Source organism: Aquila chrysaetos, chromosome 4 (genome assembly GCF_900496995.4).
Source record: "Aquila chrysaetos chrysaetos chromosome 4, bAquChr1.4, whole genome shotgun sequence".
NCBI lineage: Eukaryota > Metazoa > Chordata > Aves > Accipitriformes > Accipitridae > Aquila > Aquila chrysaetos.
The window spans coordinates 1,871,685-1,943,165 of record NC_044007.1 but is presented as its reverse complement, the minus strand read 5'-3'; the positions used below and the strand labels follow the sequence as shown (position 1 = coordinate 1,943,165).

Here is a 71,481-nt window from a genome sequence, read left to right as displayed (position 1 = left end):
AACAGTTATTGTCCCTTAGGGTAACTGCAGAGGTTTTATTGTAAGTACAAAATAGTGATTAAACGTAACTGCATTAAAATATTTAGCTAACGTCATTAGAGAAACAGGTAACAAATTTATTGCTGTGGCAACACAGGGAAACTCTGCACCATGGGGAGCTAGAAGAGAAAAAATCCAACCAGGCTTTTGTTTCCTTCCCCAAATAGATAAGAATGCAGCAAATATCTTCCCAGCATTAAGAGGCGCTGGCTATCGCTCCTTGTTAGTGACGTCAGTGTTGAGCTTAGCACCGTGGTGCAAGGAGAATTTGCCAAACACCACAGGGGTGGCACAGAGGACTTTGTCAGTGCCCGGAAAGCAGCAGAATTTCTTTGTTGACTTGAATGGGCTTTATAAAAATAATGACTGGATAGATGGCTAAAGAGAGCACATGTGAATAGATGTTTCCATCTGCAGATTAATTATCTTTGGGCAGAGTCCATCATTGTCGTCCAACACCACCTTTTCAGTGGGAAAAAGTGCATCCTTTAGGCAAAAATGTTTTTGCAAACTTAATGGCTGCTTTTCAGTCATTAAGAGCTGTCCTGCTCTCCACATCCACAACGTCTTCTCCCCATTCTCTTGGGTTATGTTTGTGCTTGACCCAGAGCTCAAATTAAGCTCTCAAATCTCAACAGCTCTTGAGGGACAAAACAAGCAGGCAAAACTATTTTAATACGTGGCTCTGTCTATGGCTACCAGGGCTGGTTTAAGTGCTGCAAAAGCCAGAACAGTTGGAAGGAAAAAATCAATGCAGGTAAAGCAGGAAAAACCATCTAATGTTGAGACTGGTTACATGTTATATGTAGGGACCCAGAACAAATTTTGCATTTCTAAAACAGAAGTGGGGCACGTAAATAGAGAATGGTGATTAATTGATACATAATAGTGTGAGATTCCCTTTCACAGGGGTAAGAAAGCAGGCATCAGTCCATCAGTCAAGTCTTGTCCCTGGGAAAGCCACAGGTCCTACAGCCGCTGTCTCCCCAGATACCATTTCTCCCAGGCACAATCCCATGGGCCATCAGTCTTTGGCCTCTACCAAAAGTGGCTGCTGACTAGGATCCCAGGAAAGATGGAGGGAATGTTGCATCGTCAAGCTGATTCGTGAGCTAAAAACCCAATAATGGCCATGGGGACTTCAGGCATGCTCATAGTGAGCCACATGAGTCTCTAGATAGACTTGCAAGCACCAGATCATATTCCCCAACTACCAAAACTTAAATTTCTAAACTAGGTGACATTTACACAGTTCCAACCTGTCTTTTCTTTCTTTAATCAAAATAAGACTGAAATTAAAAATGATTGACCACTGATAACCTCAATTTTTGACAGAACTACTTCAGTGAGAACCTGAGTAAAACTAGATAGAAGTTTTAGGGTTTGGTCAAAAAATAGGATGAGATCACATCATCCATCAATGTAATATGTCCCTCTTGGGTGGAGCATGATGCATTATTTGTAATTTGATAGTATTCAATGGCTCCAAATGAGACCAGGGTCTGACAGAGAGATTTCCTAGCTCTGGCCAACACACTGGGTTATAATCAATTTATATCTCACAATTCTAACAGGTGAGAAATACAGGGAGAGACACTCCTTTCAATGGTGCACTGCAAGTGCTATGAATTGAGATCGGCAACCTTCCAGGAATGCCCGGTTTTATGTACATGCTGTGATCTGCAGTTTCCAAGCTTTTGAATAACTTCATCTGATAAAATAAATAAATCTGCTACCTCACAGACTAAAATAGAAACCCCACAGAAAATACCAAGGATGCAAGTGCTAAAATGATCGCAGGCGACACAAACTGCTGGCAAATGTGAAAACTGACGTCATCCTTCATTCGTACATATTCCCTGTCTATAAAAATAACTTTAGGCTAAGCAGGCCATCTCTTGTCATAGAACTGTGATTCAGTTCCCTGTGCATCTTGCAACATCTACAGAAATATGGCTCTGGCAAGTGGTACTTTAGAGAGTCTTGGACCAGAGCCTTGTAGGAGAGGCAAGGTATCAAGGGAAAAGTAGCAGCGATGAATCCAAATACCAAGGATGGGCTGTCTGATGGACATGAGGTGGTATGTTGAACCCTTAGCACATCTCCAATTGGCTGGTGTAAATATGGAGATGCTGCAAAGGATCGTGTAAGGAGGGGAAGACTGGTAGGAAGCTGATGGTGTATAAGGGGTAAAACTGATACAGTCTGGCGAGATTTCAATTAGAACAATAAATACATTGCAGCCTTGCTGCATCTCTTTCAGCTCTTGCAAGTGCTTCAGGGGTGGTGCTGATTTACTGCATATTTTGGAGGCCCCACACACACTGCTGAGACATACAAAGTACTGAAGGAAGAACCTCAGAAGTCTTTGAGGGATTGAAATGTCCGAATTTCCATTAACCAGGAGAAAAATAGGAAATTAAAACCCCAGCGGTAGCTTTGCAATCTCAATAAGTACAAATCTCTTGTTGTTTTGCAAACTAGGGTATTAGTGACATTAATGAAGCAACTTCATCTTCCTGAAGTACCATCCAACACAGGTGCAGGACACATGGGAAAGTTTGCTACATGGGACAAAGGGAAATGCAGAAGGACAAGGGAGGAAAGAACACACTCATGATTTTTTCTTTTTTTTTTTTTTTTTTTTTTTTGAAAGTTGTCTGTCTGTCCTTGTCAGCCTAATGCTCGAAAATATCAATAATAGTAAACAAGGCACTCCATCCTTTGCCCCAGGAGCTACATGGATTCTCAGCTGGAGATATTTCCTGTATAAAAGCTCAAAGCTCCAGGAATCTTTGTGAGAAGAATAGAAGTAATAGGATCAGGAGATGTTGCATGTAGTCAATAACAGTTCTCTGGGCAGGAGACACCTCCCCTTTGGGGAACTCAACACGAAAGAGAGAAAGGATGGGAAATGATACAGCCCTTGAAAAATGCCTGATTGATGGTCGAGCAGGAGTCACTATTGAAACAACAGGACATTTGACATCTTGGCCACAATTCTGAAGCTGATCCAGGTCTTTTACTTATTACCCCCAGCTCCATCCATCTAGCTATTGCTCAGCCGTCAATGGCTACCCCTGTATTTTTCAATTAAGGAATATTTTCTGGCACCGAGGCTGCCAGGCATGGAACAAGCCACATCTATACTATTACTCTTTTACCCTCCAAAACAAAGTAGCCACTTCCAAGCTGCAACTGCATTCAGTCCCCGACCCTGGGTGAATCCCTTCTCCTGCTCAGGAGTAGTTGAGGAGTATGCTAGTTGGCCCAAGAGGATGCTAGCAATCCAATGGGATAAAAAAAAAAAAAAACAAAAAATCAAATAGTTTTCAGCACCTAGCGTCATTCCCTGACACATTTTAATTTACTGCTGTAGACGAAGCCAGCGTGAAACAGGTCATGGTTTAACAGCAGTTCTGTTTATAAAGGGCGAGCAGATGATTACTGGTGTGAAATGTGTTGCAAACATTAAAGTGCACATCATGCATTACAAACACCTTCAGACGAGGTTTTTCAGACAGTTCTAGGAGACCTGCTGATTTGCTTATTAGTTAACAATTTATTCAGCTGTCAGCAGTGACATATTAACCATTTAAAAGTGTTAAAGGAGACTTTTTTAAACAGACTGCAAAGGCTCCAGTATCTGATCTTAAGTAACTGTAACAGCTTCATTAGAGTGGACTTGCGCAAATCATCGGTGGGAAGGTCAAGACCCTGTCCCATCAAGCGAGATCTGCACCTCAGGCCAGTTGATGCTACCTAGAAAACTTCCATAGCTTTGTCTAAGGCACAATAAGAAACTGGGATCATCTGAGGTAGGTTATTTGGGTATTTTTCACAGGCTGTAGGGGCGCTTCAGGTAGCTCTTCACTCCCTGAAGGTGTATGAAGCAGGACTTTGGAGAGCCCCTGGTGAAAGGGAGGAGAAGCCTGCCTTCACTGGCAGAAGAGATTGTGCAAGGCCTCGAATTCAGTGAGGACAGATTAAGAAGCAGAGGTGGAATTTGGACAAAGTATGAGAATATTAACAAGATGTTGAAATATGATGCAGCAAGACGGGGACAGCATAGGAGATATTCACTTCAGAGGTCTCCTTACCCCTCATCACCCAGAAAGGGAGGAGTAGAGCGAAAATAGCTCCAGGTTAGCTATGGTACACAAGAATTCCAGGCTGTTTCTGCCACCAAACTGGCACAGTCGTGTCTCTCTGCCAAATGGCCAGCTGAACAGTCCCCATGTTGCCCACCCAAAGTGTTTGCACTGCACTGCACTGCTCTTTGGCTTGTCCATCATGGCAAGGCTTGACGCATGCCGTAAGAAGTCTCTGCTCTGCAGCCGGCAAGCATTGCAATGGTACAAACCATCATGAAAGACAGGGCTAGGGACGTTGACTTTCAGATGTAACCTTATGCCTCCCTGTCATAAGCAAGCAGGGATAAAATTAGAAATGGCTTGCTTTGGTTCATTAGCTATGTCTGGGGATCTCTAGTGGTAGGAAACATTCTTCACTAATGAGCAAGGGGAGGGGGAGAGACATAAGCAGGGCATTTTTTCCCATACTTTGTCTGCAGTGTTCTCCTTTGGTATTCACAAAGGTGGCACCTGAGTGCCTTGCAAGTGTTAATGAATCTCCTCACGTCTCTTGGTTGTATTTACTGTGCATGACTTATTAAATACAATCCAGGCCATGGGAATCTAAGAGGAATTCAAAGACCCATTTGTACTGTGGCACAGTCACTTCTGTTCTGTTCAGTCCTCTTGGGCACAGTTGGAGACATGAGAATTACCCATTTAAGTGTAATAAAATCAAACCCATGTAAGCTATTACTCGCTATTAAAGCTTTATGCAATGTGCAGTAAGAAAGAAAGCAAGGTTCCTGTTCTTTTCTTTTCAACTTGCAAATCAAGACATGTGTGTGAAGTTCTTTGAATAGTTCCAGTGAAAATCCCAAGGAAAGTAGGTCATGAGGAGCTCTTTGGAGGATGGCAAAAGGCCTCTTATGTAAGGTGGAATTTCCCACTTGCTTCCTGGTAAACGCTGAGTTATTTCCCATCTGGTTGGCACTTAGTGTGGGACGGTTTCTGTTGTATAGCCAACCACACCTCAGTCTCTCGTTCACCCTGATGGTGAGGACATTTGCAAACAGCAGAACAGGGTGATTTGCAGAAGCTAAAGAAAGCCTGCGGGAATTCGTTCACGTCGCTCAGCTCTCATCACAGGACAACCTGCAGCACGTGGTCATGTGGCGTGAACCTCTAAAACCTTCTCGCACTTACCCTTGTGATCATGTTCCCCAGGCGGGATCTTTGTCTCTCACCCCAACTTCTCAACCTCTTCCACCCTTCATTTTTCCTCCCAAATAGCCTTTCATCTTGTCATCTCCTTATGATCCCTCCTTACTCCGGCTGTTCTCAGATGTTACTCCACACAGCTCCCACCCTTTGAGGCCGATGCCAACCCATCACCACGACGAGCTCAGAGATGACTGGGTCTACTTAATCAAGTCAGCCCACAAGTCTCACCTCCCTGCTGCATTGCAGCTGTGGGCTTAGATGCCAGAGCTTGCATGCTGAACGAGCATCTGAGGAGCAAATACATCACCTTGTCTCTACACAAGCCTTGGTACCCTTCCCAGCCCCATGTCCTGCTTCTCACATCAAAGTGTAGGCTGGTTGAAGAAGGGACCAGTGTTCCCTCCGTTAAGAGTGACCACAAAACTGGGGCTTTATGTTGCCTGGGATGCTAAGTCCTGCTTTCAACCAAGTGATACAGATGAGCCATCTGAGCTTTGAAAACAAGTGATGCTTTTGGTTTTCCAAGGGAATTTAGAAAAGTAATTCAGTTTTCAAATCTGGGGGCTGAACCAAAAAGCCTGATTAAAATCAATTCTTCTCCTGACCAGTGTGTATGATGCAACATTATAGAAAAACCTTACACCTTCTTCCCAAGTATACTTTTTTAAATGAAAGAAAAAATAACTTTAAACTGGAATAAATCATTATAAACAAAACATTCCTGTTTTTCAGCTTTTTTTTTTTTTTTTAAATAATGCAACTTTCCCTGAGCACTTAGGGAAATTTTTCACTGAGGAGGAAAGAGCTTTTCATGGCATTTTTATGTAGCTGAAGAGGCCATTGTTGTTCCACTGTGTGCTTAACTTTCTTCACAATGAAGATAATTATAAATATATGTACTGTTATAAATAGGCATATACGAATCTATTTTTCTAAATCTGTGTATATGTTCCTTACATTATATCCTGGATAAAGCTGGAGTGGTGGCGTAATACATATAATGGGATGAGTTAAATGCCAGCACAGAGTGGGTGAATCTGGTGTTATTCCAAACACTCCAGCAGGGTAGAAAATTTCAAAAATTCACTGATGAATAAAGGCGAATAGCTTCAAATGATGTTTTCTCCTTTTTAGGAACTTCTGCTCCTGAAGACTTTGACATTCTAAAGTAAAGTAAATTCACAGGTAACCCCTACTTCTTGTATTCACTTCTGCTAAGGAGCTGCCATCTTTAGAAATGGTTTACCCATCCTCTTCTGGAGGTCTCCTGGTTGGATTCCATGTCTGCTCTTGCCAAGAAGCATTTCTGCTGCAGTATTCATGCTGAATAAGCCTTACATTATTCCAGCTCTGTGTCAGAGTAACATCACTGCTTTCAATAGAGTTTCAGGGACCTCAAAAGAGAGATAGCATAACAGCAAATCAGTCCAGGAATGCCAACACTAGGTCTTCAGTCTTCCCAGTCTTTAGAGTTTTTATGCTCAAATCTAGGTATCTTCATTTGCTAGACTGTTTTTTCTTTCTTCTGCAGGTTTAGGTGGTGATTTCTTGCATTTTTCAGCCCTCTCTAAGTCACAAAGACCTTTTCAAGAAAAAGGGACTTCTTTGGCATAACTCGTGGGATTGAGGGGGGTGACTGCGTGGCCACAGCTCAAACAGTGTTTCCACCAAGAGACGTCACTTACTTCTGCTCTTGGCAGCACAGAGATCAGACTGTGCTGTGGCACTCAGGAGAAAGCGAGAAGAAAAGGTCAAGGAGGCTAATTTGTAATTAAAGGGATGTAATTAAAGGGATGAGTCATTCCACAAGTGAGCTGTGAACCTTAGCTCATCTCTTATCTATGTGCACACACTGATGTCTGCTAGAAGCAGAGGGATGGAGACTTGCTTCATTTGAATGTTAAACATCTGTCTGGGGCTTCATGGGCTTGTTAGAAAAAACAGACTCTAGACTTCACAGCCCACAAAGAGGCCTCTCAAGCAGACCCTGCAAACCAGTTCCACGTATACTCTGTCCTCCTTCTCAGTATAATCACTTCTTCATGTCACATTTCTTCTGGGAGTCATTTACCAAAAAACAAAGGAGTTTTTCTGACAAGGATGCACCTGGAAACCTGCTGGGAGAGCTGCACTGGAAGGTTCTCCGTGCAGAAAGGAAGTCATTGTAAAGAGGAGAAAGAGCAAAGCAACAACGAGGAGTTGGGAGGAGGATCACAAACCTAGGGACACAGGGATATGGTCAAGTGCAGGGTGAGACGGAAAAGATTTAAACTCTCCAATGTTTGGTTGAGGTTAGTGAGAAAGAAAAGATGAGGTCATTCAGCAGGAACAAGAATAAATCTTCTGAGACCCGCTGCTGCCTTCTCTCCTCTCAGAGATTCTCCTATGACTAAGCAGAACTGAGTCTGGTTGAAGGAACCAAAGATTTTTTTGCTGAAAAAGATGTTTTTCTGGCATCTTGTGCAACCTGAGGTTACCAAAGGCAGCCAAGATTTCTGCAGGACACTGGCTGATTTGGTGCAGGGTCCAGGGGAAACCTGTGCCCACATACAGAAGATGCTGTAGTGCTGGTGGGACACACATTCACATCTCTGCTGGTACTACACACGGGTGTGCAGGTGTCTGCATCTCAGCTGGAGACAAAAGCTTTAAGAGCATGTGGACCTCCTCACAGCTTAAAAGGAAATCTACCTTCATCTCTGCTTTTAACTAGCGATGTCAGGCCACAAAATGAAGTGATTTCTGGGCAGATACGTGTTGTGTTTTGCCACCCAAATCTGTATGGAGGGGTAGAAATCGCAACTCTGTAAACCTTTCATACAAAATCCACAAAGAGGACTTCTGTCAGGACCCACTGTATATGGACAAGCATATTTTGTTCATAGGACAACTGAAAGTTTGCCCTAGGTCTGCAGAGCATGGCCAGTCCTTCTAGACATCTGGTTATTTGAAGTTTCACAGCATTTCTGTATTCATCATCTGGATCCTGATGGCCTGAGAAGGAGCTCCTTTCCTTCCAGGAGTGCCTACCACAGATGGCTGATTGGACACAATATGGACATCTGGGAGAAGGAGATGATATCTGCTAGCAAGGCCCATTTGCAATCACTGCTTATTAAACAGATCAGGAGAAGACTATCTGCTGTTGATGCCAGCAAGAAGAATGAATCCTGTAACACAGATGATGGCTTTCCTCTCTCGGACTAATGTCATTCTTTTGAAGCCCATTCAAAAAGAGCAAGATACCTGAGTGTTATATCATCCCTTGCTGTAGGGCTGTGTTTCCCTAAGCTTGTCCTGGAGCTTGTGAAGAGCAAAAGCAGATTGATGTGACTGAGCAAGTTCTCCAGAGCTAATATAATCTAACATAATTTTGGCTGGCTCATTTAATTAGAAAGGAAAGAGATACTTCCACTAATGGCAATATACACACATGCCTATATATAAACATATATATATGTCTGTGAAAGGAAGCAGCTCTTATTTCTAATTAACTGCCTGGCTCTCCTGGCTATGCTCCAGGTAGAACTGACAGATGGTGACAAGCCACTCTCCTCTATCCTCCCTGTATTAATGTCCTAACCAAGAGCAAATGCTTCCTCCGTTCAATGCAGAATTGCCTGAAGCCCATGACCAGCCCTTCTACTGGGTTTTTCATTAAGTCACGAATATCTGAATTCTGGCTCATTAATGCACAGGTTGTTGAAAGCCTCTAGTGCAATTAAGTCTTCGACCGGCAGCAGATTTCTCTGTAAAGGCCAAATCAGGACTGACTCGTGATGAAAGCTTATGAAGAGTGGTATGAGAGGACAGCTGCAAAAGAAAGTCCCCAGTGAGCATACCCACATCTCCACCCTAACCTCCCTGAGTAGAGGACAAGAAGGAAGTTCCTCCTCCCTCACTATTAGCTCCTTGGGTTGTCATCTCGGAGTAACGGTGCTTACTCCCACTGGGCCGGCATTGAGATGCTCCCTGATTCAATTCCGGTGGACTTCATGCCTGAAGTACATTGAAGATGAGGAAGGTAGACAGTGTGCTAGGCTAACAAGGACAATTTCTTCATGAAACAGTCATGTGGATAAAAGTTTGGAAGGGGTGAATAGGCACATTTCTACCATGCAGTGAAGCTCAGATACCTGAGCTAATGCCAGTCAAGGTGACCCTAGAACTGGAACCAGTATGGTCCTACCTCTTATCTCCTCCATAGCTGTTAGAGAGAGAAATTATTATCTCCAGTATGACACCATATCATGATGGTTAATGTTTTCATGCTCATAGACCTATCAGCATGGTCAGAGCTGCCCTCCAGTCTTTGTGTCAGGCTCTCCAGTATTATGTTATCATACACCCAGTAAGGAAGGTACAGCAGGATCTGCTGTGCAGGGGATGTTGATCACGCTAGATGAGGGCACTGGGCAGAATCCTGAATGTGAAAGAGAGAACTTTGCATTGAATAACAAATATAAAAAGGAGCCCAAGGTTCAGATCTTCATCCCCAGCTCAGAAAATGTCCAACCACTTCGATCTTAGTGTGAGTTAGGAAATTGATCCCACTCCAGAAGACCAAAGGAGCTGTGCTGGAGAACGACATTCCCTGCTGCAGCTCCTAAGAGTCCTCTCCTATATGACCCAATGTACCCTGCCAAAAGCTCCTTCTCTCTTCCCTTACGCGACAGTGACTGTGCTACAACTATTGCAGGGAAATCCCGGGATCCACGGACTGAGCTTCAGGACTCTCATTTTTATTCTCAGCTTTGTTACTGCCAGTGGGGTGACCTTAGGCAAATTTTTTACTGTTTTGTTCCTCAGTTTCCCAGTGTATATAATGGAGAATAATAACACTAGATTTGCTTCTCTTCTGTCCCTCTATCCTGCAGGGTAATGACCTTACCACTTACCAGCCCTACCAACACACCTGCTTGCTCCGCAAGTGCAAGATGCCTTTCCTCTCAAATTATCTCAGCAATTAACACCATGAAGATAACTTAGAGCAATTTTACTCTCAGCTGTACTTATGTTCAAGTCTGCTGCTTCAGTTTCAGACCTGATGAGGGGCTTCTGTGCCTGAGAGCTCAACAGAGTTCTCCAGCTGCATCTGTTGGTCTCATAAACAAAATTCCTTCCCCTTGTGAGCTTTCCTCCTCACTAAAATGCTTTGGGATAAGCTATTGAGGAATGCTAAATAAGACCAGCCATGATTACAAGGCCCTGTGCAGCTGACCTACAATTAATATGCCTATCAGCACATTTTTCAGACAGATCATTTGGGTAGCTGAGGTCACAAAGAACAAAAGAGGGTCCCAGACCACATCCAATAATTGTCCTTTTTCAATCCTTCTTCTTCTGCTCTGTATATCCTGGCTCTGCTAAAGGTATTCCAGAATGGTTCCTGTATATATGTCCCCACTGGCTCTTTTTCCCACTTTTTATTTCTTCTCTCAATCTTTCTCCGGTAGGTTCAGGTGAGTCTAGGATGGTCCCTATTGTGTATTTAATTCAGCTTTTAGGAGAAGAATTCAAGGAGAATTGCACTTTTAAGTAGCATATCAAGTCTGATCTCACTGTACAACTTCAAGCTAGTCCATTCCTTTTGCATATTTACGAACTCCAGAAACATCCCAAGATGATACATATCTGGTAGGTTTTGCTCAGCAGTGAAGCAGGTATTGAGCAGGCTGGACCCTGTGTTTTCTTTCCGCTTGTCAGTTCTTAGAGGTTAAGCAATGAACAAAAGAAAGCAAAAGCCAAAGAAACATAACGGTGAATAATCCACCTGAATGATTTGCAAATATTCCTATTTTAAGATCTTCCTGTTGTCATGTTTCTGCACTTTTTGAACACTTCTATTGAGTGTGTTCATTTTCAGGAGCTTTGGCAGGAGCAGCTATGCTAAAATATTCATAGGGGAACACTTTCAAACAAGTTAATTGCCTGTATTTACCCTGGAGACTCTCTAAGATGAGTTATGCTTACCCAACCTACAAGAAACAGCATGCTGGTGAAGCAAGAGGGGTGATTCTCCAACCAGCCCCAGGATCCACCCCGCACAACTGAGCCGTGCACTCAAGGCAGCGCAGGCTGGCCACTCACAGCATTACCCTCCACCAACAATTTGGGAGCTACCAGTGCGACAGGCACTCTGTGAATCATTTCAAATGAAGAGACAGAGCAGAAACTGCGATGTGTTTGCAGATGTGTTTTTCTGCTACGTTCCGTGCCCAGTCCCTCTTGTCTCCAGTGGATGCTCCTGCATTCTTTTCATGCTGATTCCATCAGGGGAAAATGCATTAATTCTACAGTGTTTGTGTTAATTTGCATGCTAGCTCTCCTCCCCTCTTCGACACCATCCGATTCCTGCCTGACGCCTCTAAGTGCATCACATGTATTGCCCCAGATTGGTAATAATTGCAATGCAAAAGGAGAGAGCAGAGGTTACACCAGTACAAAAGGAAAAGGAGTGGGTGGAAACCGAGTTACATTTAGTGCAAAGCTGTTGACTGCTTTCTGCTCTTGTCACTAGGCCAAAAGCAAGTCCTACCATAAGTTAAAAATGCTCCTATCTCTGTTATGAACCTCTGACATATGCTAGTGAGGTCTCTGAGCCCCTGCTCAGGATCCAGTGGGGGACTGCTTCCCAGCTTCTACCACTTGTGTTTCCTTGGACCTCTTGCTTGGTGAGATCCCACTTGCCCCTGCTGACTTCAGGGGCCGGGGTGAAAAAAAAATCAAAGGCAGTGCAATCCAAAATGTGCTTTTCAAGTGTTTATCTGCCCTGTTGGAGGGTAAGAGAGCTCCCACCTTGTGGAAGCAACCACTTTTAGTCCACAAAATAGCATATGATGAGCACAGCAGTCCCCAAGGAGGCTTCAAGAGAAAACAAAACCTGTTTGTGGGAGTGCAATCAGCCACTGTAAAACGCCTTTCCTGCAAAACTCAGACCTATCAATTCCTCAAGCATCAGCTTGTGTGAAACTGGTGCTGGGGAAAACTCTGAGAGTGGTTAGGGAGACAGGATTTCCCGGCAGTGCCAACCTTTGCAGACAGAGCTTGTCCTCCTGATGGTCGCAGCACTCATCCCTTTTGGGAGAAAGATGCTCCTTTAGGCTGTCCTCCCCCTGCACATCTGACTGTCTCAGCACCGCACACATGGGGTGGGCAGTGCTCTGCAGGACCTTCTCGCTCTTCCCAACCACCCTCATCCACATGCTCCACATCCCTTGTCTCTGCTGTCTCTGGCCAACCAGGTCCAAAAGCAAGCTGATTTTCCAAACTCATCAGCGCCTCTGCAAGCACCAGGGGTGAGAAATAGCTCAGTGACTCCTTTTTCATCTGAAAAGACATGTATTTATTGAAAAGGTAGTGACCCTTACATCTGTTGGGCTAGGCACAGGGAGTATGTGTGCTGCCTTTTTTTGCCTTTTCATTCATTGAACCCTAAAACTAGAGATGAGAGGGAAAGTAAACGCACCCTCATTTTATATATATATATATATATATATATATGGGGCAAAATTACACCATCACCCCCAGTCTCTCTGGGTCTTGGATGGATAACCTGGGTGCAATCCACCAAGATTTTCCCAGTGTCACAGCTCCACTGCCCCTAGCCAGCTTTCTGGCACAGCTCGAGTTACGGTGGCTTAGAAGAGAAATCCCACCAGTCTTACTTTCTTCAGCCCTGTGAATGCCACTGTCTTCACTGCTCTCCATACCTGTTCTTCATACCCAAACAGACATGCAGACAATCCTGCTCACTCCCTCCTCTATGAAAGCAGTCTGGCAGGGAGAACACTCATCACTCCCCCTTTAATTAATACCTGTTGCATGAAAAGTACAGCGCTGGCTGCCATCTCTGAAGAGACTACAGTCCTGTGAATAGGTTTATAGCTTAGTTGTGATTTAGGGGGGGGACATGTACTCCCAGCTGCAGCCTTAAAAGCCACATGGGGGCTGAAGAAAAGCAACAGCACTGTCAACACAAATCACCTGGCACATGCTATGTGCCAAATTCTCTACAGAGAGGCTGAACACTGCTACTGCTTTATATCCTTTTAGCAGCAGCCATTCCCTTAAGTAAAATCCCCAAAGGATCCTGGTGAAGCAAATAATACCCTACACTTCAGGAGAAGGTGGGAGAAATCCAACCAATTCTTCCTGTTTGAGCCTGGGCTCTAATTCTTCCAGTCTCACCCAAGGAGAATTCTTTCTTGAAGTCACACGTTTTAAAGCAGTGGGATTAGAACATCTCCTGCCCCAGAGCTTGTCTCCTGCTCAGGCCATTCCCTAGCACTTCAGGAGAAAGCAGCAGTAACGGCATCAATAAAAACACACAGAAATAAATTGAAGAAAAAGCAGAAGTTGATAAAAAAGAAGGGGAAAACCCTCCTTCCCAGGTGAGCAGGAGGAGCGAAGAAGCATGTGTCGACTCAGGGGAAAGCTGTGTAGCACAGGCTTTCTCAGCTGCGATCCTCTAGGAACTCCATAGTCACATTTTATAAAGGAGCACCTTGAACAGGAATGTCTACAGCTGAACTGCAGCCTTGTCGTGAGCAAAAGTTTCTTACCAGCCTCATCGGACAGGAGATTGAAATTTGTCTTTGGGCAAGGTACCGCTCAAAAGGATTGTGAGGATCACCAAGAAGATGCTCAAGGCATAGCTGGTGTGCCAAGCTCTGTGTAGCCTTGCTGGATCCCGTGGGAGATTTGGGTGGATCTCTGGATCTGACAGAGCTTAGATGGGAATAAGTGATTTCTTTCTTCATTGCACTCCATCTCAGAGGTTAGATTTAAAGAGTTTTAAGCAATCTTATGATGAGCAGTGATTTTGATGATTACAGCCTCAGAGTTAGGTATTACTGGTTTTATGAACTTCGACATGTCTAAAATTTTGGCTTAATTTGTCCATCTTACACAGGGAAACCCCAGACCAGACCTTCAGACCTTTCCACCAATGGAAGGTAGGTAAATAAATGTTTGGCTCACGATATTAGGCAGCTCCTTAACATCTCCTGTGATGAGGTGTTTTCAGAAGGAAAACAACTCCTGTCCACCACAGCTAAGGCAAAGACTTTGGATGACTGTTCATATCTCAGACACTTAAAAAAGATTTCCCACACTTCCACATGTCTCATGGGAGTAATTTTCTGCCTGGAAAGGTTATGTCAGCACATGTTTGCATCGCGGGAGCATGGTAGAAGAGGTCAATAAATGCAACTGAGCAGGAGATCACAGCAGGGACAAGAGAGTGGTCATTGGTACCTGTTCACTAGGCTAAGGCACCATAATGCATTCATCACCTAAATGCTAAAGGTGACAAACAACACTCCTTTTTCCCCTTTTTGACAAGGACTTTCCTCAATTTCCCTCAACTTGTTTCCTGCCTTTTGCACTGGGGGACATCTCCTGGAGATGGAGACTGACCTAGGACTCACCTGAATGGAGTTTAGGTGAGGACATATGATCCCAAGAGAAGCCAAACAGGTCTGCCACTCCTTTGCAGGGGTCTGCACTTCTCTATGCCACTGTGGTGTTTAATAAACCTGATGTGGTTATATGGAAGAGGGATCAAAGAAATGTAAATAAAAATCTAGGGACAAAATATATTGCCAGCAGACAATACACAAAACAATGTATAAAACCAGGAGGCAAGATATATAACCCTGCTAAAGGAAGTCTAAGCAGTCATATTCATTAAAAAAAAAGGGGGGGGGGGAATCTATAAACTAAGTCCCATTCTTAATAGCTTGCTTAAAATAACACTGTGAGTTTACTTCTTGTTTCCTTTTCTTCTACACAGAAGAAGGAAAGCAAAGGCTTCAGAAGCCTTTATGATAAATTGCACGTAGTTAGAACAGGCAAGGTATTTACAAGTTGTGATTAATAGAAATGTTTATCAAAGACAGTGTAATTACCAGATAGTTTGGGTGCCTGAAAACAGAGTTCTTAAAAAAAGATGGGGAAAAAAGCCAGAGAAGGAACTAAAATAAAAATTCAAAGGGGCATATGTAGAAACAAGTGGCTTTCAGTCCAAACTAGTGTCTCAGCTCTCTTTACACAGAACAACAAGTATATTATGACAGGGCAGTATGACCAAGGAAAGCAAGAAATACCTGTATTAGTGGGAATGAATAACAGCAATAAAAGGTCGGGGATGTGGAGGATGTCCCTATCCATTGTTTGAGGGCACGTTTATTGAGTAAGACACGAGTTGCATCCTCAGCCAAGCCAAATAGAACTTATGTACACATTTAAGGTTAAGTACACCCTTAAGTGTTTTGCCAATTGCAATCCCCAGGTAATTAAAAAGGCACTTTTGAGACACCATCTCAGAGCAGTGCTGGGAGATGCTTCATCAGCGATGCCAGCTGCAGGCGAGAGTTAACCACAGTGGGGCTCTCCACCAGCAGTAATTGCAGAAAGAGTCAACCATGAGACTTGGCCAAGCTCCAGGCCAGGCGAACACCTCCTTCAACCCTAAATCCCATAATGATCATCACAGATATGGTACACCTCGCGCTGCCTGTCCTGAGCTGTCAGGCAGTATTGCCGTTTAAGCAACTCCCCTGTTTTACCCCTCGAGGAGGTTGCATTTCAGCACAGGGTGAAGTAATCACTGTGTATTCTGCACCTTGCGAACCCTGGCTGCAAGGCAGAGTTTGCAGCTAACACCAGTGATTATATTCCTGATATGTTCAATCATTCAGCCAGTGGAGTTCTACTAGACAAATTATGTCTTTACATCGTGTTTCCATGGATTTATCTTTAAAACTGTGGTCCACCTGTGCAGACTCATTCGATTCAGAGACTATCTGACTCTTACTCCCTTCCCAACGGGTGTCTTTTGAAGGTCGATTTTTTTTTAAAAAGCTGCATTATTTAGTGGATGTTGAGCAAATCATTTGCTCTTGCCATTCTTTGTTTGCAAATGGGCCCAATATTTACCTCACTTGGAGCACACTGGTGTGAAGGCATTAATATTTGCAAAGTGCTTTAAAAGCCCTCAGACACAAATGAAACACCTTCCTCCCAGACAAGCCACAAAGCAAAGCTGCTCAAACAGCCTAGCTACCGCTACTGCAGCCAGGTTCAACATCGAAGCAGGAGTCACCCCAATTAGTGGATTGTAATTGATGCTTTCATGGCCCAAAATCCTCAGTTCACTGTAAATTAAACAGTGCCTGGGGATGTTTCCTTTAGTGGAACACCATTGTCTGTCTCGACCCTGGAGAAGTTTTGGTCCTGGTCAACTAACACCTTGCTGGTTTGAAAAAAAACCAAATGGCCCATTACAGGTAACTGATTTTTAAAAAGTTTCTTACAGGAAACGATAATTGCAAACAAATCAAAACAAGGCTACACAATGCTGTATGGAAAATAGTCCAAACTTATAAGTAGTACAGTTTTATAAATATAGCAAAAAGAGTAACCTATTCCTGCTGAAACTCTTGTGGGTTTTACAATCTTAAGAAACACTAATAGGGGTCAGATGTTTTAGGTTAAGTCATGTTAAAGCTGCTGGTGTTAAAGCAGACGGAAGTGTGAGTCTGTGCTCTGTGCACACATGCACGCATGGGAATCGCAGCTTCTCCAGGGCACAGCCTACCTTCTCTTCTGCAATCCCTAACATAAAGTTGCATTATTACAAATACGGTAACTGCATATGCTTAATTTATAACCTTATTTCCAGGCAAACTCTATCAAAAATTTAATCTCATTTTTATATTCAGTGGTTATCTAAACCAGCCTGATTTCGTACTGTGGCTGCTGCTGGCTGTTCAGATGGAAAATTCATTCTTTCTGGCCCTTCACCTGTGCCCATTTCTTTTGATCCCTCTTCCCTTGATGTCTCTTTTTGATTATCTTAGGCTAAAAACCTTAACTTAGATAGTTCTGCAAAACTTTATCTGTCCTGCTACATTCCATCAGCATCATTTGCCAGTAACTCGCTATTTATTCTTTATATTTAGGAGCAGTCTTTTCACTCAACACTCACACAGCACCGAGTCTAATAAATGCAACTAAATGTCTACCATTGTCCCAAAAAATTTCTGTACAGTTAGAAGTTAGTATGGGCCAGGGACTATTTCCAGTAGCTTTGATGCAGTCTTCCTACTTGGGAGGGTAAGAGAATTTGTAGCATTTGCACAACCATTTCTTGCCCATTGGTCTCAGTGGCAAAAATAACAATTAAAAAACAAACCCAAAACCAACCAATCCCCAAAAAAAAAGCCACAACACCCTTACAAGGATATTTAATTTACTAAGGGAGATGAAGGCATTGCTTTTCCAAGCACATGTTTGTCACTTTGTCCTTGGAATTTTTAAAAAGGTTGCCATAGCTTCAGAAATGAATGGCCAGAAGAAAACAGCAGACCACATTGCCTCAGTTCCTGCAGAATTTACGTTAACCCCACTAGCACTGTGGTGACAGCAATACCTCACCTTTGGCAAAAATCTATCTTCCCAAAAGGCTTCCAACCTTGAGCTGAAGCCCTCAGCCAGAAGATGTACCTATTGGAGCTGATCCAGAGAGAAGTAAAAACAATCAGCCGTGGTCTAGAAAATGTGGCCAGGGAGGAAAGAAGAAAGTACTAAGGTTATTTTGTCTTGGAAAGAGCAGGTGTGAGGCTGTAGACAAGCAAAGGTTTTGCAGAGGATCTCTTAGCACCAAAAACCACAAAAGGCTGAGAAATGGGTGGGAGAAATCCATAAAGACAAGTCTTTCATAAAAAAAACAGAATGGTCTGGATACCACCTCCTGCTCATGAAGCCACAAAGCCACAGGTAGCCAAAACTAGGGGGATATTGTGGGAGAAAGCAGTCTTTTCTGACTTTTTCCATTATAATCTTTCCCTGTGCAACCACTAAGGGCCAATGGCAGAGGCAGCACATGAGCCAGATGGACCTTTTGGTCCGACCAGGGATGGTCGTTCTCCCTTTCCTAAGCAGCAGGAGCCCCACAACTTCCCCGGTTATTTCTCTCCGATGCCTAATCAGTCCTACTGCTAAAAATAGCCATTGCTTATTCATGCTAAAATCATTCCAGTAATTAATAGAAAATTAATTCAAACCAGGCTGCTATGCCCCTGAGAGCATACGACCTTGCTTTGTGAAGTGAAGAAGAATTAGCCAAGGTCCATCCAATGTGAACCATCAAAATGGGAGAAACAAACTGTTCCCTGAACTCCTGACTCTTTTTTTCTTCCATGCAGGGTTTGTGGACCACAAGGGAGGAACGGCACCCGTTACCTTTCCTGCTACCTCTTTATCTATTCCCTGGCCAGCAATTATTTTGTATCATCCTTGATATTGAAATCCCTGACATTTTCTTTGGTGGTTTTATCCTTTTTTCTTTTTTTTTCTTTTTTTTTTTTTTTGTGTTCATCTCTGGATGTTGTGCTTACGGTTCCATAAGTTCTTAACCTGGTCTATGGAAATATGGCTTAGGCAGTGGTATTGATTGTTCATCCCTCTATCCATCCACCTGCCTGCCCACGTATCTGACTGGCTATCAGCCTGCCTAGGTTCAAGCAAACTCAACGAGGAGAAAGTTCTCAAAGGTCTAGACATACTCTCGGTTTTGTGAAAATTGGTCGAATGAAGGAGAAAAACCAAAATGAGTCGTCCCTTAGCTCCTCAACCACTCTTAGAAGCAGCAGCCAGCTGGCCAGTCAGAAAATCCATACCCTGAACATGATGCCTTTTGCCCAGCCAAAGAGGAAGGAGTCATGGGAGGGAACCAAAAGGTACATAAACAGGGAACTGGGAGCTTAGAGGACAGAGGATACATGTGCATGGAAAACTAAGCTTCACTAGCTTTGCTGCTCATCAGAAAACTTCCTTCATGAAAACTGCACCCTTTTGGCTGTGCCCAGGCTGCCGAGTCTGTAAATCCATCTCCTCCATTCGGGCACTGTCGGATCTCTGTTTTAATCCCAGGCACATTCCTGTCTCTATCCTTTAGCATCACAGTTTTTGCTGAAGAGACTGAGAAGGCAGTTGTTAAGACATGTGCTCAACGCAGGGCTGTGGTATCGATTACAAAAAAATCTATGCTTGGGGTCTGTGGCACCTCTGAAAAGGTTACGGCAAAGCAGGATGTGCAATTTGTAAAGGTCAAGTAGGGGAAGGGATCTCTGGCTCCTGCCTGGGGATGTGTGAAGGATGATTTCATTCCAGTGACAAAACCAAAAATGTAACTGCTGAGAACAGCTTTGAGTCACACCATATGAACACTTTTCTTTTTTTTTTTTCCTTTTATGTGTGCATTTGTTGTTGGGCATCAGACAAAACATGACCATCTGCAAGGTAATGGCCTATTTAGGGCTGAGTATCCAAGCTCCCACTGTAGTCAGTAGAGATGTAGCCAACAAATGGAGCTGGGGGAACAATTTGTCTGACTTTAGGATAAGTTAGACAATACCCCATGCTCCCCTGACCAGGTCTTCCCTGAGGGTGGAGAGTCGCCAGGGTGGTATGGCCAGATACCACAATCCAATTGCATCGCATGAGCTCATTGTTAGTGGGTGACACGGGAAGAAACTCACAGAATCACTGAATCGGTGTGATACAGGCAGTTAAAAACTGGTAATCTGAGGATACACCAAAGAAAACTTTGAGGATACAGCAAGGAAACAATGAAGTAATGATAATTTTTTTCTAATCTGTATTGATTACTTTGGCTACTTAGATACTGTCAGGATGAAAGGGCAATGCTTGGAGTTAGAAACAACTTCATTCCCCTGGTGCTGCTTGCCAAAGAGCCTCCTAGCCAGTACTTAAAATAGGATATAAAGCCAGAATAAAGCCCTCTCTTTAGAGCTATTCATATACACCTTATTTAGCTAAACCCCCTTTCTATTTGCAATGACTCCAAGAAACTGTGGGTTGATTTTTCAAATTGATTTTCCAGCTAAACAGTTAAAACAGGAGGAAATGACAGATATTAATCAGAATTCCCATTATGTCTCCTGGGTTTGTACCACTCATCTTCTGCTGTCCTAAGCATTGGAGCATTTGATAAAGCAGCCAGGAAAAAAACTTTTCTAATGAAACAGTTTTTGTAAGAATTTGCCAATTCATCAAAATCAAATTGCTTCACGACACTGCATCTCTCCAGCCCAATTAGTTTATAATTAGTTAACACAAAGTGGAACAGTTCTAAGAGGAGGGACAAAGACAAGTACAATCTGAATTCTAGTATCTGTGGATACAGCATCTTCTCAAGCAAAAGGAAATATGACTTAAAAGGACTGCTCCTGTATCTCCTGCATCTTAATTGCATGTCCTAACCAATGGAGTTTGGCTATTGTAGACTGATCTTGCATTCTCTACCTGGCTTTGATTGCAAAATCCATCCTGGACTTAAAATAGCTTTATTATTTCTGCAGAACATTTCTTTGTCAACAAAATGGTATTTTGTCAATAAATTCACAACCAAGTCACAAAACGGCCCGACAAATCTGTTCCCTCAAGAAAATATTTTCCCCACATGTAAGACCATGAGCTGAGCTCCCGTGCCAAAGTTTCTTCCCTAAGCTGTATTGAAGTGGGGTAAGCAGCACCACCCATGAGTACTGGCCTCAAAATGAGGACAAGAAGGACAAAAGAGGGACCATAAGTCACCATGCATTGAATGCACCAGTTCCACATGGGGAGCAATTGTCCATGATGGCCTTATAACGGGCTTGGTGTGTCCAGCCATCAGGTCTACCCAATTCTACCTGCAGCAGCTGGACTGGAAATCGCAAGTTCTTCCCCATTGATATTCTGCGGTTTCCTATAGGGGCCAGAGTAATTAAATAATTTTCCTGATAGAAGGAAAAGGACACAGACTAGGAAGCAGCAAGCGTGCTAGAGTCCTGATCTGAGGTCTGATGTTGTCCCGCTGGGTGATCTCAGCAAAGTCATGTCTTCTGCCTGTGTTTCAAACTACCTCTTGCTACATCTGGCCATAGGAAACTGCAATGCCTGGTATGTGAAGAGATAAGAAAGTGTTTTGCGATGGTAAAGCAAGCACAGAACTGCTTTGTGATCATAGCACAGGCTACTGTCCCCACATTTTACCCCAACTCCGAAGCATAGGCATAGGAAAATGCACTCCCTTTTTCCTGCAAACTCGGAGATGCGCAAGGCATCGCCAGCAGAAGCTGGCAGGAATCCCACACTCCGAGCCTTTTACAACCAAAAGAGCTTAGCAATTAGCAAAATAACAAAAAAATGTCAAATGCATTTTTGATGCTCTGAAGTTGCCGAGATTTTCAACAAACAGTCTGGGCTGCTCCCACACACCGAGAGGTCTGTGCACCAGCAACGTAGCAACAGCACCACCGTATGGGCATCTCTAACCTCTACAGCCCTCAGAATTTTGTCCACCTACAGTTTGCTCCGCAGACAATATTAGCACCGTGGTGGGATTAATTTGCAGCAATGCATTGATTTCATGGTTGTCAGCAAGAACGTGTGTGATGTGAAGGTGAAATTTTTTGCCAAGGTTCGTCAGCCTAGCCTCTGAAATCTGAAATCCCAAATGGGAATAGCTGGATGTTTGGGTCTGTGCCTGGACCCTTGTAGAAATACTCAAGGTCAAACAGGTTGCTTGCTTATTAAACCTTTACAATGCTCACTGGTTGTACTTGTTTGCACCCATAGATCTCAAAACAATTCCCTTGTGATGCAGTAGTCATGACGCCTATTAGTGGAAGAGGAACAAAGAAGGGAAGGCACATGCCAAAGGTCCCTCAGCAGCCCAGTGACAGAGACCCAAAGACCCTTCTGTCTTTGCTCAATGTTCTGCTCTTCATGACAGCTCCGGTCTCCGTTGCTGGACTCTGGAAGATGTCTCAGGCAGCCTAGCCTTGCCTCCCTGTGCTCTGAAGCTTACTTGAACAGCAAACCTAGAAATAAATCCTTGTAGTGTGAGCTAGACCATAACATGAAACAGCGTTAAGCATCTACAGATGTAGCAGCTGGAGCCTATCTCTGCTGGCAGTCAAGGGCAGCCCTGGAGCAGCAGGAATCATGTTTCCTGCTGCTGGGCCAGCATCGTGCCTGTCCATCCCAAGACATGTGCACAGGAGAGTGGAAAAGAGCTGAGAGGTTGATAAGAAATCCTTTAGGCTGAGACAGGGGACATAGAGCAGAGCGAAGCATGCCTGTAATCCTGCACACAGAAGAGGGTACACAGGACTAGCTACTACAGCTCCTCCTGGCTGCTAGCTATCCATCCATCTCTGTGGACATCTGTATATCTACTCGTTTTTAAATCTTTCTCTCCCCTTATCTATCCATCTGTCTTCCTGTCTATCCAATCACATCTCATTTAGGATCCATGCTTTCCTCCTTACAGATAAGCCTGTAATGTGATTTGCCTTACTGTCATCTAGTGAATCAGTGTCATTTATTCCCCAACTGTTCTGATTTGGGACAGTTCGCTGCTCCTGAGCCTGCTTACATTCCAGGGAAAACAGCAGTGCAGGTGTTAGAAATTCCCACTTCGATGCCTAAAATTGGCCACTAACATCCCTTATCATACATCCCACACCCCCACAGCCTGAGTGGATTTGCAGACGTCACTGCAGACAGCACCAGCTCATTCACTGCACATATACCAAACACCTTCCAGGAGTGGAAAAGTCAATAAGGTTTCCTCTGCAGCCCATTGCAACCTCCACACACGTACTTCAGAACATCCTGAAAAGGAGATGCAAGCCACGTTCATGCTGAGCAAGCAATGCAGTGACCTCTCTTCAGGGCCAGGCAGCCTTGGACAGCAGCTCCTCGTGTTCTTGCACTTAAATTCTGGCTTGAATTAAGGAATCCGAGAAGGTGTTACACCTCTGAGCTCAGAGGCTGGAGGCTCTGCAGGATCCCCTGATGATCTGGCTCTTTCAAGGACTACAGTTTATTCAGGAGCTTGGATGAGTGCGTGGAACTTCATCTTAGTTTCCTCTTTACCAGGTTCTGTTTGGGTTTTTTTTCTCTGCTGCTCATAAAAGACATGGCCACAAAAAAAAAAGTCAGTCTTAATACATTATCTCTATCATCTTGCAAACTTCCCTACAGCCTCTTCAGACCACCTAGCCAAACGGTTGACACAGCTCAGGAAATTGAAGGAACTTTATTTTGCCTTCAGAGGCACTTGGTATCTCTGTCTAGATTTCCCAGACATCTTTTTACCTATTGCCCTTCTTGTCCTCAAATTTCCAGCTCATGCCTACAACAGTTATCCAGCTCCTCAGTGTGATCCATGACATCATGCTCTGTACCACGATCCACCACCACCCACTTTCCCAGCCTGACACCAGGCAGGTGAACCAGGATACAGCAAATAATCAAGCCCTCTTTCCCTCCCTCCTCAACAGAAAGCTCCAGACCTGTATCTATCAGGAATCTGCTCTGACAACATAAATCAGTATTAAAAAAAAAAAAACAAAAAAAAACCCAAAAAAACCAAAACCCAAGTGAATTGTAGACATCCTTAGCTTCCCAGGGAAAATAGATGGTCTTGTTCATGCAGTTAGATGAACTTGGGATTTTATAACATCAAGAAAATAAAAAATACATGCACACACAATCCTATGGACAACTGGGTATTAATGTATGTATAATAATTATAACAGGGCACGTTTGCCATCTTCAGGACTTGAGCAGGAACTGCACACAAATGTTGAAAAAAACAGTGAGAAGCAACACTCGATGTAAGGTTATAGGAATTACTGGGTTCTCACACAGCCTTGGGCTGCAGCCAAGCAGGACTGGGGCATGGACAGGCTCTTAGCTGTGTGCATCTCTTTTACAGCACCGTAAGTCCTGGTCTTCACTGGCAGCCCTGATACTGTTAGGAAAAAAAATAGAAAGAAATAATAGTACTAGGAGAGTTTGACTGGCAGCAAGTCAGGCTGCTGAGGATGAAAAGAGCACTCCCTCTTGCTTATCGATGAGTTACTTGAAGGAAGAAATATTTAATTCAAGGCCTGGGTGGATTTCATAGGGTGACTAGGTTATGCTTTCCCCTTGGCCCTATCCTTCCCTAACACAAGGAACCAAACCCTACAGGGACAATCATAAGGGATTAAAAAAGAAAAATAGCCTTAAATATCTCTGAATAAGGAACACCAGAGTCTGAGAACATATTGCCACTTTTTTTATCCAGCTATTCCATAGAAGTTGGCTATAAATGAGATGGTCTGCAAAAATACTATGAAGCAAAAGTCAATAGAGACAGAAAGAAAGAGTTGGTCGATTGGGGTTTTTTTCCTTTTAAACAGAAGTTCAAGAGTCCAAGGGGAAGCACTGAAGATCCCCACAGAGGAAATAGGATTTGCAAAATCATCCCCTGCACCAGATTCTCCACTGGTGTAAATCAGGGCAGTGTCATTAACTTCAGCAGACTTAGTCTAGCTCACCTTCTATCACTCATCCCAAAGTCCCTGATCAAGAGCAATGATCCACCAACACGCCAGCACACCTTACTTTCAATTTGAAAAAGTGCCTGGTGTCCTAAGAGCTAAACTGCGTGAGAGCAAATCCCTGAAGGTTATTACTGCAAAGCACTAAGTTCCTGAGTTTTCAGAAAAACCCTAAATAAAGTGAGAAACTGTGGCAAATTGAATTTAGCAGAAAGGCCTGTTTTCTTTTACGCCGGTATGTACTGAGAAGTGGTCAAAGGACATGAGGGATGGGAGAGGTCTCTAATCAACCCTCAAAAGCAAACATTCACACTTCAGTTTGGAATGTGGCTGAACTCACCCTCATCTGTGATGAGAAGTGGCATTTCTTTGACAAGCCTGAATTGTTTCCAATACACGCTGGTGTGAGTTCAAGTGTCAAAATGGTACTCAACCTATCCTAGACAGACAGACTGGCAGACAGAGAGAAGCGTGCCACAGTACAGATGTGGTAGAAGAAAATAATACCAAAGCCATCACAAAGTCCCTTTGATTTCAACACACACATAAAAAAAAAAATTTGAATTGGCCATTGTCTTTTACTAGACTACAGACAATACGTAAGAATAAGGGCAAATGGGCACCTGGACACCTGGAAGAGGCCAATGCACTGTAATTTGCCCACATACCTTGCTACCACATGCCACGAGTGTCACAGAGACACTCACACATGCAGATAAATAGCCGGCGGTGTTTATTAAAAGAACATTCTGTCCTGGGTTTAAACACAATAGCTCCACTCAGGATAGCAATGGGGGTGGAGAGCCTTGTTCACAGGCTGCAACCACAGCCTCGCTGGCTCTGGAGAAATACATAAGGCCAGCCTTGTTCTAAAGAATTTGGTTTTTTTCCACTCATGTGAACACTTTGCCCAAGGGTAGGAGGAAAGGCAGGGGCGTAGTGGTGGAGAGGAGCTGCTGGTAGCTCCAAAAGTCGCAGTCAGATAGGAGAGGCACCTAACGCAAATACCACCACCAGAAACCAACCCCTCCATTGGTCCAGCCAGCAGCCTCGCTCAGGTGCCTTCGCAGGGTAACCTTCTGGGCATGCCTGATTGCTGCCTCCCACAGTATATAAACTGTCCCGGGAGAAAACAATCCGTATTCAGCACGAGAGAGGCTATCCCAAAATGAAGGCTTTCCTTGTCCTCCTGCTGGGAGCAATCCTGTGCTTGGACTCAGGTAAGACAGCACGGAGTCCCTGGCCCACGTCCCCTCCAGCAGATCTTCAGCTGGGAAAAAAGACTTGTGATGGAGTTTGGCAGTGAGGGAAGAAATGCTGACGCAGTTGGCATATGAAGACATTTGCTTTTGGTTGGGATGTCCTGGGTGTTGCATGGAAAAAATGCATAGTCCCACCCTGCTGAGGGTGTGATCCTAGTGCTGGGTCGAACAGCTTCCAGGAAGGATAAATCCTATACAAAACTGAATTTAACTGAAATCAAAATTATTTAAGCCAGACCATATAGTTATGGGGGCAGGGGGTGGGAGGTGGTGAAGTGGGGTGGGAGCATTATTTTTATTCTTCCCAGGCTATCAAAATTGCAATGTTTCTGCAAAGGTAAGTTTTGTTCCAACTTGTTTTCTGATTCTTCATTTCAAAAGTGGCATGGATTGTCAGGATTTTAATGGGACAGAAAAAGGGAGAATGCCATGGCATGTTATTTTATAAACGGGATGGGTGGGATTCAGACACTGTCAGATTTTTCTAGCCTCACTGGGAAAAAAAGGGTTTAAACCAGCTTTTCCGTTACCAGAGAAGAGAAGAAGCAGGTCTGAGCAGAAATGTTTCTCAGTCAGCTGAGAATGTTTAAGGAAAAGGCTGGGAAGAATCTTGTACAGTCCTAGCCACATCTTCTCTTCTGCTAGCTTCCATCAGAGTGCTCTGAGATTTGACTTACATTGCATTAAAAGTCAGATAAATGTGAGAGCAGAGTGCAGCACTACAGACAAACTGGGGTTTGGCTCCTTGCCTCTGTGACTGCATCAGTCATTTATACCAGAACAGCTTGGACAGAGGGAGACCAAGTGCCTAAAATCACTTCTTGTTCCTGCTCTGAATAACACTAATTTCTAAATAGGGCTTTTCTGTGTCCTAACAGAGTATTTTAGGCATTAGGGTATTGACCTGAGGGATTCATGATACAAGCCTGGTGGTCATGGGGTTAAAGTACATACATAAACATTAACTCTCACACTTGCAAGGCTCCAGTGATGCCCTGGGGCACAGGTAGGTAATAGGAACAGGTAATTGCACCATGCTCTCACTCCTCTGAGGACTATTTTTCATCAGGGCTAGACACTTGTAAGCTGCAATGCTTATTCTGCCTTTGCCTGATGTGTATAACGGCACAGCAGACATTAACAACACTGACTTGCATCCCCCGTAGAGTGGCATGTCCGTGAGGGGGTGGAAACACGTGGTGACCTGGTTTTCAGAGGGAAGGGAAAGCTGTGTTTGCACTTTGCTTTCTAAGAGGGGGTGGTGGAGAGTACGTGTCACAAGTTGGTCAAACTGAGACAACGGGCTGGAAGAGACCCTGCAAATTGCCTGCTCCATCCTTCCCTCACCCTCTCTTCCTTCTGGGCTTTCCCTCTTTCATTCAAGCCTGGCAATGCCTCAGCTAAAGCTCACAAGCCCACCTGGTAAAACATTAATGTTTATACAAGCAGACAAATAATATCATTCTGTCATTCTGGGGACTTCATCCCTTCATCCCAGCTCAGGAGGTGGGAATATCACAAAAAGCCTGTTCCAGACAGGAACTGAGTTAGGCATCCCAAGTGCAGAGGAAGAAGCTTTTGGGAAGCACTTCCCATTGACTGATGAGATCAGTCAATGAGACCAGCTATCCAGCTGCTCTCTTTTTGCTCCCTCACTTCACTGACTACATCTGAAACATCTTCAGCACGTGCAACACCTGACTCTCACCTCGAGCGTACTATTCTCCACCGAAAATGGAAAACCCATTGTTTTCCCAATAACAGAGGTGCTGTCTTCCTTTGAGGACCCACAGGAATGGTCCTGTTTCCCCATGCAAGCACGAAGTTGGGTTTCCTGGAAAGCTTCAGATAGATTTGTCTTATAACCCCTCTTGGTCTCTTGCAGGTTCTTCTTTGCAGTGTTACAGCTGCACATCACAGCTCAGCAATGCCAACTGTCAGAATAAAGTGGACTGTAAGGAGCAGGAAACATGCAAGACAGATGTGATCAGTAAGTCAAAGTGGGAATGGGCAATATCTTAGTTGTGATGTTGGAGCCAAGCATGGTCCCAGCCTCAGATGTCCAAGCCAGCCTCACCTGCTCTAGATACACCAGCTGGTGTGGGCCAGCAAATCTCAGTGTGCAGCAGGAAGAGAAAAGCCATCTGGGGAGAAATAATAGAAGAAAAATATTTATCCCTTGGTGATAGCTGGTCCCTTGGTAGTGGTGCTGGCCATCACCAACTCTTCTCCCCGCACTGGCCACAAGAGTGTGATTATAAAGTCATACTGGTACGTGCATGCTGTACCCCATAAATTCCTCAGTGTTTGCCAATAGATCATGCTAAAAACTGAGCAGTATGGCCAGTACAGTGCCAGTGCCTGGAATGAATCTCAGGAGGGTGTGCTCGACATTGCAAATACCTACCAATGTCTCTCACCTGTACAAAATTAGGTTTATTTCTCCTTCATAACACAAAAAATTTTTTGCTTACAAGGGCAATAGTTCAGTTTGTGGCTTTGAAAAACTTGGAACATTAATTAAAATGTGAGGGGCTGAGTCTGGTGAAACGTAGTCATGAAGTTATGAGGAGCATTCAATGACAGATTGAGCTGACTTTAGGTGAATTCAATGAAAAGAATAGAATTTCACCTAGGCTGACCTACAGCCAGCTCTGAATGCAGCCATCTGTCCACCTCTGGGTAAACTCCTTTAACAGATTATGATTTAATTTTCCCATTCTAGATCTGGCAAAAAAATATTTGCCCTGTCCAGACCTGTGGTGACAGCTCAGTTGCTCTTAGACCTGGGGCACAAAACCATCAGTGGCATATTCAAACTGATCTCTGTCAGGCAGTAAATGCAATACCTCCAGTAGGCTTTGTCCTTGTAGGAAATGTGCAAACCCATGGCCATGCACTCACATGCAGGAGAGGCAACATATTAACCTTAGCCCTATACACTGAATTTGCATACGTCAAAGACTTGGTGCCCAGAATAGATTGTGCAAGATCAGGAGCAATCACGCAGACCATAATCTGCTGGTAAACAGCAGTTACTGAGTACGACCTGGCCACAGAAAAATAGGTTGTGCCTCTCAGAAACAAATGAAACTGTAACTCTGTCACCTGTGAAAAGTGGAGAGCCATGTTTCCGTAACTTCCCTGCGTGTTGAAAGGCTCTGTGCAACAAAGATGTATGGCATATGAGCAAAGATTACCCCACGTTTGCTCCTCATCCATTAGTAACTTAGACTCCCCAACAGAGGTGTTAATAGCTACTTGCATTATTAATTAATTTATTAGAATTTCTGTAGCTGGTGCATTTTTAGAAATCCCTGAGAATTGTGCTGTGGAATACACTGCCTTAAGCAAACACTCGGGCATTGAAATCCTTCTCCCCTTGCTGACAAACTGACACCCCAAAAATAGAACCTGCTACAGAGAAACTTGCAGCTGTTTCGAAACACTCATTTTTTTTCCAAGAAGTGAGTTCAGATAAGAATAACATCTCATTATTCAGTTCCATGAGGCTTGGCTTGCATTGAATCCTTGTAGTAATGGTCCTGCTTTCCTTCCAGGAGTCATAGGGCTCTTCAGCATCATCAGCAAGGGCTGTGACCCGTCATGTGAATCATTCCATCAGGACTTCAGCGTGGGCAACAGGAATATCTCCTGCTGCAGCAGCAACCTCTGCAATGTCAACACAGCAGGCAGTGTGAGGTGCAGCTATGGGATGGCAGCAGGGACAGCAGCCGTTGTGCTCTGGACCTTCCTGAACAACAGACTGTGAGGAGCAAAGAGGACTCCCACGACCACAGAAGGTCTTCGAGCACCCCTCTTATGACAAGAATGGTAACCGGGAGCAGTGTGGTGTGTTGGGCACACAGCATCCTTGGAGCTGATGGCAGATCTTTGCCATATGAAAGCTTCTTCATTACTGTTATTGTATTCCTGTAGTGCTACCAGATAAGAAAACATGTGTACATGCTATCTGCATAACACCTAAAACATGCTTATTTCTGGATCCAGTGTGGATGTGTTACCTCTGTATCACTTAGCCATGTATTTCTGCACCCAGCAGCAACTGCAAGTGGGTGTGTTGCATGCCTGGCCAATGTTCAGTCTTGGTCATTGCTGTGTAACGATGATATGTGCTGAGAGGTGCCATGGCAGAGCAGAATAGAGGTGGGAACTGCACCTCCAAAGCTTGAGGGGCTCTGGCTTATGACAAACGCTGGAGGGCATATACCCAAAGAAAACTTGTGAAGAGCAATCACACCCAAAGGGGAACTTGCTTGTGACCTAGAGACGCTGGGACCCTGCACCTTGTTAGCTACCATACAAAACAAAAACAGTGCTCACCTTCCCTGCTGCATGTGCATACAGCCATTCATATGCCTACCCATCGCTGTAGCATCCTTGGGATGATGAGCGGGACTGCACATTCAGGTACCTGGACAACCATGGTGGGCAATAACCACTGGAGTGAAGTGGAAAGGGTGTCCCCGTGGTGTCCTGGTCAACCAATCCAATTCTGGGATTGCCAGTCTCCATGCTGGCCATAGTGGCATCCCGTGAAGGTCCCCATCTCCCACAGGCAGGTTCTCAAGCTTTCTTCACCAAGTTTCTCCTTGATCCATTCCCCATGCCACAGCTTGGGACACAGGTCCTGTCACAAGGTTGAAGAGGTGTTTATCTTAAAGGTCCTGTGGGGTTGCCTAGCAGACCAGGAAGAGTGGAGAAAGTAACCATCAGAGCTCCCATTTTCCCCTCTGGGTACCTTGATCGTGGAGGTGAGCACGCACCCACTTCCATTCCCAGGTGAGATACAGTAAGTGAGAGATGGGGAGGAGGCAAGCATGGGGGAAAAGACGAAGGAAAACAGGAGCAGGGGAGCTAGGGAAAGGCATGGGGTTGATTTCTCTCCTCCTGAGGTGCTCTCAGGACAGGGCTGGGAGTGCTGAAGAATAGGGTGAGACTGGTCCTTCCTGAAGATTTGTTGAGGTCATGAGCATACCCACAGAGTCCTTTATTCCCTTCTTTATAGTAGAAATTTCCCTTCTTCACCCACTGATCTTTCCCCTTTCCTGGGACTCCCTGCTGAAGCCAGAGCGGCTTTCTCCACTTGTCACATATAGAAGATTTGGCTTACATCTGATGAAGGAGTGGCTTAGTGCAGCCGCTGGCACTGCTACAATCATGCTTTGCCCACTTTTACTCGTGTAATGAATGTGGCAGCCACGCAAGCTTCAAATAACTGGAAAACCATTTCAAGCCCTCTCTGTTGCTGATACCAATGAGGTATCTGCATGCAAAGCAGACTTCATAGTTTTAACACCTCTTCTACACAGTTATAGCCCCTCTATATAGTTACAGATTCTGAATTATAGTTTGCCTTCTCCAGATAGTTTATTTTATGGATATAAACTTGGGTGTTCCCACCTCACATTGGGAGATCCTGTATAGTGTTTGGCAAAGGCAGCAGAGTACTATACAAAGTACTATACAAAGCTGCCTGAAAGAAATCCTCGAATAAGACCTCCAAGAAATACGTATGTGAAGAAATCTGAAAAACAAGGTAGAAAACATTCTGGAGAAGGCCACTGTGTCACATGGGCTTCCTCCCAACAGACAACAAAAGAAGGAAGACAAGGCTGGTGTCAGCGGAGCGTACACAGATGGGCCTGTGGTTTGGATTTGTGTGGCAGGGTTTTGGTAGCAGGGGTGGCTCCTGTGAGAAGCTGCTAGAAGCTTCCCCAGCTCCAAGTCGGACCCTCCTCTGGCCCAGGCTGACCCAATCAGCGACAGTGGAAACACCTGTGGGGGAACAGATTTAAGAAGGGGAACCTGCAGTGAGTGAGGAAACTGGAATGTGAGAGGAACCCCTCTGCAGATCCCGAGGTCAGTGAGGAAGGCGGGGAGGAGGGGATGCCCCCGCAGCCTGTGGTGAGACCAGAGGGCAGGCTGTCCCCTCCCAGCCCAGGGAGGGCAGCGGGGGAGCAGATGCCCACCTGCAGCCTGGGGAGAGAGGAGCCCACGCCGGAGCAGGGGGATGGATGGACCCCAGGATGGCCGGGACTCCACGGGAAAGCCCGCGCTGGAGCAGGCTGTGCCTGAAAGACTGCAGCCCACGGAAAGGAGCCAGGCCAGAGCAATTCATGTAGAACTGTCTCCTGTGGGAGGGACCCCACGGTGGAGCAGGGGATGAGTGAGGAGTCCTCCCCCTGAGGAGGAAGGAGCAGCAGAGACTACGTGTGAGGAACCGACCCCAGCCCCTGTTCCCCTGCGCCGCCGGGGGGAGAAGGTGGAGAGAACCAGGAGTGGAGTTGAGCCTGGGAAGAAACAAGGGGTGGGGGTAGGGTGTTTTAAGATTTGGGGGTTTACTTCCCATTATCCTTGTTTTGATTTGAATGGTAGTAAATGAAATTGATTTTGTTTTTTCCCCAAGTTGAGCCTGTCTTTTGCCCGTGACCATAAGTGGTGAGTGATCCCTCCCTGTCCTTGTCCCAACCCACGAGCTTTTCTTTGTATTTTCTCCTCCTCATCCCATGGAGGCCAGGGGAGGAGGAGTGAACGAGCAGCTTCGCGGTGCTTTGTTACCGGCTGGGCTTAAACCACAACAGCCTGGAAGAGCCCCGGGTGGGAACAATAAGACAGGCTGGACCCATGAAGTCAAGGAGCTCTGAAGTCAGGAGAGCAGTGGGTGGAGGACTAAAAGGGGAGGGAGATTGGCCAAGAGCCCCATTTTCCTCTCTCACCCCCTAAGAACTATTAGAGCTGCAAAGGGTGTGCAGAGCCACGGGATGAAATAACAAAGAAGCATTCACCTGGTAGAGATGAGTCACCTGGGGGACCCATAGCCATGGGACAAGGGCCAGCATCAAATTTTGGATGAAGTAAATGGGATGTCAGAAGATAATGACACTGTCTGCTATTGTGAAAGAGAAAAGTACATAAATCCTTGGGACGCAAGACATTAACAAGCTGCTAGTTGTAGGAAGCAGGGAAGGGGTTTTCCCAGAAGGAAAATCCAGAATGAACCACCTTCCTCATATGACTCGAGTCTGGTTATTGGCAGAGGAAGGATATGGGACATGTGGGGTGATTTATTCTGGTTTTTGCAAACCTCCTGAGTCTTAGTCACTGAAAAGGCGGCTCTGTACCTTTCCCAGCCAGGCTGTTTTCTGCATGGGTGACCAGCTCCATGACTGCTCCAGTCCAGGGGCTCATCTTCTTGCACTGGAGGAAGGTCCCCAACACATTACTGTCCTTTTCCCGTTTTCTGAAACAATTCCCAGGCAGTCAGGCATGCCCACATCCAGTGGCCTTTCTCAACAAGAAATTTGGTTACAATGGCCCTTTCTGGAGACTGGGAGTTCAGCTGTACGGAAATGGCCAAAATGTGTTAGCCAGCACCAGAGCCATTGGAGTCCCCAGGGACATTGGGTGAGACACAGCCTCTTCCAGCTTCTGGAGAGGTCAAACACATTCAGCCCTGAAAATAAAAGAGGTGTCAAAAGTCTTTAGGATGAATGGGGGCTGTTTACCTGTGTTATAGCATACTGGTCCCATGTGGCAATGACGTCTACTTGCTGGAGCACAGCGTTTAAGAATTTCTTGCTGGAGCCAAAAGGGGACTTTCCCATGCTCTGGTGGTTGAGACCTGATGTCTAGACCTTTACAGGCTGAAGGTATGATTTCTTCTCCCGGTTTCTTGTCTGTACATATTCTGGAAGGAGTCCATGATTGACCACTGAGTGATTCTCCTCTGGATTTATCTGGAGATATATCCTCTCTGTGGATATATCTGGAGTTTTGGCACGCAGTGCTGGAGGTGGGGGGGATTAGATAGTTAGAGAAGGTGCAACAAGGAGAAACCACGACTGGGATAGACACAGTAAAAAGCAGGGTAGGAAGCCCCTGCAGATGCAACACGGCGCTAACAGGTGGAACTCACTGCTGCTTGATGGGTGCCTGGCATGGCACTTGCAATAGCACAAAACCACACTCTCCATTCAGGTCACCGACAGACAGCCTCAAAAACAACCCTTTAAATTCTGGGAAGGATTAGGAGGTGGCGAACTGGGGCAGGTAAATGACTCAGCCACGGGTCAGAACCTGGGCTGGGTCAGGGCAGGACCAGGAAGAAGACTGTTTTTCCAAGTGCTGTGACTGCACGTTGACAGAAAGGCTGGCCTCCCCTCCTGCCTTGTAAACCCCTAACAAACATAAACAGGGCTCAGTCCCTCCTGCTCTGATCTGCACCCTCTGTCAGCAGCGTGCTCTCTTGGTACAGATGATCTGGCATCACGCAACTGTGCGAGCCCTGGCTGAAGGTCGATTTACTCTCAGGGTGCTGAGAAAAAGGCCTAAGAGCTGTTTGCTGGGTGACAGACAAGCACAACATTTATTTGAAAAACAAGGCTATTTTTTTGGCCCAAGCAAGTTGTTTCTTGACATTGCTGGCTAAGCAGTTTTATCAGTTCTTCCCCTATCTTTTCCACACTTATCAAAAGGCCTAAAATTGGGGACAGTCTCTTTAAGCAACTCAATCCATCATGTATGCAAGAGATTTCTATTCCTCCAGGATCAAACTGCAGTTCATTTATTTAAATAATGAATAGCTGGACAATAAAATGGATGGGTTTTTTTTTTTTTTTCAAGGGCAGCAGCTGCACTTTTCTAAAAGCTGCAGTTGCATTACGGACTGAATGTAAACACACAATTCTCTGTTGAGCTTACCTCTTACAGATGGAAAAAGTAAAGCAACTCTGATCTAGAGTAACTGCTTTGGTATGATTTTAGTGGTAGGAAATGTTACAGAGTAAAAGAAAAGTGCTGCTTATATTATATTATTGTTATGATGCTGTATTTGCTACTGGTAGTATTAGCTAGTATTCATTATCTCTGTGGACAGGGATTAGGGCATACAGTATTTCCTATGGCCCAGTAGAAGTTACACCCAGTGCCTGTACCTGGCCTGAAAAATGTCACCAAGATCCCCTGAATTCAGCCCAATTTGTGGCAGCTGGTTAAAAATATTTGATCACACTGGAGAAAGTCTCTTGGGCAGAGAGGCCAGATGAGCTGGCATATAAGGACCAGCAGTTCCTTGCTGTGCTCCACATTTCCTTTGTGGCCTGGGGCAAGTTACACAGTGTCTCCATACCTCTGCCTTGTACAGATGTTATCAAATCCAATACATTGAAAGATGCTCAGATAGTGACTTTAATGGGGCCAGGGGAGAGACTTAGGCTAAAAATAAGCTCAGATAGAGTCAGCTAGCATAACAGAGCTGGGGAAGGATTACCCACTACCCACCCACCCTGCACAGCCACATTCCTGCTCTGAATTATGCACACACTGTTGTGCAATGAGGCTTTCTGTGGCCCAAATAGACCAGAAAGAAAGCCTGCAGTTAGCTCCACTGTGCCAGCTATTCAGCCACTGGACAGTCACTAAAAGCAATCAAAAGAACTGCCCTTTGATTGCAGAACATCCCTAAAGTAACTGTACCTGTCACTCACCAGCAGCAAGGCTGGCTGGACAAGGCTGATGAAGCCAACTTCATCCCATGCCATCTTGACTAATCCCACTCCCATCCTGCCAATTGACAACTCTGTGTGGCAGAGAGATCCCTCGCTACCTCATTTCTGACCTTACCTTGAGCTCTAGTAATGCCTTTCTAAGCTAAATCCCAGGACTCCCTGCAAACCAGATGCTGCACCCATGACTACCCTCTTGAGGCTTTCAACTCACAGCTCCTATTGCAGCCCTTATCTCCTCCCCATATGCTTCTCTGATTTCTCATCCACAAGCCCATATTATGGGGGCATCACCTTATAAAGTCACCAGCTCATTAAAACACCTCTTGCTATGTGCCTCTACCAGAATTTGTAAACCCCAGCTATGTTCACCACCCACACTGAAATAGCCTCTATGCCCTTCATAGGCACATGTTCACCTCTGCCAGTGTTTCCCCACCTGAATCACTTAGAGATGCTGTGACCCAGCCCTGGACCCTTTCACAGCTCTGCTGGTGGTCCTCCATGGCTGGGGTAGTTTGATTGCCTCCATACACGTCCCCTGCAACAGAGATGAGAGGAATGGGGCTGAGTCAGGAAAGGAAAGTGTTTTGCTCCTTCCTCTCTTGTTATTTTTATTAAAGATTCCATCTGTCCTCAAGGGAATTTGTGGAATGAGGAATTCACCCAGGGCAGGTGAGTGAAAGTGGAGTGGTGGGCAGGGAGGGGACTTGTTTTCATCAGGGGTCGCTACACGTTGAATTATTTGCAGGGACCCACCTGTCCTCCTGGGTGGCTGTGTGGTACCACACACGTGAGTGCCTTCGGTCCAAACTAGTTGTGTCTTCTGCTCTGGATTTGCGTTCAGCTGCATCATTTAAACTTGCTTTCTGCAATATAGCAAGGGTAACACGTCTGTTTGCTCTCGCAGACAAATTGAAGAGAAAATGATGTAATCTCTGTCTGTAACATCCACTGTTTCTGTAGTGACGAAAAAGACATTCATCCTGCTTAAAATACTGATGTTTGGGCAGAGACTAGGTTTTTTTTGACACCTATTCAACTGTAGTAATTAAAAAGAGAGGAAGGTGTGGCTAAAGTTTCAAATAGTCAGTTGAGATGTGATAATTTGAATACATCTGACCTATTCTGTTCCTCTACATGTGAAATGAGCTTTAGAAAAATAAAGGAAGGTTAGACTTGGCATAAGAATTTGACTATTCAAAGTTTAAATGGGAACATTTAAAAGAAAACAATTAAGAAAACAACCCTCTCTGCTCTTTCTCTTGCATCCCATAGAGGCAGACAATGGCAATCCTTTGCCAAGAGTGTAGTGCTCCTGTGCAGTCACTGCTTCTGGACTGGCTCCAATTGCTTTGTGGTAAAATGGCAGAGCGTTTCACAACAGTTCTCACACCCATGTACTATCAAAAGCAGATGTTTCCCTGCCCTTCATAATCCCATGCAATTAATTTCTCTTCTTTGCTGCTTTTGAAGCAAATGCTCTGCTACCAGGTACTCTTCAAATGTAGCAGCTCTACCCTCTTCTCCCCATCCTCGCCCCAGAAGGATCAAGAAAAGAAGCATTTGCCTTTGCCATGGAGATCTGTCGATGTGATGTCTTCCAAAGCTTCCATGGGAAGCAAGGAGTCTGAAGCCAGTTACAAGCATGTCCACGTCAGAAGTGCTACATGAGCTGCTCCTCAACCTTGAATCTATTCAAGAAGTGATGATCTGAAGAGCTGGCATTTGACACAAAGACAATAAGAGAGAACAATCCTGGCATGAAGAAATACCCAGCAAACAAAGGCTATTCATCTCAAAGAGCAGGGGCACTCACAGGGTGAATGGAAAATTGTCCCTAATTCCCCACTCTGGAAGTCTGAGGACAACCCTTACTCATCTTGCTAATGTAGAAAGAGCTGCTGTCCCAAAGTCTGGGGAAGTTGTGAAGGCCCGAGTCAAGAGCCTGACAGGAGCCCAAAGAAGCCAGCAGAGAAACCTCATTGCCATCCTTGGCATCTGTGAATACGGAGGCTGCAAGCAGCACACCTGCAGGTAAGGGTGAGCATGTGTGGGCATGAGAGGTACAACATTAGTTTTGCTGGCTGGCACCAGGTATTGGCATTAAAGGCAACAAAAAACAGAGACTTTTTTCTGCGTCTTACTGTCATTCCCTCCCTACACTCAAAATGGCATCTGAGGACAACAACAAAAATATTCCTTATCCCTCTTATCTCCTCCTCCTTCCTGGTCCACGCAATGCCTGTATCCATCACAAGCACTGGGGCACTGCAACCAAACCAACTGTCTTCCCTTAGATAGACTGTGCCCTGCTCCTACTTCCCTCGTATTTCATCCTCGTTCCAACCACACCATTTCAACAACTGCTTCCATGGCCTGGTTCTGTACAGATTTGTTTCTGGAGGCCAGTCTCATCTGCCACTTCCCTTAACATGTATGAGAGCTGAGGTCGCTGTGTGGCCTCTTGTACAGACAGGATGGCTCACTGGTTCAAAAGTTCTTGGCGACATTCAGGTGGGCAGAAAGGGCACATGTATGTATTTATACAGTGTGACAGTTGAAGGAAAAGAGGTTAAGAATCAAAAGAAGGTTTCATTCACATAGATACATATTTACTGAGGACTGAGACTTTACTGGAGAGCACACAAGTAGCTTCTGATGGAAGGTTAATCACAGGGCAGAACAGCTACGCCAGGAAATCTTGTCTCGCTACCATAGAAACCTCTGCAGTCTCATTACTGCATAGAGCTTAATAAGAAGATGTTAAGTCTATGCTAAGAAAAAACGTAAGTTCTTGCAGGGCTTTTATCACTGACATCTGTATCCATAAGAGTCAAAATTCACTGATGCTTGGATTGCCAGAAGAAATTCAAATGTAGTTATTACCTGGGCCTCCACCAAAATATCGTCCCTCTGTGATGCTCTTTTAACATTATTGTATGTATTCAGAGGCCCATTTAGGGGTAAATCAAGCCCAACAGCAAGTCACCATGCAACCCATTATACTACCTGCTAGGATCCTGCTTAACAAGCACTGGAGGTTGGATATACCCACATATCCCTCAGAAATGTAGGGTGACAAAAGGATGAGAAAAGTATTTTCTTCAAAATCATGGAACCCAAAATACAACTTACTACTTTTCTAACCTTCCAGGGATGGAACGAGCAAGTTCCAGGCCCAGAGGTTACAGTTATGTTAGTAAATCAAACCAGGCCAGTGGACACTTCCAAGCATGGGAGGTTAGTCATCCCTACAGTCACCAACATGGGTTAGGCCCAAGGATCTTCCAAACAATTCCTGGGGATGACAGAGGAGTTGACACAAGACAATGACCATTCCCAGGCGGCAGCTTGGATGCAACCAGTCTGTTTTGGCAGGAAAGACCATTCCTTCTTAGTCAGCTTCAGTGCCAGAGGTTGGTCCTCAGCATCTTTAATTTTTTAGCTACTCTGCAATAGCAGTTTTAAGCAATAAGCAACATCTCTTGCTGTTGAAATCTGCAGCAAAAGACTGAAGAAGAGGATGTTTGCAGAGACTGAAGAGGTGTGTGTGAAAGGTGGCATGATGTTATCATTAAACTGTGGGATTTCTGGGGCAGGAGATAGAAACAGCCATGGAGGGAGGATGGTTAGTCTGACCCAACAGTTGATGTAAATCTCTATTGCTACAGCACCAAGCTGCATAAGATAACTAGTTTGTCATTAATTAATAGCAGCTGCTAGGTGATCAGTATTCTGATGAAGGAAACCCCCCTTCCAAATGGACCCAGGAGTTCTCAGGCTGAACTGTTCCCTCCCAGCCTAGATCTGTCCAAACTCTTGGTAAAGTGCCTTCAGCCAGTCACTACCTCAACCCCAGTCAAGGTCTACAAAATGGTCATCGCTGTTGCTTGTCCATGCAAGGTCCTCAGATCCAGAGCTGCACATTTGTATTCTCCTTGCTCAGCAGGCATAGTTAACATTCAGGCTGGAGCAGCTTGCTTACCTTTAAAAGTAGTCTTCCAAAGTTATATGACTGTTGTGACGAGGGAGGCTGCGGGCAACCACAGATGACACTGTTTCCCCTTGTTTTCCAATAACCATGTTCTGGATAAATCTCTCATCCCCAGAGACCTTTTTGTAGAGAGCAAAAAAGATGCAAAGAACAGAAACAGAGAACCTGGAGTCTGGGATGGATGTTTATTCCCCAGATGTGGAACAGAATGGAATTAATGATTAATGGGATGAATTTTAACAAGTCCAAATGTCTCGTTCTGCGCCTAGGATAGAGTAATGCTGGGCACAAGTATAAATTGGGAGAGGAGTGGCTGGAGAGCAGCCCTGCAGAAGGGGATCTGGGGGTGCTGGTCGACAGCAGGCTCAATGGGAGTCAGCAGTGTGACCTGGCAGCCAAGAGGGCAACCTGCACCCTGGGGTGCACCAAACACAGTATAACCAGAAGGTCAAAAGAGGGGATTATCCTGCTGTATTCAGCGTTGGTGCAGCCTCACCTTGAATATTGTGTGCAGTTCTGGGACCCACAATTTAAGAAGGACGTTAAAGTCCTTGAATGCATCCAGAGGAGGGCAACAAAGCTGGTGACAGGGCTGGAAGGCATGTCCTGTGAGGAGCAGCTGAGGACTTTGGGTTTGTCTAGTTGGGAGAAAAGGAGGCTGAGGGGCAACCTCATTGCTCTCTACAGTTTTCTGAGGAGGGGAAGGGGAGAGGGAGGTGCTGAGCTCTTCTCCCTGGGATCCAGCAATAGGATGTATGGGAATGGTTCGAAGCTGCACCAGGGGAGGTTTAGACTGGACATTAGGAAGCATTTCTTTACCGAGAGGGTGGCCAAACACTGGAACAGGCTTCCTAGAGAGGTGGTCAATGTCCCATGCGTTTCAATGTTTGGACAATGCCCTTAACAACATGCTTTAAACTTTGGTCAGCCCTGAACTGGTCAGGCAGTTGGACTAGATGATTGTTGTAGATCCTTTCCAACTGAAATTATTCTATTCTATTCTATTCTATTCTATTCTATTCTATTCTATCCTCTCTAGAACAGCTGGCTATTTCCCTGCACATACTTCACCATGCTTTCCGTAAAGAATCCCAAAATGCAAAGGGTGGAACAGAAATACACAGGAAGCAAATCTACAACACTGTGTGGATACCTCAAGGTAAATTCCCTGCCATCACCACCCTGGTGATTCACCATGAAATAAAAAACACTGGACACCTTTGCATCACAGAAATTATATCGAAACATTTGCGTCCATGTTTCTGATTTCAGGATTAAGATGTTGACATAAACAAGTCCAAAGTCCTCAGGCTAAAATAGAACATACAGCTACCTCTTTCCTATTGAATGGTGTGATAAGAAGCAGACACCATCCTGAAGACAATCAAGGATGTAGGAGGCAACGTGACCATGTGAATGCTCTCTGAAGATGGTTGGTGAAGGGGGTGTGCTGGTCTACCTCACATAATGGGACTGTCCGTCCAAGAAGAGCCTAAGAGGAGAAGGGTCTCATCTACTCCATCAGTATCTTTAACAGGATACTAAGGCAAACAGAGAGTTCAGGAATAACGCTGCTGTCCCAAAACAGACCCCACACATCACAACCAAGTGAATGTTTCACTTATGTCATCTTTATTATCCTAGTCACATCTCTTCAACAGTACCTAGACAGATTTGACATTAGACTTATCAGTGCTTTCAGAAGAAATTAAGTACGAATTACTCTCATCTTGCTCACATGTAGAATAACTTTAAAAACTACCTAGCTCTCCTCCAGACCACCAGAGATGCTGCCTGGTCACTTCTTCCTTCATCACCCACTTCTACCACTGCACATACCCCAAACCCTTGGAGTTACCCAAACACAGATTGCCAGGGCACTGGCACAGAAAAATTAAGCCTTGGTATATGGAAAAGCTTGTTTCATCTGTGCGCAGAGCTGAGCACTCTTCCTGTCCATGAACTCTTATTCCTAGCTATGGGGGTTATTTGCACACCTAGAATCCCAAATGATGCATCTACCCAACATCCTTGTATGACAGGGCAGTACCATTAGGCTCACTGAGTAGATGGGTGTTGAAGGCTGAGGAGACTAATGCTTTGTCTGGAAGGCTACTGCTGGGAAAGGCATAGAGCCCTTCCGCTCAAGTGCCTGGCAAGAACCCTTCTCATATTTAGTCCAAACCAGCCTTTGCTTCTGTGTCTCCATGCCAATTTGCTGGTCACATGCACATGTAGGGTTGCTCCAGCCTTGAGCAGCTCCGAGGCTAACTGAACTTGGTACATTTACATGGAGAAGTGAAGGACATGCCTAGTTCAGCTTTTCTGTGATCTGGAGCCAGTTTGTGCTGAGTGGACCACCCATCTCTCCCCTGAGAATAAAAGAAGCAGTGACCACATCCTCTGACAGCACAAAGCAACGCAACTCTAAAAGCAACTTAAGAAACGAAAGAGATAGTCCTGGATTACTGAAGTTATTTCCGTGCCGTACCAAACACATCATCTTGACAATACATTGATCAATAGATCATACTCTGATCAAACTCCATCTTAAAATCTAGCTCTTTGTTCTTTTCCCCAGCTGTTAGTAGAAGACTAATTCATTGCTTGGGCACACATTTCTAATTTCTAGTCTTGATTTGTTTCATGGCCAGATCCCACCTATGTGTCCAGTGCCACTACCTTTCTTATCTCAGACAGATCTTCCCTTCCAAGTTGCCTGCTGTTGAGTATATCCATTTGTGGGAATCTTTTCTCCTTCTGCTAAGAAATCCCAGCTCTTTTAGCCTGATATACTGTACATTCTCATCTCCATATTAGCTTTTGTATGGGACTTCATCTCCTTTGGGCACAGGTGGTGAGAAATGCACCCAGTGTTGCAAATGTGGTCTTATTGGTGCCTTGCACGATGACCTCAGCCCTGCACTGTCCTCACTGACACAGCCCCCAATCATGACAGCTTTCTTCACACTTCATCAGATGTCTGACATATATTCAGCCTGTGATCAACCAATACTCTCATGTCTTTCATCTCTCCAGTGATTTACAGGTGACCTCTTAGTTTACCGTATAAGTTACTTATTACAGTATATGATCTTATTAGTATATGACTTGCATCCAAGCTACCTGGTTGTTTACGACATCCTGATCCTTCCCGGCACTGCTGATGCTTCCCGAGTTTGTATCATCAGTAAATTTCATTAACACCATCCTACTTAGCATCTTTCAAGGTCTTTACAGAAAATATTAAAGAGTACTGCAAGACCTGTTCCTGAGGAACTGCACTACTGACCTCCCCCAGGCCCATATCCCCCTCCCAACATTTTAAAAAACTTTCAACCCTTCCACTTCCAATTATTATATTGTTTTATTACTTTGCTGAACTCTTGAAAATCAGACTTTATTAATGTGAAATCAAGGAAGATCATCATCTTGTTTTTTAAGCCTTTTCATGTTTTTCATTATTCTCTCCTTCAAAAATTGTTTTTAATCCTGGCATGCTATCGAGATCAGACAAATGACTTTTACCTGTCCTCTCTTTAATTTAGGTGGTAAATTCTGACCACACAATGCTGTCTTGATCTTGAACAATTTATGAACAATACCTGGGAGTGAACCTGGACCTGTTGTTCTGTATGCCAGTTCTCTAAGAGTTCCAGGATGGAAAATATCCTGTCCGGTTTTGTCCCAACTTTAATACATTAAAATTTTTTATTCCACCTCAGATGTGGTTATTTCTACTTCTGGGCACCTGTCTCCATGCTGTCTTCAGCCCCAAAGTCAAAAGCACTTTCTATATTGAATAAGTAAGTGGTTAAATTTAATATTCAGTTTTCATCTATCACATATTCACTACTTTCTTTTGTCTCTCAATACAAGGGCTGAATAATTTTAATGTTTAATGTCTTTCCTGAGATCTAAGTCATTTTGACTATTGCAAACTTTTACTTTATATATTTCTTAATCACAGTCATGTAATTTTGTCTGCTGCTTGGTTTTTGCTTCCATTCTTTTAGGCTTCCCTCTCATTCCTAGTATAATCTTTGAAATGGTTATTCACCCATTTTAGGCCACAGTTATTTTTCTGTAGATGTTTTTTTCTCCACTTTTCCTCTTTGTTAGGGAAAAAAATTCCAGACAGGTTCCCGAATCTTTGCTTTCAGGGAACCACAAGCTTCATGCCTTGCATGCACATCCTTGAACTCACAGTTCACTTACCCTTTCTCTAGCCACCATATATCAACATTTATCTTTGGTATCTGTTTATCTTAAACTGAATCAATCCAAAACTCAGCTGAATCAGGGGACAATATTGTTCCAAGTGTGTCAGAGTCCTAAGCCCAGCCATCAGAGTATGCCATCTCAAAAAACATCTCTATAAGGAGGGGAGATATGGGGGAGGAAGAGTAGAGTCAATTAGTCTGTGCTGTAGGCGGCTAAATGGAGCTGAAGCCGGATTAGATCAAAATTAATCCAAACAGCTAAACTCTGGGCAGGCAGCTGAGCTCTAGAAACATATAAGATACCCAGAAGAAATACACCTAGGGAAGGCAAATGCAGAGAGCATTGGCTGTGGTCATTTCAGTTGGACACATGAACAAATGAAGAAGGAGCTTGGTCCAGCTGGGAAGAATTAGCACAGTTCTGTATTTGGATGGCATTTCTTTCTTCAATTTGAGCAAGAATGTCCTCTCATTTGAGACACTGACTCAAAAGCAGGGATGGCAAAAAAGAGATTCATGACAAAGACCCATTTGGGAAACATTGTCCTTTTCAGCTGCCATTTGCAGGCACGTACCAAAGGTAAGCACTCCTCATGCGGCATGAGGGGAGGGTGGAGAATATTAATTACTGAGAAGAATGGAAACCATGGATCAGAGCCATTCTCATCCTACATCTCCAGGAGCATCCCCAGCCTTACTCATGACCAAGTGGGCAGATTTTTAATGGTTGATCCTTTATTATTAAAATCACAACAGATTTATTATGCTGCAAGTTTACTACATTCCAGGGTGTGAACTGCGGGTAGCCCATGAGTAGTTTTTAATTGCTCGCTGTTCTCCTTGGCAAAGAAGTCTTGTTGATGTCCCATCCAACTTATTCTGTAACCACATTCAGTCACTGTTATTCATGCAGTAGTAGCTTCAAAATGCCCCTGTACTTTTGTCTTTAGCAACTCCTTTTTCTTCCAAACTAGCCATGGAAGTAGCCTCCTCAGAAAAATATCCAACAGATATCCAACAGGATTATAGACAACCATGCATTCAGTTCAACTGAGCAATGTCCTGATGTTAGGCAAAAGGAAGACATACGCTGGGACCATAGCCAGAAGTCCTTAACATAATGTGACATGAAAGAAAATGTGTTTGCTAACAAGCAAATCTTTCTAGTGCTTGGGAAAGCAAAGCACCATTTCCACACCTGTAGCCTGAGCCTACACAGAAGCTTCCCCACCAGAGTTCAGAGCAAGCTTCTTCCCTCGGTCATTTACCTAGTGCAGCTCCACCCCATCAGCAACGCTGAGAATGTAGATAGAAAGAGGCCAGTGGAATCTTTCCATCACCATGACATGAGTTATTATTACTGCTTTACCTGCAAAATAATCTCACAGTCCCACAAACTAGAGTCCTTGTTGATGATCTAACGATATTCATACCCAGCCACGTCCTCAGAGGTTGATCTGTTCTCAACATCTGAAGATACTTTGAGGGCAGCAGCCTCCAAAAAAACTGCAGTCCAACAGAAGTGTCTGAGCCATTGTAGTGTCCTGTCAACATCCTGAGCACAATCTCAAAGACATCTGGAATGACCTGCTTTTCTGAGACCTTCTTCTCCATGTCCTTTTAAAACCCATTCCTAAGGTAAGTGCCAGAAATGGATATGTTTTCCTCTTCTACTGGCCACTCAGCTCCTTGTCAGAAATAGTTATGTTTTGTGGGGACATTTGATCTTGTACCTTCCAAGCCAAAATACACTGGAGTGGGATGCACCTGCACTGACCATGAAATGGTGGAGTTCAAGATCCTTAGGGCATCAAGCAGGGTGCACAGCAAGCTCACTACCCTGGACTTCAGGAGATCAGACTTTGGCCTCTTCAGGGATCTGCTTGGTAGGATACCATAGGATAAAGCCCTGGAGGGAAGAGGTGCCCAAGGAAGCTGGTTAATATTCAAGGATCACCTCCTCCAAGCTCAGGAGCGATGCAGCCCAATAAAGAGGAAGTCAGGCAAAAAAGCCAGGAGACCTGGATGAATGAACAAGGAGCTCCTGGACAAACTCAAACTCAAAAAGGAAGCCTAGAGAGGGTGAAAGTAAGGACAGGTAGCCTGGGAAGAATACAGAGAAATTGTCTGAGCAGCCAGGGATCAGGTTAGGAAAGCCAAAGCCCTGATTGAATTAAATCTGGCCAGGGACATCAGGGGCAACAAGAAAAGCTTCCATAGGTACATCGGTGACAAAGGAAGACCAGGGAAAATGTGGGCCCTCTCCAGAAGGAAACGGGAGACCTGGTTACCTGGGACATGGAGAAGATTGAGGTACTCAATGACTTTTTCTCCTCAGTCTTCACCAGCAAGTGCCTCAGTCACACTGCCCAACATGCAAAAGGCAAAAGCAGGGACTGGAAGAATGAAGAACTGCCCACTGTAGGAGAAGGTCGGGTTTGAGACCATCTAAGGAACCTGAAGGTGCACAAGTCCATGGGACCTGATAAGATGCATACTTAGGTCCTGAGGGAACTGGCGGATGAAGTGGCTAAGCCACTATCCATTATATCTGAGAAGTCATGGCAGTTCAGAGAAGTTCCCGCTGACTGGAAAAGGGGAAACATAACCCTCATTTTTAAAAAGGGGAAAAAGGAATACACGGGGTACTGCAGGTCACTCAGTCTCACCACTGCTTGGCAAGATCATGGAGCTGATCCTCCTGGAAACTGTGCTAGGGCACATGGAAAATAAGGAGGTGATTGGTGATAGCCAACATGGCTTCACTAAGGGCAAATCATGCCTGACAAATTTGGTGGCCTTCCACAATGGGGTTACAGTGTTGGTGGATAAAAGAAGAGCAACAAACATCATCTGCCTGGACTTGTGCAAAGTGTTTGACACTGTCCCACACAACATCCTTGTCTCTAAATTGGAGAGACATGGATTTGACAGATGGACCACTCAGTGGATAAGGAATTGGCTGGATGGTCACACTCAAAGAGTTGCGGTCAACAGCTCGATGTCCAAGTGGAGACCAGCAATAAGTGGCATTCCTCAGGGGTCGGTATTGGGACCGGCACTGTTTAACATCTTTGTTGGTGACACAGGCAGTGGGATTGAGTGCACCTTCAGCAAGTTTGCCAACAACACCAAGCTGTGTGGTGCAGTTGACACACTGGAGGGAAGGGATGTCATCTAGAGGGACCTTGACAGGCTGGAGAGGTGGGCCCGTGTGAACCTCATGAAGTTCAACAAGGCTAAGTGCAAGGTCCTGCACATGGGTCAGGGCAATCCCTGTAGGGTACAGTGTTCGGAAGATCTCGCGATGTCACGGAAAGGTAGAAGGCTAGTCGTCACCTCCCTATGACGTATCAGTAATCCCACCTACCGTTGTTAGTTATAAAAGGAATTAACTGCACAATAAAAGAGGAAGTTGACACTCACACCGTGTGTGTTATCTGTCTCTTCCCTGGTCCGGGCCGACCAGTGATCTAATTGCGGCACCTTGATATGTAGCAACGCTACAATCCCAAGCACAAATACAGGCTGGGTGGAGAATGGATTGAAAGCAACCCTGAGGAGAAGGACTTGGAGGTGTTGGTTGACGAGAAGCTCAACATGACCGGGCAATGTGCACTTGCAGACCAGAAAGCCAACTGTATCCTGGGCTGCATCAAAAGATGCAGGTCAAGGGAGGCGATTTTCCCCCTCTACTCTGCTCTTATGAGACCCCACCTGCAGTACTGCATTCAGCTCAGGGCCCCAACGTAAGAAGGACATGGACCTGTTGGAGCGAGTCCAGTGAAGGGCCACCAAGATGATTAGTGGGTTGGAGTACCTTTCCTATGAAGACAGACTGAGACAGTTGAGGTTGTTCAGCCTGGAGAGGAGAAGGCTCCAGGGAGACCTTACAGCAGCCTTCCAGTACCTAAAGGGGGCCTACAAGAAAGCTGGAGAGGGACTTTTTACAGTGGCAGGTAGTGATAGGGCAAGGGGTAACGGCTTTAAACTGAAGGAGAGTAGATTTAGATTAGATATAAGGAAGAAGTTCTTCACTATGAGGGTGGTGAGACACTGGACCAGGTTTCCCAGAGAGGTTGTGGATGCCCCATCCCTGAAAGTGTTCAAGGCCAGGTTGGATGGGGCTTTGAGCAATCTGATCTAGTGGAAGCTGTCCTTGCCCATGGCAGGGGGGTTGGAACTAGATGATCTTTAAGTTCCCTTCCAAACCAAACCGTTCTATGATTCTATGATTCTATGACAAAATACACACATTTATTATGGAAAGGCCTCCAGGTGACCTAGTCCTTACCTTTGAAAGGTGCCTTTCAAAGTCAGTGAAGGGAAACATGTAATCCACAGTGCCATTCATTTTATGATGAGGCTTTTGTCTAAAGCAGTTCTGATGGATTGTGCATGTGTCTGCCTGACTGCAAAAAGAAAGACGTATGGTGATTCACCCGGGAGACATCTATGTTACAGAAGAAAGGCTGTACTTAAGTCAGATGACTCCCACTCGGGATTTTGTGTCCTGCTTCAATCTGTTTGTGACTGTGCAAATTTTTGAAGGTTATTGTCTTCCGCATTTTCTATTAATTGGTGCTGCCACAACTTTTGGCCCTGGCCACATAGATCTCAATGACAGGGACTAGCTTCTTTGTGTTACTATTCTTTTTATTGTGCTGGACACCCATGGCAACATGCACCATAAGCTATTTTTATTATTTAGCAAGGCTTACTATTTAGATTAGTTCATGGTAAGGCATCTAGGTCTATATCTGGTGATAGACATTGCTGCCAACATGGGACATGAAGCAGCAGTGCAAGGCACAGGCTTCCTGATAGAGCTCTCAGTCCCACCAGTCAGTGGCACTGCTGATGATATTGAAGGGGTGACAACGCGATGTCAATCACTTCAATGCTCAGTCGCAGACTCAGTTACAGTCCCTGGTTTTGACAAGGGTAAGTGATATCTTAAGTTAATGGGGAGAACTCCATTCGCTTTCTCCTGTCCTCTGCATAACCAAAGCCTAGCTGATAAAGAGATAAATTCTCCCTACTAAGGGGAGGGAGGTACCAGGCCCTGTAACTGGCCAGTCTTTGCATATTGTCCACTCCTGCACTACTACAGAAGGTTGCTCAGAGATTGACAGTGCCATCAGCTGATCAAAGTGTGGACCAAGACATCGGAGACCCTCAACCAACAGCAGCCCCCATGAATATTCCCAGCACCCTTCAGCCTTGGCTGTAAATCATCCAACTTTCAGATGGAAAATCACATGATCACAAGATTCTCTTACATGCTAGAGCATGCACTTAGGGATCATAACGCAAAGGCTTTCACATAGAGTTTGCAGCAGCTATGACCAGGACAAAAAGGGGAATCCAAAACCACTACCAGCCTGTCCCTGTGAGACTGTCCTTATTTATAAGGTAATCTGGGTAGATATAATCCTCCTCTGCTTATCAAGGAAAGGCAGATGATGTAAATTCAGTGTTCAGAGGCAAGGCGGCGATGTGCTTTATAACTATCTGATCTAACTTCTGTTACAGTTAATTCCTGTTTAAATTAAAAAGAAACCGAATTTTGTAGAGATGTCCTGTGACAGAAGTGTACGCCAGTCCAGAGTCCCTGGACTCCCCTTTTTTCTCTCAGAGCACTGAGCAGAACTCACTTATTTTTCTAAAAATACAGCAGGTGAGGGGGTTTTCCTCCCATCAGCAGAAGTACACCTGCTTTTTAGGCTAGAGGTTAGTGTGCTTAAGCCAGAATTTGAGAGATGTGAATACAATTTCTTTCTCTGCTTGGAGAGGTTCAATCTCCCATCTCAGACAGGGTGTGCAAACCACCAAAGTGAAGCACAGGCATGGGAAGAAAGGGGTAAGAGCTCTTTACAGATTAACTGAGTCAGTGCTGGGACTCTGGATTTCTCTCTGATACCCTCTATGTAGAGACACGTGTGTTTTGTATCAAACAGCCCCTGGAAGAAAGACCTAAGGAACTCCTAGGGGAAGGGTGCTCACCGAGCCATGCTTACACTTTCACCCTTCTCCAGATGAAACCTGCATTCCTTTCTGCCCAGTGGCAGTTTCGTCAGGAGGGTGGAGAGCAACTCCACCCGAACAAGCCTACAGTCTTGTTATTAGCGCACACCCGAGAGAGGTGGAAGCTTCGATTAGCTGAACACATCATCAAGCATCACTGCAGCCATGGGTACAGACAGCATGATTTCCCGCTAGTGAGTCACAGATGAAGATGGTAGATCCCACAGGCACAGTCATCCAAATGGTCCCAGCAAAAATCTACCCTCCCTGAACCACAGGAGCTGAACTCAAGTTGGCTCAATACACTGATCAGTAGTCTCTATTTTCCTATACCCCAGCTATCACCATGGTATCTGCAAACCTGATAGCAGACTCCATCCTGCAAAGCAGCTCCCAGAAAAGACGTTGACATCTGGTAGATGGATGTCATGGCTACAGTGCCATGGCCACAGTGACAAATATGGTTGGTTGATAATCATCTCATGACAGAAGGATCCGTTCCGCTTACACCTGGGACTGGAGTGGCTGTTGCTGTAAGACAACATCTAGTTCTGGGTTGGGCAATGCAGGGGAGAAGGTGGTAAATCAGAGTTGGTTCAGAGAACGACCACTGGAAGGGTTAAAGCCCTGGAGGACAGACCTTCCGGAGAAGGAGTCAAAGAGCCCACCAAAGTCTATCAAAGGGATATCCTAGACAAAACGTGTCTTCATGGGGAAAGTAAAATTGCAGCAGTGAGCAATTAAGTTTAGTAGAGGGGTGTAACGAGAGCCACTGGCTGTAGCAGCTGCATAAATCAGAGTAGAAATATTTTACACAAGGGTAATTTTACACATGGCTGGTAACCGACCACTGGAACAGCTTATGAAAGCTTGCCGTACACTTCTGTCACAGGACATCTCTACAAAATTCGGTTCCTTTTTAATTTAAACAGGAATTAACTATAACAGAAGTTAGATCAGATAGTTATAAAGCACATCGCCGCCTTGCCTCTGAACACTGAATTTACATCATCTGCCTTTCCTTGATAAGCAGAGGAGGATTATATCTACCCAGATTACCTTATAAATAAGGACAGTCTCACAGGGACAGGCTGGTAGTGGTTTTGGATTGATACCACTGAAAATTCAGAGAGGCTTTTGGCACACAAGTCTTCCTCCCTACACACCACGCCTCATTTATATTCTCAGATCTTCAGACCTGAAGTGACATTTCAACTGAAGTCCCTTATGGCTCCTGTCAGTCAGTGCTCAAAACCTTGCTCAGGGTTTATTCCACCACCGACAAAGACAGATGGGAATTTAGGTCCTCCTGAGCCCTACAAGCTGTCTAAGGCTGTCCTAACTGCTATATCAAACCACTTCCTTCACATATTTATCAAGCTCCATCTCAAAGCAGCTGGGATTTCTACCCTGCCTTTGTTTTTAGAAAGAACACAACTTTTCCTAGTGTTTAAGACCCTACCTCTGATTGCCAGTCCCATTTAAGTCACGCTGGTCTTAGCTCTAGTCCAGTGTGATGTTTTAGCTTACAGAGCTTTTCTTTCTGTAGCTCTGTTTTCAATGCCTGCAATGTATTTCTGGGGAAAAAATCATATCTCCACTCAACCTCTGCTCTGCTAAGCTAAAAGGGGCCAGTGTTTTCCAGTGTCATCTTTTCAGGTGAATCCTGTTCTCCCAGTCTTCCCATCAGTTTCCATCTACTTTTTTTTTTTTTTTTTTTCCATCAGGACCCCATTTTTTCTTGATAGGGGCAATGAAATTCCAGGTGAGAAGCCACCAGGGCTTCATGCCAGGGTGCTAGCACTTCCATAATCACCCTGCTAACAGCCTCCCTTAGACCCCAACACACAACTTGACATCACCTGTGTTTGCTTGTGTTTTTCTTTGTTTTCAGGGCTCCATCTCACCAGAGGCTCCTAGTTATCGTTAGATCAACTAATACCTGTAGGCCTTCCCTTTCCTCCACAATTTTACTGGCACGCTCCCAACTTCTCTCTCCCTGAAGTCTGGCACTCTCGCACACTCAGCCAGTCTGCAGGAGCTTTAACAGCCCCAGCTCCCGTGGTTTCCCGATGCCTTGCCTTACGGCCAGATCTCAATCCTTTTCAAGCTATTAGACAGAGTTAAGTGGCTTTGCACTGGCCAGAGGCAAACAATCCTACCGTGCTGATGCATCCCATGACCGGTGATGGACAGTCTCCACCAAGCTGGACAGACTCATTTAGTTTCCTATTTATATCACTAGTCCTTCAACCACACTGATATATTCCAAGGATTTCTCAGTATGCAATGCCTTTCAAGCACAGGCAGACCATTAAAACATGCCTGTGTGGACATCTCCATTTCAGCAAGCTATACACGATCTGTCAAGCGACGTTTTAGTGTTGTGAACGCCGGAGTGCCAACCCCGCCATGCTTAGCTATTGAGGCATAACCACCTTGAATGCTTAAAGCACTGGATCTTTTCCAGTTTCATGGGTGTTAATTAAGATATTGCTCAAATGTGCCTTGAACTGCCCAGTTACAAGAAAGGATCTGGATGTAACCAGGTCTGGTGGCTTTCACAGAGCTGAGTTTTTCCTGTATACTCAGAGAGGTATATCTGCTGCTCTGACAGCGCAGCAAGATAATATAAAGATAAATTATAGTTTTCACTCTCACAGCTAAGAGAGCATTAGGGTGCACATCTTTCCCTCCCTTTCCCACGGCACAGTACTGATTCCGCCACCCCAGCTCGATCAGCTTTGTGTCATCCATGACTGTGGAAATTTTCATTAGCAATGCTTCTCGAGTTACTGAGAACCGTTTAGGGAGCAGCACTTCCCAAAAATCCTCATTCTCAAACTGGGAGAAAAAGGATAGGCTGCTGGGAATGGTAGCAATGCCCATGTGGATCGCCACAACTAGCCTGTGACATTAATGACCCCCAGTCATTAAATCAGCTTGCGCACTCACTTTGTCTCCATCTCTGAAGTCTCTGAGTGCCTCACAGTGACTCACGAACTTTCCTTCTTTGGCTTATTCAGCTGTTTTAAGGGAAATTGCATAATGCTGGGGTTTTCCACCCTGGATCACAACAAAAACAACAGAAAGTCTATCAATTTTTCCTCTGAAATATAAAATGGCATTGGCTCAGTCAAAAGGGAGGAGCAAAGCATTTCTCCCTAACTGCAGGTTTTTTAAGCTGTTTCCACAAATACTGTATAAATTCAAAAGAAATTATTATGTTTGAAAGGGTTGCCTTGAAATGCATAAAGTGAAATTTTCTATCAGGAAGGTACTGCAGTGGGAAAATTGAATCATTCCTCCACATTGGGTTTATTTCCCAGCTTCAGAATAAAATTAGGTAAATAGTTGGCAGTTTTACAGAAGAAGGCACAGTGCCCTGCTCTGCCCGCATGACCCAGGACTTGAAATAAAATGACATATCCAAATTCCAGACTTGGAAACACCATCTCCCATGCTCACCTCCACTGACCTTTCAGTGACTCCAATGCCCAGCAGCTCAGCACCAGGGCTCGGTTAATAACTAAGCCCCTGGGAGCCAGAAACCAGGCTTGCTTTTGCACTGGATTTGGGAAAATAGACATGTTTTGGGTAAACCCAGCCACGCCAGCTTCCCGCTTGCCAGCCCAGGGAGCAGTAGGCATGAGAACGTGGCACAGGTTTTGGTGAGGCTGAGCCAGCGTGTGTGGAAGCCCAGCCCGCTGCCGCTTGCATCTTGACTGTTGTTGCCCAATGCAACACACATGACACAACCCAGTTCTTGGCTCGCGGAGCCAGACTTGAAGGAACAAACATATCTTGTCACATTCCCCATCCAAGCACTGGCGTGGGGCCACCCCTTGCAGTGCAAGATGTGTTTTTCCTTTTCCATGGCACCAGCCCCAGGACATAAACCTGAAGAAGAGACGATGTATGACAGGAGTCTGCTCGTTGCGGTGACGTCACCTCCTTGGGGAACTTGTTTCTCTACAAATCCCAATCCAGACTGGAGCTGAGTTCTCCCCTGATCACGCCGAGGGAATCCGCCCACAGGATCAACAAGAGGTGGAGGGTGGGAAAACATATAAAGCTCCCTGGGAGCAGCTCTCCTTTACTGCCCCGGCTGCACGGATCTGCTCTCAGCATGAAGACACTTCTGGTTGGGCTCCTGCTTGGCCTGGCATTCGTGGAGTTGGGTAAGACCACTGCATTCCTGACACCCCGGGGACCCCCTGGGAAATGCCTGGGAGGGGAGGGGAAAGGCATCAATAGAGAAAGATCTGGTAATCTCCAGGTAGGGGAAATAACACCCTTATGTATTTAAGAAGGTCAGTGGAGAGGGTGAATGGGGAAAAGGGATATGCATGCCCGGCGGGGAGAGATGTGACGCTTGACAGAGAGCAATGCACATCATTCGGATGCATATGTGGTTGACTGTCACCCAAGCCTGCTCATACCGTACCCTGGGATGGAGGGGACCAACACGTTGCTTTATAAGACTAAGGTGTGAATGACAGTCACATGGCACAGGGCAGTACAAGCTCTTAAGCTGCCAGCTTATCCCCTCAGGGATGGGATGGGGTATGTTCATCCTGAGCTCCTGCCATCCTTAAAACCTCCCAGCTGGCTGCTGGAAGCTCTGAAAACCAGAGGGTGAGGCTTCAGTATAGATATGGGTGAGGATATGAGAAATAACTCCAAGGATTTTGGAAAAGTTCATTAAACCGCCAGCTCTAGGGTTTTCACTAATTTCTAGAGATTAGGATATAGGTGGAGATATGCAATTCTTCTGGGTTTGTTTAGGCTTGGTCTCTGATGGGTATGGGTCTTGGGCAAGCTGGTAGCAGGGTCTGGTCATTGCTGTGTTCTTACTCCATCTATTTGTGACCCACTGCAAATACATCCTTGGCCTGGAACAGAGTCATCCTTGGGGTGACACCAACCCAGTGGGTTTTAACCTACAGCCCATGGGCCCCAGAGATCCTCACACTGCTTTCACGGGACTCTGAAAGATCTCAGAGGAAAGGCAGCCTGGGCAGAAGTTGAACACCTCTATCTGAAGGCATGGCTACGTGGAGATCATTCAAAGGGTTGCAAGTGCAAGAAGGTTGAAAGGCATACATCTTGCAATTCTTTATGCAAGGAAGTGTTTTGGGTCTCTTCTTCAGGCTGCTTTGCTTTTTTTAATTCCCCCTACCCTCATTACTCTTTCTACCTGTCTCTAAAGCAAACCCAACTGCTGGCTGAAGGACATGGTGTGGGTCAAACCCACCACAGGACTGAACCAGGACAGAGGCAGTTACTTCTATACAGCTACTGCAATTTTTTACGTTTCAGTACCTGTTGTTTTTCTTTTTTTTCCCTTCTTTCTTTCAAGAAGTTTCACAGGAGTTTCTTTTCCTCCTTCTGGGTCTAGGCCTGTCCTGGATTTAATGGGTTTGCTGAGGAACTGACAGAGCAGATTTCTACCCAAAGGTCTCAGAGTGCTTTATGGAAACAGAGACACATCACCACTGTTTGCTTTATAACTGAGAAGGAGGCAGAAATGGAATTTCTGGGATGATCCAGTGGGAGGCAACTGGTCTAGGCACAGCTCTTGCAGCTGAGGAATATGTCTGTGACCATTTGTCTTCCAGGCATTTGATATCAAGGGGTAGAAGGTACTGTTGGACAGTGATGAATGGTGAATTATTGGCCTCAGATCAGGACACAGCACTCTCCTCTATGTTCAGTTCTTCTGTTCTGGTCCTTATGGTTTTGGGCTTTCCTTTTCCACTGCAACCTTCTTACAAAATCAATGTCCTCTGAGTGGCCCACCCAGAGTCAGTGAAAGATAAGGGGGCTGAGGATTTTCTTCCTTAAATGTGCTTTTAACTGCAAGTAACTCCCTCAGAGGCCATGGCACTGCCCTGCTCACCCATGAAAATGGTAAGGTTTGGAAACCAGCTCAACCCAAAGGTTGCAGATCAGTTTCTCGGATGCTTTAAGCCAGCACTGCTCCATCCAGCCATCCATTAGCCAGCCCTACACACTCACAAACATCCCTATGCTTGTCAGGTTGACAATGTTGTGTGTTCTCTCTCAGTGGGCACTACATGTTAAAATATAAAACAACCTCTCATGGGTCATTTGGAAAGGTTCTACCAAGGTCCTCAGCTCGGGTAAACAGGGACGGCTCCAGCGCACCTATTTACAAAGGATATGGCCATGAGAACACCAACACTGCTCACATTAAAAAGTCCTTCCTACCCCTGCAAAGAGGACAAAGAAGGTTTTTGCATCGTGTAGGTTCTATTGCACAGCTGAATTTTCCAAAGGAGGTGCTGAAAGAAGTAGATGCCCTGAAAATTCTTTCTAGAGTCAGGTGTTCAAACAGCTGCCTTCAAAAATGTTTATCCTTATCACAAAGTCCCAGAGGTTTCTCTCTTAACAACAGATGCTGCAGAACTAGAACAAGAAAACATCGTCTCTCTGCAATTTTGCCAATAGATGGCAGTGGACACATTTGGGTGGTTCTTCAGCTGCCGTGTTGCTAGAAGGCAGGTAGGATAGAAAATATCAAACCAGGCTGGTTTCTGTCATCAGGCCACAGCAGCACGACTCCAAAAAATATGCACACTGGGTATCTGCCGACTGCGGATGGACGGGTCTCATACTGAGAATTTTGAGCAACTGCTGTGATCAATGCTTGCATATATAAAGATGTCCCTCTTTTGGCAGGCAGCCAGCAAGAGCTCTATAGCATCATCTCCTTTAAAAAGCAGCAGTAGCCCCTGATGAAAGTATTTTTCAGGCCACATCGAGCCCTTAGGATCTCTGATACAGCTCTGAAATTTAAATTCTGCTCTCACTTACAAAGTTCTGCAGAAATCCCTCTAAACAAGCACAAAGAAGCTGCCACTGTGGGTGGAGGGATGGGGGAACTGCCAGTCTTTCAGTGCTGGTGAATGCTGCTCTCAACGGAAGGAGCTATTTTGCTCTGTGTTACAGCATTTCTTAGAGAGGATGCAAAGATCCTATCACAGCTGCTCAAGCAATAGATCCTTCTAGATCCCTGCTCTTTTTGGGCTGCTGAGCCCCCAAGGTAGTGATCACGCTCAACTCCCGCAACACCAGCCTTGTCCTTTGGTGCTGGGCTTTGGTCTTTCCCCCTTGCCATATCCAAGCTTTCCCTTTCCCTCCAGATGTGCTTAGTTTCTGGGACCACTGCATCTTGGTCTGGGGGGGGATGAAGCACTGACCAGCACGTAGTCCCCACCCCAGAACAGAGAACCTGCAGATTTGCTGTCTGTCTTCGCTGCTGCGACCACCTCAGACCCATTCTGTTTCCCTCTGCAGCCCAGTCCTTACGATGCTACACGTGCAAGGAACCGACGGACATTGCTCAGTGCAGAACAGCCACCCTGTGCCCCCCGAAAGCCACTGTGTGCACCACAACGTTGCACTCCGTAGACTCGGGTAAGTTTCATTTCTTGATTGGAGTGCTCGCAAGGGGAGATTGTAGAATTACAGAATGGGTTGGGTTGGAAGGGACCATAAAGATCATCCAGTTCCAGCCCCCCTGCCATGGGCAGGGACACCTTCCACTAGACCAGGTTGCTCAAAGCCCCATCCAACCTGGCCTTGAACACTTACAGGGATGGGGCAGCCACAGCCTCTCTGGGCAACCTGGTCCAGTGCCTCACCACCCTCACAGTAAAGAATTTCTTCCTAATACCTAATCTAAATCTACCTTCTTTTGGTTTAAAACCATTACCCCTCATCCTATCCCTACACTCCCCAATAAAGAGTCCCTCCCCATCTTTCCTGTAGGGGCCCTTTAGATACTGGAAGGCTGCTATAAGGTCTCCCTGGAGCCTTCTCTTCTCTAGGCTGAACAACCCCAATTCTCTCAGCCTGTTCTCATAGGAAAGGTGCTCCGGCCCTCTGATCATCTTTGTGGGCCTCCTCTGGACCCGCTCCAACAGGTCCATGTCTTTCTTCTACTGAGAACCCCAGAGCTGGACGCAGTACTCCAGGTGGGGTCTCACGAGAGCAGAGCAGAGAGGCAGAATCACCTCCCTTGACCTGCTGGCCATGCTTCCCTCTCGCCCTCCCAGTTCCAGCTTGGATTATCTTTTAACTTCTCTGTAAGAATCCAAGTGGAGTTATCCAACTTTAGAGAGGGAAGGAGAGAAATCATCAGATTCAGAGCCCCGTAGTGAATTATACAGGACTCACTCTGCTTACTCTGTTTTGCCTTTCCTACCCCTATGCCCTTGTGGACCCTGAACCTGTAGATGTCTGCAAACATACCGCAGAAACCCAGGGGCTCTCTCCTTGTTTGTAGATGCTTTCACCTAACACCAACTGTCTCACCAATGACCATGCCAGCGTTACACCAGCGCTTCTTGGCACTGCCAACTTCTGTGCAGAGCCGTTGCAGGAGCAACTCACCTGAACAAAATAGACAGGGACTTGTGTTCCTTGTCCATGCTATAATAAATTTGGAAGGAGCAGGAGGGAGAGAGGGACTCAGCAGGGAGAACTGGCAGACCTGTTCCTACAAAGAACAGTCTGGATTACAGGCACCCATGGATTAGAGATGGTCAACACCTTACTTGCCTTTATTTACCTATGATCACTTTACTTTTAATTCCCCTCCATTACACAAAGTCAGTGTTTCTCAATGCCAGCTGTCTGCACCTTCCTTTGTGATTTCTTTCTCTCTCTTATCCTTCTCCCCCTCTCCCATCTGCCTGTTTCAGGTTATCCCTTTTTCGGCAACATCACCGTCACCAGAAGCTGTGAGGAGGAATGCCTCGCCTATAACGGGATAGGGGCAACGAGACCCAAGTCATGCTGCTACACCGACCTCTGCACCGATGACACCAAGAGCAGCAATGGGGTGGGAAGCAGCTCTGCAGCGCTGGGTCTCATGGCCATGGTTTTTGGCACGCTCCTCCAGTGCGCTCTGTAACATCGCAATTGCCCGTGCTCCAGCCAAAACATCCCCCGCACCTCTCTGCCAAGCTGTCTCATGAACACTTAGATGCCTTGGGAATAACCTTCGCTGATGTGTGGCTTCACCCACCTTCAATGCTGTGGATTCAAGCGGATTCAAGCCAAGAGTTTGGGCACCTGGACCTAAAACCCTCAAATTTCCAGTTTCCAGCTGCTAAGCAGATGTTCCTCACCTTCAGCTGCTTCTGGTCCTCAGGACCCACATCTTCCCTTTTCCTCTGTGGGGAGCAGTAGTGGATGAAGCACTGCGGCTCTGTACAGCAGGAGGGACCGGGCAGTGCCGTGAAGGCTGGCGTTCTGGCATCATCCTCAGCAAGAGCAGGGGCTGTACACACACTGGACATGGACAGTGCTTTTTTTCCCAGGTTTCCCCAAGCTCCCACACAACCTGTGCCTGTGTGCCTCCAATAAATCCCTATGCACAACCCCCCAAAAAATCCTGCAACACTCCAACAGGAGCTTGGCTTATTTTCTTTCCACTTTTGGTGCCATCTCCTGAGTCGGAGCAGCAGGTGGATATTTGTTCCCACTTACTACCTGCTCAGCAGAGTGTGGCTTGCAACTGCAGAGAGCTGTCACTTAATTCTGTCTAGAATAAGCTATGGAATGAGCTCAGAAGGGCTCAGTCTTCTTGTGTTGAGATGGGATGTATTTCTGTAAAGCTCAAAACATGCCCTGGACTAACAGGCCAGGGCAAGTTAGACCTGCAAAAGCAAATTTGGGAGTTTGGTTAGCCAAAACCCTCAGCAGCCCTTTGCCTGAGCTCGGGTTGCGGTCAGAGCTCCTGAATTTCCCTTCCCAGATGATTTACAGAGCATTTCAAGCAACTTCTGTTACTCTGCCCTCCTCCATCCCTTCACAGCAGGGACTGCAGGAAAGGAAAAGTAATGATTATCCCAGATCCTCAGCTCTGGGAAATGCCAACGGCTTTACTCACACCGGTTAACAGCACTACTGTGTCCCAGCTGGGGATTTGCTCCATTCTCCCTTGCAGCAGCTGTAAGATTGATTTTGATGCCCTGTCTGCTGTAAAACCAGATGGAGTGGAAGCAGATACAAATGAGCCAGGCGTGCCCAGCTCGCAGACCTCTCTGGTCGGGAAGAGCTGGGGAATTTGCCGTTTGCTCTGTTCCTATTGCCGGGGCTCGTCCAGGGGAGCAGGAGGCAACCTGCCAGAGCAATGGCAGAGTGGAGCATGGGTATATCCCCTGCACCATCCTTGTGTGTTCATGCCATCCCTGCAACCTCCCCCGCGGCAAAGTCTATTTTTTCTCCATCTTTTTTCCATTTTCCACTCTGTTTCCATAAGGCATCAGCCAGGAAACCAAAGGAATAAGCAGAGGGCCTGTTTTTTTCATTGCACAGAGGAAATTGTTTCTCAAGGTCTGTCTCAGTACCATTTGCAAGAAAACTTTGACAAGGCATTGTGTTCCTTGGCAGAGGGTCCTGTGCAAGCCTGGGGCTCCGGAGGATGATGAGCCCTTTTGTTCTGGAAGTGAAATGCTCTGTGCTTCACTAAAATACTTACAGTTTCCCTGAAACACCCTTGCAGTGCTGAGGTCTGTGGAGGGAAAATGCCATTGAGAGTATAAGGATTGGGAGTTACTCAAATTCTGATATTACACCCACCCTTGCAGACACAGAGCACCAGCTTCTGCTTCCTACTCGTCTGTTCTCTGTTTCCCTGCTTCAAAAACAGTCTGATGTGTCAGGCCAGAAGCAAACCACCATCACTGCCATCCTTAGATCAGATCCACTTTTCTATTCCGGATTCAAGCTCTGGAGTAAGACATTGTCCCCGGTGGCTTTTCCATGCTGGCTGCAGGGTCCTGTGCTGTGCTAATATGGGCTGAACTTTCCTCCATCTATTGCACACGCAGATGGGGCAGGGTCTGGATACAGAGGGACTGGGAGGGTGAGGGTTCCCTTCTGGGTGAGAATCTGGCAAATAAAGTTGGATCTTCCAGTTTTCAGCCTGCAGCATCTTTCTTGTGTGCTCAGCCTTCACCCAGGAAGGGAGCGTGGGGCAGCACAGGTTGCAGGGAGGACATGTCTCTGGCTGGTTTTCTGCAACTCCCCAGCTGCCCTGTGACAGAGAAGGGAAAAGCTACAGAAGGGGACAAGCAAGGGAATGCAAAAATACTCCTTCGAAGAGCTAGATTTAAGGCTATCCCCATTAGAAGAGGAGGGGGAGAAGGGTAACGTACCGTCCAACATTACAGGAGGCTCATCTGGGGCATGCACAGAGAGACCAGGGAGGGGTTGTTGGTGCAGCTTCTCTTGCAGCAGGCAAAGAGAAAGCGGCTGAGCTCAGCACAGCAAGGCAAGCAGGCTGCTGGGAGCAACTCTCCGGGGTCCCCTCTGCGCTGCAGGGATGCTGCAGGTGGGACCCACTGCCCTCCTTGCGTCACTGGTTCTGGCTGCGAGCATCCTGTATCACACTGCGCTGCAGGTCTCCTGGCACCTGGGGCTTGCCGGTTAACGTGGCTCCATCAGCAGAGCAGCGAGCTTCTACCTTAGCCGAAACAGAGCCAAAGGCAGGGTTTAGCTTCAAAGCACTTGTAATATGTTCCTAGATTAGGTGAGGTGAAAAGCCCTTCACCCAGAGTGTCAGGTGTAAAAAATGTCCTTTTGCGTTAATATTCATCTGTTCACACAGTGTTAGCTGTAAGCCACAGGCTGAACTGTCGTCACCGGCAGCCCTTGCAAAGTTTGATTTGCTGCTGCTTAAGCTATTGCTTTTATTTCTTCTTGCTATTTGGTCCCTAGGAGTTAAACCCAACAAGCACTACTGCCCCAGCAAATGCAGGACACTGCCAGGGGATTCAAAGGAGTTGGCAGACTTTTGCGTCACTGGGTCGAGTGGACATACGGAGGGAGAAGTTTAAATATAGGCTGAATAAAATAGAACAGAGAAAGATGTGTCTCCAAAGGGCCATAAAAAGACTTGCAGCCTCTCGGCCCTGCAAGATGAGGCTTCACAGCAAGCGGCATCCAGCGCTGCTGTTGCTGTGTTGGAGGATTTTACCTGCCCCCCCGGGGGCTTGTTCTTCCCAGAAGTCATTCTGTGCACGTCCAGAGACTTTATCTCCTTATGCTCTATCTGGCCAAGAAGTTGCCTTTTCCATCACCTTCCAGCCCTTCCGCAAATGTGGGGCAGCCCTACAGATGTGCAGCCACCCTACAGATGTGCAGCCCTACGGATGTGCAGTCCTGATCTGCATCACCTGCTTTCAGTTGCGAATCTGCAAATGCTTTCGTCCATCTAGAAATTAAAGCATGGCAGAGACTAAACTTTCAGCTTCCATGAGTCTTGAAGGTGAAGTGGATATTTCAATGGATAGTTCCTCCTCTGGAAACACAGTGCACAACCAGCCTTGGCTTGGGCTGGATCAGGACCCAGGTTCATTCATGCTGCTTTAACTTGGGCAAGATTCCCACAAAGGCATCGCTAGTGCTGTGGGCGAGCAAAGCTACACAAACAGCATGATTAACACTTAGAGGACCAGGGTTTCCAGCAGGGATCATTTACGGTTACTTTGCACAGCAGGACACTGGTCACATCATGTGTAGCCATGAGTGGTGGTAGTTATCCTGGCATGCCCTGATTGCAGGCTGGTTCAAACTGCAAGGTGGAAAACACCAGGAGCTGTTTTGCTGCTTGATTTCTTTCAATTTTATATATTTTGTCTTCTTTGGGATGGAGGGGGGGTGGGGAAACCATACAGCTCTTTTGGTAGGTGCATTAATCCAGGTGGGCATGAAAGAAAAAGGGACAAGACAAGGGCAGAAATTATTGCAAAATGCCAAGAGAAGAAAAAAGAAGGGGATATTTTTGCAGTCCAGACATTTAATGTAAAACAGAGCTCTGATGTAATCAAATACAGAAAGAACTCGTAGTTCTTGCTAAAAATACCTATCTAGAATATAAATATACATTAGCATGTAGCTGCAAGGCTTATGGAGATATCTGCTACAGTCTTATATTTACAGATAGGGATTTAAATGTTTAATACTGCACATTCAAAAGAAAGTCACTTCATCTGAAGTAGCTATTAATTATAGAATGCGCTTGGCAGGACTGAAGTGCAGCAGGAGTGATATCATTTTCAATATCACTCCCAAATTATTTCTCATCTAAAACCTATCATGTGCACTTTTTTTTTTTCTTAAAAGACATCTTTTTTTCCATATTAGGACTTGGATGACTTGGAATGGCTGTCTCTGACACACCGGCACATCCTCTCTCAGATATCTTCATTGCTCTCCTGCACAACTCTCGCATCCCTAATTCCAGAGGAATACAAATCCGAAGCCTCTTTACTCAGTATGGCCCCAGGTCTGAGAACAAGACAAATCCCCTAAAAATGAGGTGAAAGGAAACTATAGGGTGTCTGAAACGGATAGGTTGAGGGGGCAGGGAGGTAAGCACAGCATCATGGTTGATATCTCAATTTAGCAAAGCCATTTTGGGTCACTTGAACTCGAGAGGGATGCTCAGAGTATTGTAAAAGGATGGGGCAGATGGCCCGTGTCTGCATTAACTGCCTTCGCTGTATGCCTTCATCCCCATTCCCTGGGGCTCCAGTCTACAGTTTGCCAGGAGGTTTTAAAAAACACTAAGTGTGTCAGTTAATCGTTCTGTGCCCTATCTGAGGCTGGTCTGGATCCTGATCCCCTTTCCCTGGTCAGTCCCTATTAAACAGATGGGAATTGTCACACACTGGTAGCTCCAGACATGGTCCTGCAACACATCTTTAGTGCCAACTGAGCTTTATATTTCTGAACACACTTAGTAAATGTGGGTAAGGACATTGTGCCTTGGGGTGAACCAATTTTGCACTAGTCCCTTGTGGCCGTATTGCTGAAATCCATGCAAATCTGCAACCTTAAAGGCAACCAAAAGCCATAGCATATGAAATCCATGGGTCAGATTCCCAAAAATCTAACCCAGTCATTGGAACAAAACCACTACAGGCTCCCTTTGTCCAGCAGGTCTCTTGAATACAAGGGGTCAATATGTTTTTCATGCCTTCAGGCCATTCCTCCCCATTGCAAGGTCAATTTGATGTGCCCTCAGTCACATCAGCGATGGCACACAGGTACCGAACTGTTGTCTGACTCTTCTTTTAATACACAGCCTTGCCCTGCACTCACCAGTATTTGGAGCAGCAGAGCTCACTCCGGTCTTGTTGACAGCTGTAGTTGGGACTGGCATGAACATCCCTTCATCTCCTTGCAAAAGAAATTGCTTTTGCCCAATAATCTGGGAATGAGATATAAAAGACTGCCTGGAAAAGGAGATTGAGTGATGTCAAGGTGCTTGTGTTGGTGCATTTGATCCTGCAGTACATTTGGACTTGCAGGAGGAGCAGGGTGAGGAGCACCCCGACGGTTGGGAGAAGTTTTGCACCTTCTTTGAGCTCTGCACACACCTTTGCTGCTTGGCTAGTTCCCCAGACAAAGCACAAACACAGGCAGAGGCGCAATGCTTTTCCACTTGCCTGCGTGAAATCCCGGGGGCGGGTGGCACTTTGCCCGTCGAAACTCTCCCGCGGGCAGTGGCAGGATTTCAGAGGGTGGCTGTGAGGCACCAGTGATGGGAGATGCTTGTAGAGGGATGTGCCACCACTCCCAGTGAGGAACACCATCCTACAGTGGGCAGTGGTGTCCGGGTTCCCGGTGGCACCAGGACATGCTCACCATGAGCTGATGTGAGTGGCAGAATAGCAAAGCCTCATTAAAAATGTGCTTTGATGCAGCTCTTCATCATGGATCCTCTGAAGCTTTAAAAAGGGCTGAGCTGTCTTCAGTCCCAGTGAAGGCTTCAGCAGAGTGTCTTCCACCTGAATATCTGTTTTCCTGACACCCACAGGGACTTCACAAACTCTGGCCATGCAATGAATCCAAACCAGCAGCTGTATGTTGTTAGCTGTGCACGCACAAATCCACAATCAGATGAGCCGTGTCATTTTAAAGCTGGGCTAAAAACAAGCCAGAATTTGTTTTTAATCTTTCCTGGCTGCTGCCGATCTCCTGGCTCTGGGGAGAGACAACACAGGGGAAGAGGTGTTTTTAGTGTACAGACAGCTGTCGCTGTGTTTGGGGATGACATCCAAATCTGAAAAAGAAACAAACACCCTGGAGGTAGTGACAGATTCTGATGCACTTACAGCAGAGGACGAAAGCCACCCTGGTGAGGAGGGGAGAGTTAATAGCAAGACATCTGACTTCTGCCCCAGAAAATAAGGGGTTTTAAACAAACTGCTGTCAACCACCAGCCACGGCCACCTTGGGAAAGGGGTCTAGTTTATCTTTGTCTTTGGGGAATGCAGCTAGGAGATTTTTTTTTTTTTACCTGCTGGTGTCCTGATCATGATAGTGTTTTCTGCAAGCTTATTTTTGCTGTGCCAGATCTGCGCAAAGACGCCATGGGCCGGTTGGGGTTCTTCATGCATAGGAAGCCAGTTTAGGTGCCTCAAGGGGCTTTTACTGCTAAACTCCATGAGCACATGCAAAGGGTCTTCTCAGCTTTCAAGACTCAACTTTCATCCTTACTTCTTCTTATTGCTTCTTTAAAGAAAAAAAAGTATATGCATCTTTGTGGCTTTGCTGGCAGGAGGCTGTTCAAGAGCCTCACAGCTGTAACCGTCAGAAACCACATTTATAATAAAATATTGCCCTTGTTTCTCCCTGCTCTGCGATGGCATTTCTATAGGCAGTTGGTCCTGCCTCAGATGTTTTGTTAGGCTAAACAAGCCAGCCTGTTCTGATCTGCTCTTGGAAGATCAGCTCTCCAAGGACACCAAGAATTCAGTGGCTTGGACTGTTTACGTGGAGAACAAACATTGGGTCATCTTCCAGCCATGGTTACGTTGGGCGATCCAAGCTATGTGCAAGATCTCATGAGCTAGAAGGCCACCACAAAAAGGATCCTTACAGGATCTGTTGTTTCAGCGGTCTCCTGGGGAATGGTTGGGTTAGATAAAGGAGCTGAGAGTTGTTTTATTCAGGCAGTCTCTGAGCTACAATATTACCCCTTTATGAAGGCAGTTCATGAATCCTTGTCCAATGGAAAAACGTAGATGAGAGTCTCATCGGAGTCCTCTTGTTGTGCCAGTTTGCCTGAAGAAGGCAGGGAAAGCAAGTGTTTTTCATCAAATGGGAAATGGGAATGAGTAGGCATTTCTGTCACCTAACCAGAGCACACATGTGAGAACCTGCCTTCCACTGGCAGTGGAAGGATGCATGCACAGGGCTGAGCTTCAGCTTTTAAGGCACCTTGTGAAATTCCTCTCAAACTCCTTAGAAAAAGGTTGGCAGATGTGCAACTTTTTTTTTTTTTTTTTTTTTTTTTCACAACTAATAAAATGCAATTGCTGACAGGCTGCTGCTTCGATAAGCCATGAGGTCTGTGAGGGATAAACATCAAGTGTGTGCAGTCAAGCACTAACTTTCTGATCAGGAGACATGCATTTGGTCACACAAGTGCATCTAACCCCTATAGAAAATGCTGTGTCACACAATAAATAGTAGCAAAGTGTAAATGGATCTTCATGCATTGAATTTTCTTTTTTTTTTTTTTTTTTTCCTGGAAACGGCTCAGGGGTAGCAGAGACAGGTAGACTAGAATAGAATCAAATAGAATAGAATAGAATAGGGTAGGGTAGGGTAGGGTAGCATAGAATAGAATAGAATAGAATAGAATAGAATAGAATAGGGTAGGGTAGGGTAGGGTAGCATAGAATAGAATAGAATAGAATAGGGTAGGGTAGGGTAGGGTAGCATAGAATAGAATAGAATAGAATAGGGTAGGGTAGGGTAGGGTAGCATAGAATAGAATAGAATAGGATAAGGTAGCATAGAATAGAATAGAATAGAATAGAATAGAATAGAATAGAATAGAATTTTTCAGTTGGAAGGGACCTACAATGATCATCTAGTCCAACTGCCTGACCGCTTCAGGGCTGACCAATAGTTAAAGCATGTTATTAAGGGCATTGTCCAAATGCCTCATAAACACTGACAGGCGTGGGGCATCAATCTCCTCTCTAGGAAGCCTGTTCCAGTGTTTGGCCACCCTCTCAGTAAAGAAATGCTTCCTAATGTCCAGTCTAAACTGAGGTGTTCAGCTCCTCTTATTTATTTTATCCAGGTCTTATTCAGACTCTCTCTTTTCTCCACTTGCCCTGGACCCATGGATGTTTCCATGCAGCCCACCAACCTGTAGAGCTCAACCACCCTCCACCCCACCAGCAAGAAGCTGGATCCCACACCCTGCAGTGCTTGGAGGAGGGCAAGAATGCTCTCGTCAAGCGGAGAAGTCACAGGGACCTGAGCCAGGGTGGTGGGATCCATCCCACAGAAGGCACAGTCATCTCCCAACCTCTGAACCGTGGTGCCAGCGGTGTTTGGGCTAGGAGCTGTGGGGAGCAGTTGTGTGTTTTGAAAAGGCCAGGGCAGCAGGAGCACGTGCATGCGAGACTTCGCACGTGGGTGGATGGATGTGCCCATGGATGTTATTGTTTCTCCCTAGTTGCTCAATAATCTCACTTGTTTACTTTGGCATGATCTTGACAGCCCTGGAGGCCAAGGGAGAGTTAATGGGTTTTATGGTATCCTGTAATCATGCAAACCTTGAAATAACATGTGACAACATGGTTGTTTTATTAAGGAGTAGGCGCATCTAAGATTAATGAGGCTTTTAGGAGATGCTTTGTTTGTAGTTGGGCACCAGCTCGCTGTTAAGCACTACCTGCACCCCCCCCAGAAGTTTGCAGCTAATTGTCTCCAAGATCCTCGTGCTTTCTTTTTGGGGAGAAAGAGTGACATAGTCACCTCCTCCTGGCCCCAGCACTTGGGTAGAAAGAACCCCGGGAAATGTCTCTGCCATGTCCTGGGTGCACCCAGTCCCGAGGGATTGACCATGCCACAGGGATCGGTGGTGGCAGGTTGCCACTAACCAGCTCTGCAGCCCACGCAGGTCCAGTACAGAGTGGGATCATCTTTTTCCTGATCCCAGGAGGAGGCATAGAGCCCAAACTTTTCCTGTTCCTCATTTCATAGCATTGCTTCTCTCCTTGAAACTCAATATCTGCCCAAGTCCTGGGCCAAATCCTGCCTTGAGTATAGGTCTGGAAAGATGCAGCAGAGTTAGCCACTACTGAAGTAAACAGCTTTTAGAGCAAACCAGGTCCATGGCATACCTGCAGCTCTTGAAATGCAGCGCTGTTATTTCTAATGTTTTTTTAATTCCTCACGAGGTTTTATTCTACTCTATTTTTGGTACTGAGATGTAGGTTTCATTATAAATAGCTGCATATTCTAATTCAGTCTGATAACTAGGACAAGGATGCGCTGGGCATCCAGACCTTGATTTTGGGAGATGAAGACTGCAACATTTCCAGCCAAGCTTCAGGCTTTCTGTGAGATCCTTCTCTCAGGAAAACTAGTACCTTTGCATCTGGAAAGTGTCCTGCACTCCCTGGGTATAAATCAAATGGGAGCACTGGTAAGAACTTATTGCCAAGCTGACAAATCATAGAAACAAGGCTTTGAAGCTCTATAGCAGCCTTCCCTCTGAGGAGCCCAGAATCTGAATTTAGACACAAGGACTTCAGCATCAAAGCTGGGTGATAAATATTCTTCCCATTTTATAGTCAAGGAAGCCATGCTGTAAGCCTGCGCATCCTTGTATGTGACACTGAACCAAAGCCCTTTGTAAAAATAAAAACCAAATGTTCTGCGTGGTTTGTGAACACTTTTAAATAACTAATTACTCCAAAGAAAATCAGAAGCAGGTTGCAAACATGTCCCGACAAACAGAAACAGTTCTGTTTGCAAGAAATATTGTTCATCCACGAATAAGGGAGAGCTGATAGATCAGGGCAACTATGAAGGATGGCTCAGTTCCCATCCCACCCTCATCCTACCGTAGCCTGGGGAAAGTCTCTCAACCTATGTAATTTACTGTGGGCTTTGGATCAGGAATTCAATCTACATGTTTCCCAGCTGTTTGTGCAAAGCAATATTACTGCTCATGCTGCTGCCTTGGGGCTGGGGAAGGGGAAGACAGATCTGTGCTCGCATAGGGTCTGCTCATGTGTGAAATAACAGCAGCCAGTGAAGAGCAGCTGGATTGGCTCCCAAAGCAGCCCTGCTCTGCCCAGGGGGATGGATCACAGACCCCAGAGCTCCCTTCCAACCTCATCTGTATTATAAACCCAGATCTCGGTCCATACCAGAGAGCAACTCCTTGTTTTCTGCTTTACCCTCAAAATGCCTTTCACTATACACCAGTTGCTGTCCCTTACAGCTGGGTGTCTTTTCAAATATCGGCAACGGTCTCCCTTCTCCCTCTTCAGAGGACTACAGAGCAGTGGTTGTGCTGTACCCAAGTCCTTCACAGTTTGTTTGCAAAGGGGAAGGTAAAGTTGCCATAGGGAGCACAGATTTGCAGGCGCGTAAGCCTTGACTGGTGACACAGCCTTACCCTTAAGGGCATGAATCGTATTTACATAGCCACTAAGTGAAAGATAATCTTCTTGTTATATAACCACGGGTATTCTTCTCTGATTGAAATAAGTCACCTAGATTTGTTTTAAAAATAAGTTTTCGAAAGAGCTTCCTAGATTTTACAAGTGTACATAACTGCTTCCCTGCCTACGCACACATGCAACTCCGCTTTCAAACCGTGACGCTCACTCTGGCTACAACTATCCAGGTTTTTTTTTTTCCAGGAGGGTAACGTAGAGCTGCATTGCTGATGGTGGGTCTCTCTCCAGGCTCGATCAGAAAGGTGCGTGGAGAAACACAGCAAACGAGAACAGCTGTGAATAATAAATAAGCAGTAAATGAGATGAGGTCCTGCTGTGCAATTCTGTGGACAGCAGGGAATTAAAGTGATGCTTTTCCAGAGGGGACAGCACAAGCAGGCTTTGAACTTCTGACTGCGGCTCACGTTGTCAGCAGCAGCAAAGTGCATGTTTATGCAGGGACATGAAAGGAAACCTCCATGCCTCCTCCTACGGATATTACTGAATGGCTCTGCAATCTCAGCAGGAGGTCACAAATGCCTTGGCCTCCTGAAATGCTTCCTCTAAAGAAGAATTAGCAAACACAATAGATTCATACTACTCTGTAAGGATTGGAAGCACGACAGAGGTCCGTGCTTCTCATGCCTTTCAGAGGCAGCCGTGCCAGGTCTCAAACCTCGAGCGTTCTGGCGGGGGTGTTTGCTACCTCCCACTTTCCTTGCCTGTGCTATATCACGCAGCTGGATTTTACCTGGAGGATTTCCAAGCAGAGTGTTCACCTGCCCAGCCAACACCCTCCCTTTGCTGTGCCACTGGGGAAAGGGAGAAAACACAATATATTCAGAGAAATATGTTAGAGGTAGCTTAGCGCTGCATACAGCGATGTTGTGTTTATCGAGAGTCCTGGCTGATACCTGCTGCTTCCTGGGGAAACCTGTCTTAGATGGCTCCACGGCCCAGGGGAAAGGTTCTCAGGCTGGTGGCTGAAGCAACAAGCTACAGCCAGACTGGTCTATAAAAATTCATCACCGAGCTGAGCTAGGAAGAGAATGCAGATCACTTTGGGAGATACTCACAGTAACAAAAAATTAGGTAGCGACTCATCCCAGCCCCATACAAGTGTTGGGAAGGGGTGGGATGGATGTCTACGGCAAAGCCAGTGTCTCTCTCCACTGACCAAGAAAAGTCCTGCCTGATTTCCTCAGAAAGCTTTTGGACACATCAAGTTATTTATCTCTCCCCAAAGTTCCCCTTGTCTTGCATCTGTAACATGAACCATTGCCCTCTCCCAGCATTTCAAAACACTTGCTGGGATATTTTACATAGGGGTGGGGTTTTTTCATTTTTAAAATAAACAGCCCACTTTCCACTTCTCCCATTGTTGCAAGGGGCTGGCAAAGAAGCTCTGTGAAGCATTTACATAGAGCTCAGATATGAAGTATGCTAAGCTGTTCCTTGTTGCTTCCAGAATCGAAAGTTCCCGGGTTTTTTAATGTCAAAACTTATCTAAACAAAATTAATCATTTTGATTTTTCAATAGGTTGGGCAAGGTTGGAAAACTTCCACTCTTCTATTAAAAAATATCAGTCAAAGACCAAACTCTTCTATTCAAAAATATCAATCAAAGACCAAACATAATTGCAAGAATTATTAGGGAAAATATTACCCAGAATATTGGTAGGTTCAGAATCTTTTGGGGAATGGGAAAAAAACCAATCTAACTGGAAATTACATTAAACAAAATGCTTCTTCCTACTCATCTCAAGCTACAAGCTATTTTGCAGGAAGATACCTATGGGCTTATGAAGCAGCAGTGTGGAAGCAGACAGGCTGCTGTTGCTTTCGTCTCATTTTGGGTGACAATACGTCATCATTGCAAAGTACCTGATACTACATTCCTGTGCTGACAACGTTTCTGTCCCAGTTCAAGCACCAAGTGCTTTGTCAGATCAAAAAGCAGGTTAACTGCACTCTTAGCCCACCTGGGTCACGTTGTTGTCACCAGGTTCCATGGCAACTCTAGAAATGCTGCTTATCCCATGGTCATGTGTTACACAAAGTAGGTATTGCTGGATGGAAGGGATGGTGCTGAGATGGGACAATGTGATGCATACCCATGTACTGTCCTAGTAAAGGAGAGAAAAGCAAACGAGAAGGAAAAATGCCATTTAGCTTTC

At 45.5% G+C, this 71,481-nt stretch overlaps 2 protein-coding genes across 2 annotated transcripts; both read left to right on the top strand.

Moving 5' to 3' along the window:
• Window positions 1–25,555: 25,555 nt before the first annotated feature.
• On the top strand, window positions 25,556–30,011 carry LOC115340807 (prostate stem cell antigen-like). The gene is made up of 3 exons (XM_030012831.2): window positions 25,556–25,965; window positions 27,893–27,997; window positions 29,568–30,011. The coding sequence occupies exons 1-3, from the start codon at window positions 25,914–25,916 to the stop codon at window positions 29,777–29,779; spliced, it is 369 nt and encodes a 122-aa protein (XP_029868691.1). The 5' UTR covers window positions 25,556–25,913; the 3' UTR covers window positions 29,780–30,011.
• A 7,545-nt stretch (window positions 30,012–37,556) lies between these two features.
• On the top strand, window positions 37,557–60,755 carry LOC115340817 (secreted Ly-6/uPAR-related protein 1-like). The gene is made up of 4 exons (XM_030012841.1): window positions 37,557–37,571; window positions 53,667–53,962; window positions 57,105–57,224; window positions 58,514–60,755. The coding sequence occupies exons 2-4, from the start codon at window positions 53,911–53,913 to the stop codon at window positions 58,723–58,725; spliced, it is 384 nt and encodes a 127-aa protein (XP_029868701.1). The 5' UTR covers window positions 37,557–37,571; window positions 53,667–53,910; the 3' UTR covers window positions 58,726–60,755.
• The last annotated feature ends 10,726 nt before the right edge of the window (window positions 60,756–71,481 follow it).

Excerpts from the sequence above, each read along its gene's own strand:
- LOC115340807 (XM_030012831.2), top strand. The coding sequence starts at position 25,914 with ATGAAGGCTTTCCTTGTCCTCCTGCTGGGAGCAATCCTGTGCTTGGAC. Across the intron at positions 25,966-27,892 it reads AATCCTGTGCTTGGACTCAG|GTTCTTCTTTGCAGTGTTAC; the intron begins GTAAGACAGCAC and ends GGTCTCTTGCAG. Across the intron at positions 27,998-29,567 it reads ATGCAAGACAGATGTGATCA|GAGTCATAGGGCTCTTCAGC; the intron begins GTAAGTCAAAGT and ends CTTTCCTTCCAG.
- LOC115340817 (XM_030012841.1), top strand. The coding sequence starts at position 53,911 with ATGAAGACACTTCTGGTTGGGCTCCTGCTTGGCCTGGCATTCGTGGAG. Across the intron at positions 53,963-57,104 it reads CCTGGCATTCGTGGAGTTGG|CCCAGTCCTTACGATGCTAC; the intron begins GTAAGACCACTG and ends TTCCCTCTGCAG. Across the intron at positions 57,225-58,513 it reads GTTGCACTCCGTAGACTCGG|GTTATCCCTTTTTCGGCAAC; the intron begins GTAAGTTTCATT and ends TGCCTGTTTCAG.